This window comes from Aquarana catesbeiana, linkage group LG04 (assembly GCF_042186555.1).
Source record: "Aquarana catesbeiana isolate 2022-GZ linkage group LG04, ASM4218655v1, whole genome shotgun sequence".
Lineage (NCBI taxonomy): Eukaryota > Metazoa > Chordata > Amphibia > Anura > Ranidae > Aquarana > Aquarana catesbeiana.
In genome coordinates this window covers 186,235,882-186,307,970 of record NC_133327.1, presented here as the reverse complement: position 1 = coordinate 186,307,970, position 72,089 = coordinate 186,235,882, and the positions used below count along the sequence as shown (strand labels likewise).

Sequence of the window (72,089 nt, the reverse complement as noted above, 5' to 3'; positions counted from 1 at the left end):
CCTGCTGTCAGGACGGAGCTCTGCATTGTTTTCATATGTAGAGATCCATCCAGCCTCTCTCCTCAACGATCGGTAGGTTCCAGCAGACATCTATTTGCCAGCACCCGCAGATCAGCTTCTGCTGTGACTAATCACAGCAGAAATGGTGCGTGTGTCACCCTGTGCAGAAGTGCAGAATCACATATATAGAACAGCCGCCCTATAGTAATTAATCTGCTATGGGTCGGTCTGCAAGTGGTTAAAAGGCTTTTAGGCAAGTCAAGCCAAAATAAAAAAAACTGTTCTATTCTGTAGTCAATGCAAGGAAGTATATGGTTTCATACTCTACTTCAGTAGCCATTTTCTGAGACTTTAATTTCAACAATAGCATTTAACATTTATAGTGCCTTTATGTAAAATAAAAAAAAGAGAGGAAACCCTCTAGACACATGTTTACAAACATATATGGAGATAACAGTGTGTCCGAAGCCTTTCCCCTATGCACACTAAATAATATTGGTGTGAAATAGATGTTATAAAGCAGTTAGAGTTGCTATGAAAATTTCAGATGATTTATTAATGTTTTAGGAGTTTAATTTCTTAGCATGCTTAATCAAATTCAAATATGCATGCACATCTAATGCCGTGTACACACGGTCGGACTTTTCAGCAACAAAAGTCTGACAGCCTGTCCGACAGACTTTCGACAGACTTTTGGCGGACTTCCGACTGACTTTTTAATAGATCGATGTTGGATGAGAAGGCAAAAAGGCTCACATAGAATGTGTATATGTATGAAATATAATACTTGAGAAGTATGATGATATTGAACTTCAAATGTGGGTAACTTTGGAATGGATAAAATAATAATAGAGAATAATAAAAAAATTATAAAAAAATAATAAGGTGATATAATAAAAAAAAAACAAACAAAAAAAAAACGAAAGACAGATAAATGGCATATTATAATAAGGGGCAATATATTGGAAATGGAAAACTAAGGTCCAAACCCATGTAAGGATGGAAAAGTAGAAACCACATGTGCAAAGGTCACCAAATAGAGCTCAGCACACGTGAAGGGAGGGGGGGGGGAGGGGGGGGAAGGAATAAGAAAAAAGAGAGAAAAAGGAAAAGAAGGGAGAAAGGAAGGAAAAAAGAAGGAAAATGGACTAAGGAAGGGGCGATGATACTAAAGGGATGGTAAACCCACCGCCCTCACACATACATGTAGGGGGATAATATAAAACCATCCGCACATACACATACATATGTTAGGAACCCATAATAAAAACAATACTAAAATGATTATAGAGTTAGTATAGAAGTGTAGTAAAAATTATGTATTATACAGAAAAAATATTTATATATGTATATATATATATATATATATATATATATATATATATATATATATATATATAATTTTTTTTTTTTTTTTTTTTCTGTATAATACATAATTTTTACTACACTTCTATACTAACTCTATAATCATTTTAGTATTGTTTTTATTATGGGTTCCTAACATATGTATGTGTATGTGTATGTGTGGATGGTTTAATATTATCCCCCTACATGTATGTGTGAGGGCGGTGGGTTTACCATCCCTTTAGTATCATCACCCCTTCCTTAGTCCATTTTCCTTCTTTCTTCCTTCCTTTCTCCCTTCTTTTCCTTTTTCTCTCTTTTTTCTCCCCCCTCCCCACTCCCTTCACGTGTGCTGAGCTCCTTTTGGTGACCTCTGCACATGTGGTTTCTACTTTTTCATCCTTACATGGGTTTGGACCTTAGTTTTCCATTTCCAATATATTGCCCCTTATTATAATACGCCATTTATCTGTCTTTCTTTTTTTTTTTTTTTTTGTTTGTTTTTTATTATATCACCTTATTTTTTTTTATCATTTTTTTTATTATTCTCTATTATTATTTTATCCATTCCAAAGTTACCCACATTTTCAGTTCAATATCATCATACTTCTCAAGTATTATATTTCATACATATACACATTCTATGTGAGCCTTTTTGCCTTCTAATCCAACATCGATCTATTCATGCTTTATTTGTAACCTATCTGTGGCTAATGCACATTTAGATTTGATTCAATTGTAAATCTATTTTTCTCTTTTTATTTTATGATATATTTGTGCCGTTTTTAGCTATTTATTTATATAATAATGCATGTAGATTGGCTCTTCTAAAATTTTCCTTCCTATGTCTTATAGTGTTTTGTCCATCTGAGTGCCAGTCTTTTTACTTATGTGTTTTTAGCAGTCTCCCCTCTGGCCCCACCCCTTGATTGATTATATGTTATTGGCCAGTATCACTCCCCCATGCTTGACAAAGGAGTGCCGCTATCTCTGCCATCGGTAGCGAGCTGACTCGGAAACGCGTCGCACTAGAGTGACGTCACAGCTCGGCGCTACTGTGTTTGCGATCCAAGCCTCGCTTCAGCTCCGAATACACGGCCGTATCTATCTTCCACCATGGACGCCAGACGAGGATTTGTTGTATGCCGCTACACAGAAGTAGACCAGCTCTGATGCCTCCACCTCCCTCCTCCTGGAACCCACACCATCTTCGACGGCTCCCCTGCTATCCTCCATTTTTTGTTGTATGCCGCTACACAGAAGTAGACCAGCTCTGACGCCTCCACCTCCCTCCTCCTGGAACCCACACCATCTTCGACGGCTCCCCTGCTATCCTCCATTTGGTGTGCCTCTGGATTACTATATTGGCTTACTGCAGCTCATCTCTATTCTATCAGATGTGATGTTAGTAATCCGGACTTGCTGCCACTTGTAGTCCTCCGCTCTTCCTCCTGTGAGAGATGTATCTGAATTCTAAACTTCAGTCCTACATGTGAGTGGATATTGCTTCTTATTAATAAATTTATTTGATATATACTCAGTGGCGCCCCTTTTCCTTGTTTTTTCTTCTAGTACATTGGACTTGGCTTTGGTCCTTTTTGGTGGCTGCCTTGATGGACTTATTTTTCCACTCATATATATGGTTTATATATGTCTGTGTGGATTCTGCCCTTGCATTCACAGGCACAGTTGATTGAGGTATCTTGGTTTGCGCCTTTTTTACTTGTTTATATGTACAAAAGAAAAGGGAGAGAGTTACTCATCCCTCTGAATACTTACATCATGATGAGTCTGGAAAATGGGGGACGAGGAATCAGAGGCTGTCCCAATAGTCTGTACCGGGAGCTGTGGATGGAGCCCGCAGGAAAGGGATCGGGTGCATAAAACATCATCCCCAAGGAAAACGAAAGGCAGAAATCCAGGTAGTGGTATAAGTGGGCTTGTCTAAAAAAAAAAAATAATAATAATAAAAAAAATATATATATATATATATATATATATATATATATATATATATATATATATATATATATATATATATATATTGGTTGTACTATAAATACTCTATATTGTGGGAAATAGCTAGAGCCTAATGCCAAAGTGCGGATGGACAAGTGAATGTGAAAAGAAGTGTGTGAAGAGAGAAAAAAGAAAAAAGGGGAAAAAGAAAGAAAGAAGGAAAAAGAAAAGGAAAAGAAAGAAAAAGAAAGAGAAAAGGAGAAAAAAAAAGAAAAAGAAGAAAAAAGGAAAAAGGGGGAAGAAAAAGAAAGAGAAAAAGAAAAAGAAAAAGGCAAAAGAAAAAAAAAAAAAAGAAAAAAAGGGAAGAAAAGAAGACCATGAGACAGGTATAGATGACAAAAACAAAAGTGAGCATATGTGAGCATAAACAGGAAAAGAAAAACCATGCAATTACCTGTTTAGGATATAAAAAAGTGCCATGTATCTTTCTTTTTTTTCTCTTCACACACTTCTTCTTTTCACATTCACTTGTCCACCTGCACTTTGGCATTGGGCTCTAGCTACTTCCCACAATATAGAGTATTTATAGAACACCCAATATATATATTTTTTAGACATGAAGCCCACTCATAGCACTACCTGGATTTCTGCCTTTCGTTTTCCTTGGGGATGATGTTTTGTGCACCCGCTCCCTCTCCTGCGGGCTCCATCCACAGCTCCCGCTACAGACAATTGGGACAGCCTCTGATTCCTCATCCCCCATTTTCCCGACTCATCAGGATGTAAGTGCTCAGAGGGCTGAGTAACTCTCTCCCTTTTCTTTTGTACACATCCTCCCTGTTGAGGGGTATAACGTTTGATCATACTGGTTTACTCATGTTTTGTTGTCTTTTATAGAGTTGCATGCATCTGCCCCTGAAGAGTGGTATTATCCATGAAATGCGTCAACTTTTAGGATGCATTCTCATGCCTACTGATAGGAGCCTACTTAGACTCATTATCTACAATCAAATGATTATACTGTGTTTCTTACCATTGATTACACCGCATAGTGCCATTTAGATGTCGTGTACATAAATTAATTTGCAATAACTCATTTTATCCATATTAAACCTCTTGTCATTTGTTTATGCCATCCCTTTTATATGTATATGTAATGTATTAATGGGGTCAATACCACGTATGTGTGTTATACATATTAATAGACATGTGCAATTCGTTTAGTTCCAAATTCGTTCTTTAATGAATTTTAACAAACTCGTTAATTTCGAAATTTCCAAATTTTCTGAATTTCGAATTTCCGAATTTCGAATTTCCAAATTTCCAAATTTCCGAATTTTCGAATTTCCAAATTTCTGAATTTTCTAATTTTCGAATTTCCAAAAATTCGGAATTTCGGAAATTGGAAAATTCTAAATTTCAGAAATTTGGAAATTCTAAATTTCAGAAATTCTAAATTTCAGAAATTCTAAATTTCATAAATTTGGAAAATTGAAAATCCAAAAATAAGAATGAAAATCTGAAAATTCAAAAGAATGAAAATCTGAAAGTTCGAAAACCCAAAAATCTGAAATAATAACTAACTATTAATAAATATTAAATTATAGGTATTGGAATTTCCCTTCAAATTTGGCTGTTAGTGAACGTAACAAGTACGAATTTATCCAAAGTTACGAATTATCTGAAATAACGAATGCCGTATCTAAACAAATGGAGCGTAATGATCTAATAATAATAATAAATAACAATACTAATAATACAATATTTTTATTATTTTTATTATTATTTATTATTAATTTGTTCCATTTCATTTGTTTAGATGCGGCATTCGTTATTTTGGATAATTCGTAACTTCAGATAAATTTGTATTCGTTACATTCACAAACAGCCAAATTTGAAAAGAAATTCCAATACCTATATTTTAATAGTTAGTTATTATTAGTTAGTTATTATTTCAAATTTTACAGATTTTCCTTCTTTTTTTCAGATTTTTGAATTTCCAAATTCGGTATTTGGAAATCGAAAACTTGGAAATTTGGAAATTCGGAAATCCGATTTTCGAATCTCCGAAAAAAGCAAAAAACTTTACTTTTTTCCGATTTTCGAATTTCCGAATTTCTAAATTTCCGAAAAAAGCAAAAAAACGAATGAAATGAAAATTAACAAATTTGTCAATGCACATGTCTACATATTAAACCTTTTCTACTATGTGCATTATTGTTATGTATTGTCAGACTCAATATGCCAATTAAATATATTTTCTAATTATCTCACCCCCACAAATCAATAGCCTCATTTAAAGTCCCACCTTCCTTTTTCTCAAACTAGAATTGAGTAGTAGGTGAAGTCCCTTGCTGGGAGCAGATGGCAGACTTCTCCTGTATAGCAGTGTAGAAATCAATAGTATGAGCGCAATCTCATTAGTGTAGGACAGGTAGACAGAGCTCTTTGGGTAAAAGCCAGTTACGGCAGACAGTCCAAAAGTAGTAGAACTGAGTCCCATGCAGTAGCAACCGTTGGACAAACTCTTCAGATCACTAACTAGTGATCTCTTTAGTTGGACCCTTGGCTGACTGTACTAGCACACAGGGGTAGCCAAAAGGAACAGGCCCCTAGATCATTGGTCTGTACTCACTGAAGTTGCAAACAGATCCTCAGGCATGGTTCCCCCTCAGTCTGCTCTTCAGAAGCACCAGGGTCACTCCTTTGCTTTTAGTACCCACCCCAGACGACAGCACACACAAGACCTAGAATCACAACAATTGACTCACATTGAAAACAATCACACCAACACACTCATCAGGTCATTAACCTATCTGACTATTCACTCTCTCGTGAGGAAGAGAATCTGTTATCAAAGGGACTTAATCTTTGCCCGGACTCAGGTCCAGACACTTTAAAAAAAATTAAGGACCTGAATTTATTTGCAAGGAAACTCTACTACAAAAGTTTATACTCCAAAGAGATACCATATACCACCCATAACACTACACAATCAGATGAAGCACTTGACAATCTTCTAACTCTATTGGAAGAACAAGACCCTACAAATCTTATTGATACCATCATTGACATCGAAACTCAGGAACACATTGATACAAAAACACAATACACATCCAATACTCCCAAATTCAAAAATTATTCTGACAAATTCCCTTCCCTTTCAGGTAACCCCAACCTAGCTGCATTTGTATTGTCGACTACTGTAGAGATACAAAAATTAAAATTCTGTTCCTCCAAAGGTAATCTGACGAAATTCGAATGCAACGGATTACAATCACTGAAAGATAAACATTCACTAACTATAAAACCCTCTGATAAAGGAGGCAATATAGTCATTATGGCAAATGAACAATACAAAATGGTGCGCAAGAGGATTCTTTCCAATAAATCATGATATAAATCTCCAAGAGTACCACTGATAAATTCAACAACAGTTTCTATGACCTTGTCGATGGAGCCTTCTTATATGGCGTCATTGACAAGGACACATGGGAATACATCCGTGTTCAACATCCTAGAATACCAAAAATACACAAAGATCAAAAAGTTCCACCTGGTAGGGCCATAATCTCAGGCAGAGGTTGCGTCACTGAAAACTTAAGTAGATTCATAGACACCCATTTGAGACCTTATGTTACCAATCTCCCTTCCTACATCAAAGACACCATTCATTTATTACAAAATCTGGAAGGGATGCACCTCCGCCTGGATCACTGTTAGTGACCACTGATGATGAGGCTTTGTATATGCTGTGCCCCATCCTATGCCAACCTGTACCTCGGGGAGTGGGAACATTCCCTCCTATCGAGTGAGGGGCTGCTGTCACTTACCAGTCATATCATCTCATGGTTTCGATATATCAACGACATACTGATGTTGGGAGGACTCCCCTGAGGCACTAAACTCTTTCATCATGGCCATGAACAAAAACATCTCAAATTTGCATTTCACTATGAATTTCAGTGATGCGTCAATTAATTTTCTGGATGTGACCATTACCAAACAGGAGGATGGATGTCTCTCCAGTGGGCTATATCGAAGCCCACTGCGGGAAACACCATTCTACACGCTTCAAGTGCACACCCTCAGCCACTAATACAATCCATTCCATATTGTCAATATCTGAGACTGAGGAGAAATTGCTTTACAGACAAAGAATTTAATTCCAAAGCTAATCTCCCCAGAGACAGACTCCTCGTACGAGGATACTGTTTGACATGCCCCAAAAAGGCCTTCCGATGTACGCGTGGGCACATGCGACAGGAATTGTTTGTTTCTAATCAAAAAGATACTCAAAAACAAACCACCAGAATCATTACTACTTATAATAAACAACACAAGGCAGTCAAAAAAATCTTAGAAAAACACTGGCACCTCTTGCAAATCGAACCCACCCTCAGTCCACACATACCAACAGCTCCGGCTATCACCCACCGTAGAGCCAGGTCCCTGAAGGATCAACTGGTTAGAAGTGAATATGTAGGAACGTTCAGGTCAGATTCGTGTAAAAGATTAGGCATCTTGTCACGTGGCGGCTGTCCATACTGTAGGTATATGAACATACAACCTAACACAATTTTGCTGAATGGAAAGCTATACAAACCAAAACACATCGCTAACTGTAAAACTTTAGGGGTGATCTACCTACTGACATACCAATGCAACAGCTTCTATGTAGGGAAAACCAAACTCGAGTTCTGGAAGAGGGCATCTAGACATATTACCAGCATGGCCAATGCCAATCCTGACCTCCCCCTTGGGAGACATGTTAGAGATTACCACCAGGGTATCTCTCCCTGTATCCACTTTACCATCTTGGATCGGTTAGATCCCAACGGGGGGGAGACTGGAACAAACTCCTACTCCAACGAGAAGTAGGTTGGATTGCAGAATTAGGTGCCACCATGCCTCCGGGTCTTAACACCCAACTGAGCTATCACCCCTTCTTAGAAGGGTTTATCTCAGGGGGGTGTGAAAAAGAATGATACAATGCTTTGATCAGAGATATACCTGTCAAAGAATAAAGCATATCCATCAACCATATTTTATTCTATACACGTTTTTAGAAACAGGCATATCCATTAGCCATATTCTATTCTATATTACATTCTCAATCAATTAGACATCTTTATGGCAATTGTCGCCAGTGTTGACAAACATACTTGCATTATGCCACATGGATATTCTATGAGAATGGGTACTTTGCTTTATGACTGGTGTATTGTTGGAATTTTTGTTACTGTTTTTCTATGTGTTCCTGTCATTTTTATATTCATGTAATTGCCTTGCCATTGTTCTTTTTAGGTGATATCATTTTTATCCTCTATGACCTGTGTCACCATTCCAGATGCGCATCTTGTGCACTGTCCCAGCCATGATCTCTCTCTATATACATGCCAATCTATGACCATGTAATGTGTTTGTTCAAAATCCTCATAATGTTCTGCATATATCATTTTTTTGTATCACTATTATTATTTTTCTCTACAGCAAATTATGCAATCGGAGCTTCCATGTTTCCAAACACACCTTGCCTCTGTACAAGCTGATGGCTTGGTGCTCTCTTTCCCTTTTCTGGCCTGATATGCCCCCGCCTGGCGCGCAAAGGCCTACCATCATTGATGGGCGGCCTATGTTGTGCAGCATTGCAGGGTATTGGGCATGCCCACCTTATTTTCTCTGGACATTGCTCCTTTCCCCTGTATTTGCCGCTTATCATCATGCATCGGTGGGCTGCGGATGCATGGCGTCCTTCCACCTCTGGCATGGGGGGGGCATCGTGCACTCGCAGCTCTGGGCATCCTACTGTGGCCTTCAAGTACAACGATGAGCTAACTATAACTGGGTCTGCTTCTCATCATGTGCTGTTGTGGCAGTGATGAGGTACCCGAACGGGTTCATGCCCCTCAATATACAATACTCCTTAATCTGGCATGCCTCCTATCATGCGTCATCATGTTGGCGATGACACGGAAGGGCGTGACCACGCGTAGAGTGGCCACATGGCGCATGTGCGGGCGTTCATACACAGTTATAAGCAGCGTGTCTACAAGAGGCAGACGCTGCTGCTCCGGTGGATCACAAAAAGGAAGGTTCTCCCACGTATAGAAAACATTTGGAAGGTAGCTTCTACAGAACTTCTACTAGACGTGTTTACTCTCTTTTTTGGAGGCATACAGTGGGGACGGAAAGTATTCAGACCCCCTTAAATTTTTTACTCTTTGTTATATTGCAGCCATTTGCTAAAATCATTCAAGTTCATTTTTTTTCCTCATTAATATACACACAGCACCCCATATTGACAGAAAAACACAGTATTGTTGACATTTTTGCAGATTTATTAAAAAAGAAAAACTGAAATATCACATGGTCCTAAGTATTCAGACCCTTTGCTCAGTATTTAGTAGAAGCACCCTTTTGATCTAATACAGCCATAAGTCTTTTTGGGAAAGATGCAACAAGTTTTTCACACCTGGATTTGGGGATCCTCTGCCATTTCTCCTTGCAGATCCTCTCCAGTTCTGTCAGGTTGGATGGTAAACGTTGGTGGACAGCCATTTTTAGGTCTCTCCAAAGATGCCCAATTGGGTTTAAGTCGGGGTTCTGGTTGGGCCATTCAAGAACAGTCATGGAGTTGTTGTGAAGCCACTCCTTCATTATTTTAGCTGTGTGCTTAGGGTCATTGTCTTGTTGGAAGGTAAATCTTCGGCCCAGTCTGAGGTCCTGAGCACTCTGGAGAAGGTTTTCGTCCAGGATATCCCTGTACTTGGCCGCATTCATCTTTCCCTCAATTGCAACCAGTCGTCCTGTCCCTGCAGCTGAAAAACACCCTCACAGCATGATGCTGCCACCATCATGCTTCACTGTTGGGACTATATTGGACAGGTGATGAGAAGTGCCTAGTTTTCTCCACACATACCGCTTAGAATTAAGGCCAGAAAGTTCTATCTTGGTCTCATCAGACCAGAGAATCTTATTTCTCACCATCTTAGAGGCCTTCAGGTGTTTTTTTAGCAAACTCCATGCGGCTTTCATGTGTCTTGCACTGAGGACAGGCTTCCATCGGCCCACTCTGCTATAAAGCCCGGACTGGTGGAGGGCTGCAGTGATGGTTGATTTCCTACAACTTTCTCCCATCTCCCTACTGCATCTCTGGAGCTCAGCCACAGTGATATTTGGGTTCTTCTTTACCTCTCTCACCAAGGCTCTTCTCCCCCAATAGCTTAGTTTGGCCGGATGGCCAGCTCTAGGAAGGGTTCTGGTCGTCCCAAACGTCTTCCATTTAAGGATTATGGAGGCCACTGTGCTCTTAGGAACCTTAAGTGCAGCAGAATTTTTTTGTAACCTTGTGCCTTGCCACAATTCTGTCTCTGAGCTCTTCAGGCAGTTCCTTTGACCTCATGATTCTCATTTGCTCTGACATGCACTGTGAGCTGTAAGGTCTTATATAAACAGGTGTGTGGCTTTCCTAATCAAGTCCAATCAGTATAATCAAACACAGCTGGACTCAAATGAAGGTGTAGAACCATCTCAAGGATGATCAGAAGAAATGGACAGCACCTGAGTTAAATATATGAGTGTCACAGCAAAGGGTCTGAATACTTAGGACCATGTGATATTTCAGTTTTTCTTTTTTAATAAATCTGAAAAAATGTCAACAATTATGTGTTTTTCTGTCAATATGGGGTGCTGTGTGTACATTAATGAGGAAAAAAATTAACTTAAATGATTTTAGCAAATGGCTGCAATATAACAGAATGAAAAATTTATGGGGGTCTGAATACTTTCCGTCCCCACTGTATATCATATTTCTCTTAACACACTGATTTGATTGATCATTAGAATAACTTGTATATGATGACAGTCCCACCATGATTTTGCTGTTGGCTATTTTATAGTATCATTTGGAGATTTTGACAAACATATGTTCCAAAATAAGTTTATATACAGGAAATACGCAGGACTTTTTCATCCTATGACTCCATAGTTATTTTGATTTTTTTATCTTTTGCTTTTTGATTGATATAAGCCTCCATAGTCTATCCCTATATATCCATTTATTCTATAAGTCGAGCTATATCATCGGTTCGCATATCCACCACCAATCTTCTTTCCTGTTGGAACCACCTCCACCACTTTCCAAAGCATCCACCTCTCGCTGTTTGGTTCAGCTGCAACTTTTGTGGATCCTTGTAAGGGCTTGTGCACTCTACCATTTGGGAAGGACCTAAAGCTTACATGTTCTCTGATATATATATATATAGGCCAATCCCAGCATGTTCAGGGGCACCTCCCCTGTAATTGGCTGAGACTTCTACATACTTCATGCTGCCTATTTGCCTAACTCCCATCCATGTTCCAGAAAGGCAATAAATGAGTATAGCCTCAAATAGAAAGGAAAAGTAAATCATGTAAAAGTACCATCATTCAGGTTGAGATTAAGGAAATGGGGAAGTGGAGGCGCAGGGGCAGTTGCTGATGCTGACCCATGCGTGTCCACGCCTGAAAAATTTTTTATATGGACTATCTTGGTACTTGATAATGGACAACAATCAATAAATGATAAAATTAAATTTAATGCAAACAGAAAAAATATACAAACAGTGTATTTAAAAAAGCATTGTATACACCACAATTAACCAGCTACTGACGGGTTCCCCCGTAGAGTTTCTGTTGAAGAGGGGTATACATAAAATCCTCAACCGGTTTTGCAGCAAGAGACCGCTTCTTCAGGAGGGAAGGTCTATAAGACAGATAATGCATTTAAACAAAACATAATGAACAGCAATATAATTTTTAGCAAGGAGTTACATTTAATGTTGAAATAAGAAGACCAGCTCACCCATTCGGACAGGACCAGCAAACGATAGGACCCAACAATTCCCCCTGCAGCAGACAAGGGGGATTGTAATTAACAGATTCTAATTAAAAAGTAATATTGGAATTTAGAATTTAGAAAATACACAGACTTGGTACATACAAGGATGTGGTGGGGTGACGGGTAGACCGAACCAGTGATTGCGTGTGAGAAAAAAACAGGGTGCTAAAGAGGGGGAGGGGGGAAGGGGGGGGAGGGGGAACAACAGGGGGAAAAGAAAGAAGAAGAAGAAGAAGAGGGGAAAAGGGGGGCAAGGGGGAGAGGAGGGGGGGAAAGGGGGGAGGGGGAAGAAGAAAGTAACCGGATTGCAGGTAGGGGAACAGAAGGGAGGATAAGGCAAGGAGGGGGGGAGAGGAAAAGGGTGGTATGGTGGGGAGGGGCAGGAAGGAAACCGGAATAGTAGGTAAAAGGAGAGAGAGGGGAGTGGAGATAAGGGGAGAGAGAAGAGGGAGGGAGGGGAGGGGAGAAAAGAGGAGGGTGGCACAGGGGAAGGGGAGGGGAGGGAAGGAAAGAAGGGGGGGAGAAAGGGGAGAAAAAAGGAACGGAATTGAGGAGGGAGGGAAAAGAAGGGGGAGGGGGAGAAGGGGAGTGTGAAAAGAGCAAGGAGGGGGAGAATAAAGCAAGGAAAGGGGGAAGGCAACTAGGTAGACGGAAAAAACCTTAACCACCAGAAGAAATGTAAATTTGGAGGGTAACCCACCGGACTATTGAGATAGCTACCATGAATGCATGGGCTGGATATACAGGGGGACGGTGCAAAATGAGTGGTAACACGATGGGAAAAACTCCCAAAGTGGAGCAGAGGCCACTACATAGATATGGGCACAGATAGCAATAAATCTGTGTGATCCCAAAGTGGCACATGTTCCAGAAAGTATGTGGACTGACCGATGTTCACATTGTATGCATATTTTATTGGCCTGCTTTTATTCCTGTTGTGTTTTATATGCGCAACATACTGTAATAAATCTACTTTTTTACTATAATGATATGTTTTTGGGCTTACCATATTCACCTCATTTAAAGTCCCAGGGCGAATCCCAAGTATACTAATACTTACCTGAGTCCATTTCTATCCAGCGATGTCCACAAGTCCCTCGGCCGTCCAGGACTCTCCCTCCTGATTGGCTGAGACACAGCAGCTGCGCCATTGGCTCCCGCTGCTGTTAATCAGGAGAGAGAGGGGCGGGGCCGAACTGCAGCTCCATGTCTGAATGTACACAGGGAGGTGCAGCTCGGCTCAGGTTCCCCCATAGCAAGCTGCTTGCTGTGGGGGGGCACTTGACAGGAGGGAGGGGCCAGGACCAGCAAAGAGGGACCCGAGAAGAGGAGGATCCAGGCTGCCCTGTGCAAATCTGCTGCACAGAGCAGGTAAGTATAACATGTTTCTTTTTTTTTTTTTTAAACTAGACTTTACAATCACTTTAATAATTACAACTCCGCTTCATAAAAAAATAAAAAACATTTTTAATTAACATACTTTTCAGTAAAATATTTGTGAATCACTGTCCTTTAAAATGTACAAATTCTAAACATGGAAATTAACCTTGTTATCACCTATCAACTCTTGGGTTGGATGGCAATTCTTACACAAAATCCTACTTACGGTAAAAGGCGACTAAATATTTGCCAATCGTTAAGAGTACTCATTGCACTGAAATGTTAAAATTGTGCAAATTCCACCCAAGTTTGTAATATAACCACCTGACGTTCTGAGTTATATACACAATATAAATAATATATAATGGAGGTGAGAGTTGAAATGCAAATAACAGGGTGTAGTGTACTCTGCAAGTGCTTACATAAAGGATCAATATAACCTGCTGTGAAGTGAAAATGAGTGGACACAGAGAATTGCACATTAGGATTTATGGATCTCCTGAGAAATCCCAAGAACGATTTGTGCATTTTCCAATAGACATCCAATTAAATTGGGAACATTGCCCATTTCTGGAATTTCATCTCAGCCAATCAGACAGAATGTGGTTCGTGTTCTAGAGGAAGCATCTATTAGGTTACAGAAAGCTCCCATCTGCTGTCCTGAGGTTTTGTCTCAAGTCCTCACAAAGGAACAAGGCATAGCAGCGTCTCATCGGTCTCTTTTCTGCTGATATACTGTTTGTACAGCTTGATTATGCCAACTGCTAAAATGATCAACTGGGATTTTTGTATGCAAGATAAAGTAAATGGCAAGCGTAATGCTCCTGCAAGATTCAGCTTGGGATCTTCTGTATGATATAACAGTGGGGATATTATAGTTAGTCTGCCTCTGTTCAATGTCTAAAGGATCTGTCATGCCTAAATTGCAACAAAAAGTTCTGTTTTGCCTAGCTGGAGTACTGAGCTTCTCCTGTGCTCTGGCAATAGCTGCATCTTTAGGCATTCAGCTGTGGGTTCAAGGAACAGTCCTGTGCAAGACCGGAGCCCTACTAGTAAATGCTACAGGAGATGAGCTGCAGAAATTTATTGGAGACATCCAGTATGGCCTTTTCTATGGGCAGAGGGTGAAGCATTGTGGGCTTGGAGGGAGACCTACTGAATTTTCATGTAAGTAAATGAATGTTTTCATTATGAGTTTATATTTTACATGGTACATCACTGAACATCCAGAACCAAAAGCTTGTTTTTCACAATTATTCTAATGCCTAAATTATTCTATCTATTTGTTTGAACTGTAAAAGCCTCTAGCAACAGCGTTAAGGCTTTGAGGTGAATATGTTCAAAGTATAAATATTGAAATGATTTACTGTAAAATCAGGAGCCATAGGTTGTCAATTATCTTCATAATATGCAAGGATTGGACCATGTATGTGATAGGCACAGTCAGGAGGAAACAAACCAAATGCAGAAATATGCACCAACATTTTATTTTGTATTTATGGACATTCTATAAGTTTATATTCTTCAAGCTTGTGTAAAATGAGACTGTACACCCACAAACCCTAGGTATTTTTTAATGTGTTTATATTTTATTTTCATAAAGCATAGGGTACAGAATTGTCTAGAATAAACATTACACATAATTGGACTGGAGGGAAGAGAGGCATCAACAATATGTGGTGCCAATGATCATTACAACATTGATCTGGACTGAAATGATATAGACATTTCACATAAAAAGATACACTATGTTACCAAAAGCATTGGGACACCTGCTTTACATGCACATGAACTTAATGGCATCCCAGTCTTATGCCGGGTACACACGGTCGGATTTTCCGACGGGAAATGTTGGATGTGAGCTCATTGTCGGAAAGTCCGATCGTGTGTATGCTCCATCGAACATTTGCTGTCGGACTTTCCGCGAACAAATGTTTGAGAGCAGGTTCTCAAATTTCCTGCCAACAAAACTTTGTTGTCGGAAAGTCCGATCGTGTGTACACAAGTCCATCGCACAAAAGTTCACGCATGCTCGGAATCAAGCAGAAAGAGCCACACTGGCTATTAAGCTTCCTTTTTCTCGGCTCGTCGTACGTCTTGTACGTCACCACGTTCTCACGTTCGTGATTGTTGGCCAACATTTGTGTGACCGTGTGTATGCAAAACAAGTTTGAGCCAACAACCTTTGGAAAAAAATTCATGGTTTTGTTGGCGGAAAGTCCGATCGCGTGTACGGGGCATTAGTCCGTAGGGTTCAATATTGAGTTGGCCCACCCTTTGCAGCTTCAACTCTTCTGGGAAGGCCGTCCACAAGGTTTAGGAGTGTGTCTAGGGGAACGTTTGACCATTCGTTCAGAGGCCCTTTTGTGAGGTCAGGCACTGATGTGGACAAGAAGGCCTGGCTTGCAGTCTCCACTCGAATTCATCCCAAAAGTGTTCTATTGGGTTGAGGGCAGGCCAGTCAAGTTTCTCCACCCCAAAGTCACTCATCCATGTCTTTATGGACCTTGCTTTGTGCACTGGTCCAAATCATTTGGTGGAGGGGAGGTTATGGTGTGGGGTTGTTTTTCAGGGGTTGGGCTTGGCCCCTTAGTTCCAGTGAAGGGAACTCTTAAGGCATCTGCATATCAAGACATTTTGGACAATTTCATGCTCCCAACTTTGTGGGAACAGTTTGGGGTTGGCCCTTCCTGTTCCAACATGACTGCACACCAGTGCACAAAGCAAGGTCCATGAATTAGTGCAGATACTGCGAGCCAGGCCTTCTCGTCCACATCAGTGCCTGACCTCACAAATGGACCTCTGGAAGAACAAGCAAACATTCCCATAGACACACTCCTAAACCTTGCGGACAGCCTTCCCAGAAGAGTTGAAGCTGTTATAGCTGCAAAGGGTGGGCAAACGCAATATTGAACCCTATGGACTGGGATGTCATTAAAGTTTGTGTGAGTGTAAAGGCAGGCGTCCCAATACTTTTGGTAATATAGTGTATACAGTATATAGTTTAAATTTACCACTTGGAATACAAAGAAGGGACAACCTTATGTAGTATTGCCTTGAGTAGTAATGTCCTATACATCTTTTTCAATTTACTGTTATCCTAAAACTGCGCTGCAAGGCGGGATTTAGCAAAAAAACATACATTTCTATGACACTGTCCAACATATTCTTTTTTTTTTTTTTTTTGGGTGTGGCTCCCTTTGACATTATAGAATTGACCCATACAATTGTGACATGAAGTAGAATTCCACCAAAAACCTTTTTAACCGCTTCAGCCCCGGAAGATTTTATCCCCCTTCCTGACCAGAGCACTTTTTGCGATTTGGCACTGTGTCGCTTTAACTGACAATTGCGCGGGCGTGCGACGTTGCACCCAAACAAAATTTAGGTCCTTTTTTTCCCACAAATAGAGCTTTCTTTTGGTGGTATTTGATCACCTCTGCGGTTTTTATTTTTTGCACTATAAACAAAAAAAATATAGCGACAATTTTGAAAAAAAACGCAATATTTTTTATTATTTGCTATAATAAATATCCCCCAAAAATATATAAAAAAAAAATTTTTTTCCTCAGTTTAGGCCGATATGTATTCTTCTACATATTTTTGGTAAAAAAAATCGCAATAAGCGTATATTGATTGGTTTGCGCAAAAGTTATAGCGTCTACAAAATAGGGGATAGTTTTATGGCATTTTTATTATTAATTTTTTTTTTATTAGTAATGGCGGCGATCTGCGATTTTTATCGGGACTGCGACATTATGGCAGACACATCGGACAAGTTTGACACATTTTTGGGACCATTGGCATTTGTACAGCGATCAGTGCTATAAAAATGCATTGATTACTGTAAAAATGTCACTGGCAGGGAAGGGGTTAACACTAGGGGGCGATCAAGGGGTTAATTGTGTTCCCTAGTGTGTGTTCTAACTGAGAGGGGGAAGGGACTGTGTAGGGGAGACGACAGATCGCTGTTCATACTCTGTATGAACAAACGATCTGTCTCTTCTCCCCTCAGAGAACTGGAAACTGTGTGTTTACACACACAGATCCCGGTTCTCGGTGTGTCACGAGCAATCGCAGGAGCCCGGCGGTCGCGGCCACCGCCGGGCTCCTGCGATTGCTCGTGACACATCGGCTCCATAACGGCTTACATAACGTCGTTTCGCCCAGCCGTGCCATTCTGCCACAGTAAAACTGCGGCGGCTGGTCGGCAAATGGTTAAAGAGGACATAAACTTCTGCTAACATTTACCTAAAGGTAAGCCTAAAATAAGGCTTACCTATAGGCAGTGTAAATTTCTCCCAAACTTGCACCATTTAGGAGATATTTACATTACATGCAGCCAGTGACATCACTGGCGCATGCGCTCTGAAGGAACGGTCATGGGTGCGGTTCCTTCTGAGCCCTGTGCCCTGAAGGGCAGCTCCCGCATCATCGCAGCTCCGGCCAATCACAGAGCCAGAGCCCGTGAACCCGGAAGCAAGACGGGTGAAAATGGAAGCGGCTACATCGCTGACATCGCGTCGCTGGAACAACTACGTTTTCAGGTAAGTTTCACGAAATGTGCCAGTATGTTTATCTTGTGGGAAGAAAAAAAAATGTCCAGCGGTATACAACCATTCTAATGTTTTTGGTAACATTTTTAAGGGTTAGAATCTCTGTGAGGTTTTTATTGCTATCTGTGTCCCTGTTTGGGAATTGTCACCGAAACAGGGAGTGACGTGAAATGGAAAATGATGCAGTTATCACCAATATTGTTTACATCTGTAACGAGTGGAACTTTCCTACATTTGGTAATATTTTCTAACCCTTGTTTTACAGAACAAAAACCTGACAGAGGTTCTGACCCTTCCACACTGTATCCCAAGCTATCCAAAAAATATAAAAAAACCCTCAATGTCTAAAGTTCCCTTTTAACTTACAAACTAAGGCATGTATGTAGCACTTAACTTTATAACAGTCATAAAAAGTGTTCATAACTGCCTAAGGTTGGATGTGCAGAAGCAGACTTGCATGCCTTGTTCAGTTTGGTGTGACATATGAGGCACTTCTCTTAGCACCTGTGAACAGTAAGCTAATAAAAATAAACTTATGCACATATAGGCCCATTTCACAGTGACTGGCCAATTGAGTCTGACCTGTAATTTTCTCAAGCAGACCTGATTGGACCATCCATTACTCTCTATGGAGCGCCAGGTGTCAGTGTACATGTGTCCGCTAACACCTGCTAACTAGGGATGGGCGAACGGTTCGGCCCAAGCATAAGTTGGGGCCGAACTTTCTTTGTTCGGTTGTTTGGCGAACAGCCGAACAAACGGGTCATTCGACCATTTGATTGGCCCCCGAACGGACCACAATTGCGGCGCTGAACAGTGCATTGCAAGTCCTGATTGGCTGAAGCAGTGTCAGAGTCATGATTGGACACTGTCATCATGACTTTATCCAATCATGGCTCATTCCCGCCCCACAGTATCAGTATTCTTTTAATGGCAGCCATTTTCAGTGTGATTTCGGCGTGGAGAGAGATAGAACAGGGCTCTGTTCAGTGCTATTAGTTACTTTGTGTACTATACTGTGCTATTTTGCTTCAATTGTCAGTGTAGAATATTAGTTTAGTGTCAGTCTAGGGATAGTGTGAGTGTAGTGAGGAGGACCATCATTCAGCTTTGCATAGCGTGCAGCTAGAGTAGGGACAGCTCACAGTTTCACTGTAGTATAGTGAGACCGTGTCATTCATACATACATTAGTGTGGAGTAGGGACAGCTCATATAGTTTCAGTGAAGTGTAGTGAGACCGTGTCAGTAATCTTGACATTAGTGTATAGCTAGAGTAGGGACAGTTCAGATAGCGTCAGTGTAGTGACGGTCGAACACCGTCTATTTGATTGCGTTACTGCCAGTTTAACGCCATTTACTTCTGTGTGCGCTACTGCCAGTTAAACGCCATTTACTTCTGTGTGCGTTACTGCCAGTTTAAGGCCATCTACTTCTGTGTGCGTTATTGCCAGCTTAACGCCATATCGTTTTGCGTGCGTTACTGCAAGTTTAACGCCATATAGTTTTTTGGGCGTTACTGCCAGTTTAACGCCATATAGTTTTGCGTGCGTTACTGACAGTTTAATGCCATATAATTTTGTGCGTAAAAAAAAAAAAAAAAATATGGTGACTCAAATGGTTGTAAAAGTAAAAAAAATAATTTATTATAAATATAGATATAAATACATGGAACAATAATTAATTAAACTTCATAGTGTTGTAGACAATACATAATATTAAATAACACATTGCATATTTGAAGAAGATTTTAGAGAGTGATACAGCTTACAACAAGAAACAATCACCATCAGTGCAAAAAAGGTGGCGTCAAGTAGCAGAATTCTGACGCATTTTAACATATATTATTCAAGCGAGTCTTCCTCAGGGAAATTGTATCACAATCTAGGGGAAATCAAAGTAAAAAAGTTATAGGCTACATATAGGTATCCCATTTATTGTGAATGGACATCTGCCAAACCGCTTACATTTTTCTATGCATTTAGTAAATAACAGCTGATGCATTCCCAGTGTCAGAGTGAGAAAGGTTCAAGTCTTCCATTGACCAAAGCTGCCCAACATCCTCTACAAGACGGCTGGATACTATGTAGATCCCAATACTGGCATTCCAAAAAACCATAACGCGATAGCTGTATAAACATATATATAATAATAGGGATAGTGAGAACCCCCCCCCATATATGTATATGCTCCAAAGAATACCCCCCTAAATGCTCGGTTGTTCCTCTGAGGGAGAGGCCAGAGACTTACTTTTTATAGGGAGGGTGCAGGAGTATATCCAAAAACCGGACCAAACCATAAGATGGAAAATCTCCACTCAATGATAACCCCCTTCGGCTCGATACCAGGGGGAAGAATGGCGCCATTTGCCGTCCCTTTATATGGTATGGAAAAGGAATGTGCCGCGTCAACGTGATGATGTGGCACGTCCCGCTGTCTATGACAGCCCAACAAATGACGCCGCTGCAGCACAGCCGGGGCATGGTGCTGCGTGATCCCGTGTTTTTTGGATGTAAACATCCGGAATCACAGGATAACTGCCATGTTGGAAAAGGGCGGTATACTTCTGCACATTTCTTTTCCCCATCTGCTTCAGCGGAAAAAAAATACAGTCCCTGCCACTCACATGCCCAGCGTCTGAATGCAAGCTTGTCAAAGCTGTTGGCTCTCCAACTTCTGCCTTTCAGCCTGGTGGATTCTGCCCCCTTCCGTGAGTTCGCACAATGTGCTATACTACAATGGCAGGTTCCCAGTCGCTACTACTTTTCACTTAAGGCCGTTCCATCTCTCTACCATCATATATTCTGGCATCATTGGGCAAGGCAGTCAGCTGTAAAATCCACCTTACTGCTGACACGTGGTCCAGCAAGCATGGGCAGGGACAATATATTGGGTAACGCTGCTTGCAACTCGAAAGGATGCAGGACAGGGCTCGGTGCTGCAGCTTGTTGTGCTCCCACGTCTCCATACAGCTGGTGGTAATGATGCTAGACCTGTGAGCTCTACCCCCTCCCCCTCCTCTGCCATCTCCATGCCCTCCACTGCAGAATTGTCCTATGAACATCAAGTACCCCCTAAGCATTCAAAGGGCTATTCCCAGAGCCAGGCTAAAAGGTGCCATGCAGTGCTTCAGCTGGTGTGCTTAGGGGACAGGAACCACACTGGAGCAGAGATTCTTCCAGCTCTGCAGGGACAGGCTCAGAGGTGGTTCACACCATGTCAGCTGGAGCCAGGAATGGTGGTGTCCAATAATGGCTCAAACCTCCTGTCCGCCCTTAGACAGGGAAAGTTGACACGTGCCATGCCTGGCACATGTCCTCAATTTGGTGGTGCAGCGTTTCCTAAGTACGTACCCAGGGTTGCAAGATTTACTAAAACAGGCCAGAAGAGTCTGTAGCCATTTCAGGCGGTCATACAGAGCCAGTGCTCGGCTGGCTAAAATTCAGCAGGAATTCCACCTGCCCGTAAGCTGCCTGATTTGCGACATGCCCACCAGGTGGAGCTCAACTTTGGGAATGCTGCAGCGGCTATACATGCAGCAGAGGACCATCAATGAGTATCTGTGCCAGTACGGCACAACAACAGGCTCAGGCCACCTTGGCTTTTTTTCCCCACGCCAATGGCTGATCATTAAGGATGCATGCAATGTATTGTCACCATTTGGGGAGGCCACAAGGATGGTGAGCAGTAAAAGTGCATGCATCAGTAACACAATCCCTGATGTGTTCCTGCTGGAGCAGACTCTGCGTGGCATTATCGGCCAGGCACTGGAGGCAGAGCAGCAGGAGGAAGAGGACTTCCTTTCCTCTCAAGGCCCAACTTTATCCAGACACCATCATTCCTATGTCACAGAACACGCAGGAGGAGAGAGGGGAGGAGGATGAAGTGGAGGATTCTGGCACTTTCATAGGCTTTGAAGAAGAGGAAGACATGTGTCAATCTGTAAGTGATCGCTTTCCAACCCCAGGACCCTTGGGAGTAGTACATGGCTGGGAGGAGGAAGTTCCAGATGCTGTCATCCTGAGTGACCCCGAGGAGTCTGCATCTCAAGCCTTGCCAAATTTGAGGCGCATGGACAACCTCATGCTTCAAAGCCTGCGAAAGGACCCAAGAATACGTGACATAAATGAGAAGGATAATTACTGGTTGGCAACCCTTCTTGACCACCGTTATAAGGAGAAGGTCTCAGAACTCATCCCGTCCCCACAGAGAGTGCAGAAGATAAAATCTCTTGAGGACATGTTAAAGAAGATTTTATTGAACATTTTTCCTGACTCCAGCAGGTTACAGTGTGGTGAAAAACATTGTTTTGAGTCTTCTGTTGGTCAAGAGAGGAACGTTGGAGAAGGCGTCCGTCTAAGTGAGGCATTTTGGAATTTTTTTAGTCCTTGCCGCCCAGGGCTTTCAGCTTCCACATCCCATTGGCAGCGTATGCATCACATGGTGGACGATTACCCCGGGGCCAAAACAAAGATGGAGAGCTTTCCAGCTGATGATCCACTGACTTGCTGGGTCATGAGAATAGACCACTGGCCAGAACTTGCCCAGCATGCTACCGAGTTGTTGGGCTCCCCTGCATCCAGTGTACTTTCAGAACGGGCATTCAGTGCTACAGAAGGTTTCGTTACTGATCATAGAACGCGTCTGTCCACAGACTCTGTGGACCATTTGACTTTTATAAAAATGAATCAGTCCTGGATTACCAACTATGAAGCCCCTGATGCCGATATCACTGATTAAATTTTTTGGGATGTGGAATCTCTGCAGGACTTCGAGGCTGCCTAGCTTTGAGGGTGTTCAATCATTTCATTTGGAAGAATGTTTTTGGTATAGGTTTCATGGGCACAATTAACACCCAAAGACCAATTTTTCAGCACCTATTTGACAGGTGCATATCATTGCAATTTTTTACAGCAAGGCCAATTCTTGCTTACATCAAGAGTACCTCTATAGGGTTACAGTGGGAAGGCACCACCGACACCCAAAGACCAATTTCTCTGCACCTGTTTGACAGGTGCATATCATTGCAATTTTTTATAGCAAGGACAATTCTTGCTGTTATCAAGAGTACCTCTATAGGGTTACAGTGGGAAGGTGCCCCCGACATCCAAAGAGTAATTTTTCTGCACCTGTTTGACGGGTGCATATCATTGCAATTTTTTTAAAGTGAGACCAATTCTTGCTTTCATCAAGATTACCTCTATAGGGTTATGGTGGGAAGGCACCACCGATACCCAAAGACCAATTTTTACGCACCCGTTACTTGAAACAGAAATATGCATAGAACCACGCACGACAGCAATATTGTTTGTAGACAGACAGTGACAATTAAAGCCAGACCTATACACATAAACCCTGCTACAAAAGTAGCGTGATTTAAAATTGTCAATAATTTTACACCGAAATCAATAACTATTGACTTTTACAAATACAATGTTCGCCTGCATCAGGCCTGGTTCGCAATGCATTAATTTACTGAAACACATAAGCAACAGATCAGTTTACTACCTAGAACATTGTGCACCGACTGCTATAATGTCCAATAAATACATTATGTATGAGCATAGGTTTCATAGCATACTTAAGTTTATCTTATCTTGCTAAAACAGCCATTACATCAACAGTTTTTGATTACAGAAAATTAGCCCGTGTATCATATGAATATAATAAAATACAAAAACAATACAAGATTCAAAGGTAATATTTGAACGTAATTTGACAAGTTGTTTAAGGTTCTATTTTTAAAAGATAAAGTTTTGTCTCTGCTCTTGATTACAAAAACTATAGCCATCATTTGTTTGTTTTTTATCTTTAAAGAAAGCCCAATATGACAATACTGCAAACACGTTATTAATAGTCTCAGTGAAATTGATCACCTTCAGTAAGCAAACACCTGGACCCCAAGCAGTTTTTACAGCTGTTCCTAGGGGCATCTGGCGTTTTTTTCCCTGCCTCTAAACTCCCTGCGTGTTAGCCTATGTGTCCAAGCACACACAGGCTTTTAGCAGCATTTAGTGGTAGGAGAGTTTGGAGGCAGGGAAAAAACCCACTGCCAGTGTGTCAAGGACTAGCAGAGTCTGGGCAAAAAAAAAAAATCGCATGATGCTTCTAAAAGCTGCTAAATGTGCCTAAACGCTAGGTGCGTTTAGTGCTTAAGCATTCTTTAATTTCAATGGCCAGAATAAATTATTTATTCTAGCCAATGAAATAAATTAATGCCCAAGAGCTTGAAGCTTGTAAAAGCCCCTAAAAGCTTGTGCAAGCGTCAGGCATTTTTTTCTGCAAAAACGCTGCTGGCTTCCAGGAGAGTTAAATAAACATCCTGTGTGCATGAGACCTTATTCCCAAATGTCCTAGAATGAATCAATTCTAATATTCAAGTCATTAGTGAATGCCACAACGCGAGGAATCAACTGCTGTTAATCAACCTGTATTATATTTTATTTTGAAAGTTTTGAAGCCAAACTTAAAAAAAAATTGGGGGGGGATGAGTTAGAACTTCTCATGTAATTAATGCATGTGTTCCCACTGGAAATTTTAGCCCTCGTTTCCTATCTTTTTGACAGACAGCACATAAAGGTGTCCGTTTATGAAACTGTGATCACAGTCCAATAACGGTTTAGAAACAGGAATGATTGGGGGAGAACATGTTCTCCTCCGATGATCTCCACACACTGAGAAGCTGTGATTGACTGGCACAGAGAGGGACAGTTTACAAAGCTGCAATCTCAGCACTTCACTGGTGATCTGTGTCAGAATTCACACTCCCCGATTCACCAGCTCAGAGGTGAAGAATCAGGGAATGAAGAGAGAATCCCGGGGGGATCTGAGGAGGAAGATTTTTGACTTCCTCATTCAGACCCCCCAAGACAGTAACCATGTCCCCCTGCCATGTCATATATATATATATATATATAGAGAGAGAGAGAGAGAGAGAGCGCGAGAGAGCGAGAGAGAGCGAGAATGTGTGTGTGTATATATATATATTGTATGTGTTTATATATGTATATATAGTGTGTGTGTGTGTATATATATATATGTATATATTGTGTGAGAGGACAAATATATTATTACTAGGTGGGCGGTCTCCTCTGGGAGTGTCCGTGTACTGAGCAGTGATAATTTATCACTGCTTAGTAAACGGACATCTCAGTGTTTCAGTGAATTTCTGGTACTGTAATCTTATAAAGTCTCACGAGATTCCAGTATCAGGGGCCATTCCCCACTGTTTGAAGTGTTTGTAGATCGCTTCACTCCTCCAAAGGAGAAGCGATCTACTCCACTTTATAAAGAGGCATCCAGAGGAGAACGATCTCCTCTGAGAATGCCAGGGAATGGAGCAGTGAAATTTTTCACTGCTTCATGAACGGACACCAAAGTGAGGATTAATCCCCTCAACAGGAATGCAGGATGATGCAAATGATTTTTTTAGTGGAGCATGGGAAGGTTAGAACCTTTGACAGGTTTTTACTGCTGTCTGCATCCTCACTGTGGAAGTTTCCAGTCCAATGATAGTCAAAACCTTACCAATTTAGAAAAGAAATTGGGGTTTAAGCATGGGCAGCTGGTACTCCATTTTTTTTTGGAGCTACCCGCCTGTTCGTCCATCAAAACACCAACCCCTGCCAGCCCCGCACTTACACCATCTAGGTCGCAGGCAGCTTTGGCTCCTTCCTGCATCCCCTCTTTCTCGGAGGCTTCATAGCAGCTTCCCCTTGGTCTCCTCCTCCTCGGCAGCTTCCTCCTCGGCAACCAATAAAGATGCTTCTCCTCTCAGCCAATCGGGTCTTAAGACACGCTTCCTGATATTGGCCGGGAGGAGAATCAGGAAGACAATACTGAATAATAATTCGCTATTGTCAAACAACTGGGTGAGCTCAGGGCGCAGTGCTCTGCGCCCCGAGCCCACCCTTTTTTTGAAGCCAATTAGAGCCACAGGCTCTAATCATGTGCTTCCAAAAAAAAACCCAAAAAAACCCATTGAAATCCATGTGTCCGGTGCCATACGTGTAGATTAGGGGCCGAGCTCCTTATGTATTAAGGGTTTAAGATATTTGATTTGAAGACCTTATAAAGTGCACAGAAAATTAATTGTACTTAAGTTAATTTTTCTTAAAATGATAACTAACTGAATATAATACAAATCCACCGAAAACACTAACAAACAAAAAACGTTCTATAAATACCAAAGACTACTAATCTTAAAGTGATAATAAAGGCAATTAAAAAAACCTAAAAAAACAAACATGTTATACTTACCTGCTTTGTGCAGTGGTTTTGCACAGGGCAGCACCAATCCTCCTCTTCTCAGGTCCCCTGCCGGTGCTCCTGGCCCCTCCTTCCTGCCCCCCAGAGCAAGCAGCTCGCAATGGGAGCACCCAAGCAGGCTCACTCCCGAGCCATTGCTCTGTGTGTCCATTCACAGTCCAGTCTCGCCCCCTCTCTCTCCTCATTGGCTCACTGCCTGTGATTGGCTCCCACTACTGTCTCAGCCGATGAGGAGGGAGAGCCCGGGCTCTTGTGCATATCGCTGGATCTTGATGGGGCTCAGGTACGTATTAGGAGAAGCTGGGGGGCTGCTAAACAGAGAAAGTTTTTTACCTTGATGTAAAGAATGCACAAAGGTAGAAAACTTGGAGACTTTAGAAACACTTTAATATGGGGGTTACATTTGTAGGTAGGTTCATTATCTTATGATTGCTCATATAGTACAATTGTGGCCCACTCAAGCAGGCGCTTTGGTGTTAACTGGCCCAGATTTCTTGCCAGACTGTCTGAAGGTGAAATATAGTAAATAGACTCATCCTGTATAGAATAAAGTGATATTAATACAATATGGATGTGCAGAAAATTATTTTACAGGTATAGGATCTATTATGTGTGTTTTTCCCTTAGCTCAAATGACTATACTTAAATTGGATTTACTGTACATATTTAGTGTACATATACCACCCTGTTCCTAGTATTTTTTTTCCCAGTTCTTTACACAATTTCTGCAGGGAAACATGTCTGGGGGCCTTTGTAGGAAATAAAAATTCAACTTTGCTAGATGCTTTTTACATCTCACCTGATCACTATACAGAAAGTTCTATATTGGGGAATCAGGACCTCCTTTCTCCTACTGGTGATCCCTCTAGTGATGCATCCTAGAATTCTATTCGCTTTTCCCACTGCCTGGTCACACTGTTTGCTCATTTTGCAATCATCTGAAATAAGTACCCCTTATTTTTTTCTGTAGTGCTGGCTAACACTGTATCCCCAATCTTGTACTTCCTCAGGGGATTCTTTTTCCCTAGGTGAATTATTTTAGATTTAGAAATATTGAAGTGCAGTTTCTACTGCTTTGATCAATCTTCCAGCAATGCCAAATCATGTTCCATGTTACAGACACCTCCAGGGATATCAAACCTATTACACACCTTTGTATCATTAACAAAAAGACATAGCTTGCCCAACAAACCTTTATTTATATCACTTAGAAAGAGATTAAATAGAACAGGACCCAGTACAGAGCCTTGTGGTACACCACTGGTGACTGCTCTCTGTTCTGAGTGAACCCCATTTACAACCACACACTGGTATCTATCCTTTAGCCAACTGAACCACCCAAGGGTTAAGTCCTAGCTTGTACAACTTTTGTATTAGATTATTATATGGAACTGTATCAAATGCCTTCCTGAAATAAAGATATGCTATGTCCACAGAACCACCCTGGTCCAAAACATTGGTAATACAGTCAAAAAAATAAATCTGATTAGTCTGACATGATCTGCCCTCAGTAAAGCCATGCTGCTTTGGGTCCAGCAAGTTGTAAACTCACTGGCCTGTAATTGCCAGCTTCTACTTTGCTGCCCTTCTTGTGGATAGGTACTATATTAGCTGTCCACCAGTCATGGGGAACTTCTCCTATTAGAAGAGATAATAATACTCTCAATAGAGCTTCTCTCTCCTCTTCAGCTATAGGTAGTATAGAATGAAGAAGAACCAAGTTTGACCTTCCCACAGCAAGATGCCAGGAAATGCTTAAAAGTGTTACTAAACCCACAACAGTAAAATCAGTCTGTATATGCAGCATAGCATGCTTGTTATACTCACTGTGGAACTTAAGGGGCTATTCCTCTGCATTGTGTAAAAAGGCTGTTTTATCCTGTATGCACAGATCCTTCCCTCCTGCACGGTCTATCTGTGGAAGGCCAGCTAACACAGGCAGGGTAGCCAACCTGCACATGCTCAGTTTTGTCTTTTATGCTGGAGAGAACATTTATTTGTTCTCAGAGCTAGCCAGGTCACATGATATTGACATCACACATGTGGGCGTGTATACAGGCTGTAGTGGAAATCTCCTCCTACCTGAACTCTCAGCACTGGAGAAACTGTGCAGTTTATCATGTATATAGATCATGTATACAGATCATCCAAAAAGGTATATAGTTGCAGTATGAACAATTTTCATGTTACTAGGTTTAGGGTTTAGTAACACTAATAGGGCGTACACACGGTCGGACTTTGTTCGGACATTCCGACAACAAAATCCATGGATTTTTTCCGACGGATGTTGGCTCAAACTTGTCTTGCATACACACGGTCACACAAAGTTGTCAGAAAATCCGATCGTTCTAAACGCGGTGACGTAAAACACGTACGTCGGGACTATAAACAGGGCAGTAGCCAATAGCTTTCATCTCTTTATTTATTCTGAGCATGCGTGGCCCTTTGTCCGTCGGATTTGTGTACACACGATCGGAAATTCCGACAACGGATTTTGTTGTCGGAAAATTTTATCTCCTGCTCTCCAACTTTGTGTGTCGGAAAATCCAATGGAAAATGTCCGATGGAGCCCACACACGGTCGGAATTTCCGACAACACGCTCCGATCGGACATTTTCCATCGGAAAATCCGACCGTGTGTACGGGGCATAAATATATATATATATATATATATATATATATATATATATATATACACTATATAAAATTCAAAATACTAACCACAACATACTAGGCCATCCACAACATCGCCCCCAGCTACATCACCAACCTCATCTGCAGATGTCACCCAGATCGTCCCCTCCACTCCTCCCAGGACCTCCTGCTCTCTAGCTCCCTTGTTACCTCCTCCCATGCTCGCCTTCAGGACTTTTCCAGAGCCTCTCCCATCCTCTGGAATTTCATGCCCCTGTATGTCTGATCAGTCCCTAACCTGTCCACCTTTAGGGGATCCCTGAAAACTAATTTATTCAGAGAAGCCTATCCCACACCCACCTAACAACTGTCCCCGAGCCACCACCATCCCCCGCAGCTATTACCTTTTGTATCACTACCCCCTCCCTTTAAAATGTAAGCTCTATGAGCAGGGCCCTCCTGTCCCTTCTGCATTGAACTGTACTGTAATTGTGCTGTCTCCCCTCTACATTGTAAAGCGCTGCATAAACTGTTGGCGCTATATAAATCGTGTATAATAATAATAATAATAATAATAATAATGCCCCAAATCCCACAAAAAGACATTCCAGCACAGTGCATTTCCCAAGATTTCACCTAAAGGATTATGTCATCAACCTCCCCTAGACACTGTAGGTGCAAACCAGGAGAAACATATTTGCAATTTTTTCTTGGGCATGAATGAACTTCATGAGTTAATTCGTGCCATCACAGCTACATAATATGTTATGTACAGTGGGGACGGAAAGTATTCAGACCCCCTTAAATGTTTCACTCTTTGTTATATTGCAGCCATTTGCTAAAATCATTTAGGTTCATTTTTTTCCTCATTAATGTACACACAGCACCCCATATTGACAGAAAAACACAGAATTGTTGAAATTTTTGCAGATTTATTAAAAAAGAAAAATTGAAATATCACATGGTCCTAAGTATTCAGACCCTTTGCTTAGTATTTAGTAGAAGTACTTTTTTGATCTAATACAGCCATGAGTCTTTTTGGGAAAGATGCAACAAGTTTTTGACACCTGGATTTGGGGATCCTCTGCCATTCCTCCTTGCAGATCCTCTCCTGTTCTGTTAGGTTGGGTGGTAAACGTTGGTGGACAGCCATTTTTAGGGCTCTCCAGAGATGCTCAATTGGGTTTAAGTCAGGGCTCTGGCTGGACCATTCAAGAACAGTCATGGAGTTGTTGCGAAGCCACTCCTTCATTATTTTAGCTGTGTGCTTAGGGTCATTGTCTTGTTGGAAGGTAAACCTTCGTCCTAGTCTGAGGTCTTGGGCACTCTGGAGAAGGTTTTCGTCCAGGATATCCCTGTACTTGGCCGCATTCATCTTTCCCTCGATTGCAACCAGTCGTCCTGTCCCTGCAGCTGAAAAACACCCCCCCCAGCATGATGATGCCACCACCATGTTTCACTGTTGAGACTGTATTGGACAGGTGATGAGCAGTGCCTGGTTTTCTCCACACATACCACTTAGAATTAAGGCCAAAAAGTTCTATCTTGGTCTGATCAGACCAGATAATCTTATTTCTCACCATCTTGGAGTCCTTCAGGTGTTTTTTAGCAAACTCCATGCGGGCTTTCATGTGTCTTGCACTGAGGAGAGGCTTCCGTCGGGCCACTCTGCCATAAAGCCCCGACTGGTGGAGGGCTGCAGTGATGGTTGACTTTCTACAACTTTCTCCCATCTCCCGACTGCATCTCTGGAACTCAGCCACAGTGATCTTTGGGTTCTTCTTTACCTCACTCACCAAGGCCCTTCTCCCCCAATAGCTCAGTTTGGCCAGACGGCCAGCTCTAGGAAGGGTTCTGGTCGTCCCAAACGTCTTCCATTTAAGGATTATGGAGACCACTGTGCTCTTAGGAACCTTAAGTGCAGCAGAAATTTTTTGTGACCTTGGCCAGATCTGTGTCTTGCCACAATTCTGTCTCTGAGCTCTTCAGGCAGTTCCTTTGACCTCATGATTCTCATTTGCTCTGATATGCACTGTGAGCTGTAAGGTCTTATATAGACAGGTGTGTGGCTTTCCTAATCAAGTCCAATCAGTATAATCAAACACAGCTGGACTCAAATGAAGATGTAGAACCATCTCAAGGATGATCAGAAGAAATAGACAGCATCTGAGTTAAATATGAGTGTCACAGCAAAGGGTCTGAATACTTAGGACCATGTGATATTTGAGTTTTTCTTTTTTAATAAATCTGCAAAAATGTCAACAATTCTGTGTTTTTCTGTCAATATGGGGTGCTGTGTGTACACTAACCACTTGCCTACCAGGCACGAACGCCCCCTTCCTGCCCAAGCCATTTTTCAGCTTTCAGCGCTGTCGCACTTTGAATGGCAATTGCGCAGTCATACTACACTGTCCCAAACAATTTTTTTTATCATTTTCTTCACACAGATAGAGCTTTATATTTGAGTAATTTTTCACCTTCACTGATGTGCACTGATGAGGCGGCACTGATGGGCACTGATAGGCTGAACTGGTAGGCATTGATGAGGTGGCACTTATGGGCACTGATGAGGCAGCACTTATGGGCACTGATGAGGTGGCACTGATGAGGAGGCACTAATATGCCACACTTATGGGCATTGATAGGTGGCACTGATATGTGGCATTTATGAGCACTGATAGGCGGCACTGATGGGCACTGTTAGGTGGCACTGATGGGCACTGATAGGCAGCAGTGGCGGGCACTGAGAGGCGGCAATGGTGGGCACGGATAGGCGGCATGGATAGGTGGTACAGATGGGCACTGATGGGTGGCAATGATGGACAGCAGTGATGGGCAATGATGGGCAGCACTTATAGGCGGCACTAATTGCCAGCACTGACTGACATGGCTAATGGGCACTGATTTGTGGCACTTGTGGGCAGTGTGGGCACTGATTGCTGCCACTGGTGGGCTCTGATCACTGGCATTGGTGGGCACTGTATGCTGGCATTGGTGGGCAAGGTTTTTTCTTTATTTGTGGCACTTTATTTAAATCTTGTAATCAGGGCACTGATAATCAGTGCCCTGATTACTTCCCTAGCTGTCCCTCTGTAAAGAGATGCCGCTGATCGGCTCTCCTCTCCTCACACTCTGTCAGTGTGAGGCAAGGAGAGCCGATTACCGGCATCTCCGTGCTTACATGTGACCGGCTGTGATTGGACACAGCCGATCACATGGTTAAAGAGCCGCGGACGCGGCTCTTTACAAAGATCGGTGTCGCACCGTGTCCTAGCAACACAGTGCGGCCACGATCGCCGCGGTGCGCGGGCGCGCGAGAGCAGCCGTTCTGTGCTGCCGTCACATAAGAGCTACACCGCCCCGCCGTCATTTTTTCCTGGTTAATAAGGAAAAAAATTAACTTAAATGATTTTAGCAAATGGCTGCAATATAACAAAGAGTGAAAAATGTAAGGGGGTCTGAATACCTTCCGTCCCAACCGTAGAAGGTAAGGAGAGGATTGGAGGAACTGGGCCAGCACAGACAGTAAGAAGACAATTCCAGAAGAGAGAGCTATTGTGTGACAGGGGAAGGGGGAACTGTCACTTTTCTAGTGAATCAACTCTTCCCAGAGTGATCACATTCCCTTGCAGGTTTAAAAGCACATTGTAGGTGATTTTTTTTACAGAAATTTAAAATTCTGCAACTAAGTATTTAAAATACTTGATTTGTTTGTGTTTTTAATGCATCTTTAAGTTGGCAACAAGGTTTCTTCAAGGTATAGAAAGGTCAGTACCTGCAGTTATTCACTGTGTCCAGTCTAAACATCCAACTGAAACTTTTTAAAATTGATAAATTCTGGGTATGCCCAATAGGCTCTGTATTGTTTTGTTCTCACCCTAAAATTACAATAAAGATAACTTAAAAAAAAAAAAAAAAAATTGATAAATTCAATGCCCAGCAGATTTAAACATGTAGCGGGCACCTACTTTTAGGTAGGTGACCCTTCTTGGTAGTTTTCGTGCCAGGTAATTTTAGACAGGCTTGTGCTATTACAGCAGGCCTGTCTGTTGTCAATTTCCATTTTGAGTGGCAGGTAGTTTGTATACTAGTCTCGGCCAATCATTAACCTGCTTGGGAATACCCAGGACTCTCATATAAAAGGGGGTCACGTGGTGTCCGGGGAGGGTCGTTTGGCAGTTCTGCTCTGAGGAGGCCAGCCTGGTTCCCGGACGGGGAAGGGAGGTTTTTCCCTCCGGTGAACCAACGGAGCTTTTCCCTTGCAGTAAAGGGAGAATGGAGAACTGGTCCTCCACGAAGGAACAGACGACACTTCACAGCATGTGATCGCTGGTGTCGTTGGCCGCCCCTGCGGGGAGGGGAGCCGGCCACAAAGAAGAAAAGGAGCTAAGAATCATTGCAGAGAAGTACCAACAAAGTGGAAGGAAACTGGGCGATCGATTGTTTATGAATGGTACATGGACTGTTGATCACGTGAGTGAAAACCCAAGGGAAACGGTACTACCAGAGACTGAGGGTTGTTAGTGCACAAGTCAGTGAGATGGGCAGTGATGGCCTATGACTTTGGGTTCAGCAATACAACAGGGATTCCAATCAGTCAAGCAGGAAAAGTTATTCAGAGTGACTATTCTTTAGCTCAACTTGGAAGTACCATGCAGATGGGAAGTAGTGGCAAACAGGTAGCGATGAAGCTGCAAGCACATATATAGAGATATGGACAGTTCTTTAAAAGTCACATAGATGAAGAAGTTATTCAGAGTGACTCTTTATCAACTTTTCTCTATAAAAATCTACTTCCATCTTCTCTGATTTAAGAGATCATTTGAGGATGATCTCTTGACTATCCGCAACTGATCATAGTATTCCTGCAAGATTCATTTAAAAGATGATAATGTAACAAAAGAGCATCTCAGAGGGAGTCCTTCTCCTATCCCAGTTTGTGTTGTTGAATAAAGCAAGTGAAAAAGCACTAAGGACTGTGACTTGTAAATCTATGGGCTGCGAGGGTTAGGTGGTAGACGTGAATTACGGATATAACATTTAATCAGCCGCTCCTCCGGGAGTATGCACTACAAACATATCAGAGACACACATTCAATAATCATATATTTGTTCTTTCTATATTGCATACCCACTGTAATTATGATCTGTGGTCATCACAAAACAATATGCTGTGCCCATTCATTGTAGCATATAATAAAGGTCAGATTCTCCATCCTTGGCACTAGTTCTCACTTCATTATTTATTAACAATCTTCCTTCTCTTATGCAACACTTAATGTAATTATATACTTGTTCTGCAAGCCTAATAGTAAGATCAGCAGTACATTGACTTTCTGCAGCCTGCAGTACACACTGTATTATGTTATCTATGAGAGTTTAATCCTGCAGGTTAGTATGACGGCCACTCGCCTAAATCAGCAGCTCAAATTTACATTAAATATACATGAGAAACACACGTAAAAAAGTAAAAGAAGAATTGGCTTTCTTCAAAGCTGAGGTGCTGTTTTTAAAGCTAATATTCAAGGGTCGCTCCATCAGAAAACAATATTTGCACTAAAGTCTGGTGGGGGCAAGTCACCTGTGTCTTCCTATTGCTTTAGCTCATAGCTATTCCTGTCATAGTTCCTGCTTCTTTTTCTGTGTGATCCTGCATTATCTTATTGCATTCCCTTGAAAAACAGGGGAAGTGGGACCTCTTTGTTTTTGCTGTGTTTAGTGTAAAAACCTGGGAACTCCAGGGCAAAGATTTCAGTATGTTTGACTTGGGCTACGCAGGCCCTATGCGGTAATTCCTTTTTTATGTTTTCTTTTTATTGAGTTTGTAAGCACAGTATAATAAAGAAAGAGGAAGTATGCATCAGGTGCAATAGGGGCAGCCCCCTTAGACTTTTGAGGCAGAAAATGGGAGTAGAAAAATAGATAAAAGGCAACGTATTGCCACTTTTATTGAGTACACAACATGATAACATTTATAAACATAACCATAGACAATATTTGTAAATACCAATGAACCAAGTTATATATATATATATATATATATATATATATATATATATATATATATATATATGTGTCAAACCCAAGGCGAATAATCCAGGTACTGCCAGAGTCAAGCTGTGGTCAGTCCGTGAAGATTTATAGCATGTACCAACATGTTTCGGAATTTATTGGTATATATAGTCCTTCATCAGGGAACCTTTGCATTTGGGTGACTTATCTGAAATATAGATATAGTTACATAGTAGTCATACTGCAGTGCATAGACATGAACTGAACAGTTAATTTTACATAATAAATTGCATTGTGTTTGGCTTTAAGGTACAGACATGCCAGCTGTGTGTGAGTACTAGAAGTAGGAAGTATCCTAATGAGGGAGCCAATCCCCAAAAGGAGTGGTGCTGGATGTCTGGCGCAATAGCTGCATGGATTGCAGCTGGAGCCAGATACAGGGCAGTTCTCTGAAGCAGGGGTGCGCGGTGTAGCCCCGCCCCTAGGGGCGGGATGATGCTACGCGTCACCGGCAAAGTGAGATCCCCTTCTGTGTCAGAGGCACAGCGGGGACAGGTAGGAGCTCCTCCCTGTACATGAGACCATATATGGAGATGGGGAGTATAATAAAGCATTCATCTCTACAATCTATTACAATAAAGTAAAACAAGGGAACAGTTTCCTATCCTTCATTAATAAAAAGACAGCCAGAACAAAGGCAGCTGTGGTTGCGACAAGCTGTCTCAGGGGATATGTAAGATAGATACTATCAGAGATACAGTTAGCAAGAAACAAAAGACCTGTTCTGACCCTAACAGAAAAAATCGATATGTAATACCAAAATCACACCCCTCCAACACCCCCTCAAAGCAGCTGTATCAACATCTTAAAAATACACTGTTTAAAAGGAAATGTTACTTGCTGCACTACTAGAGGGTATACAAAAATCAATCAAATTAAAAATGACTTATCCATAAGCATAATTGAATAATCAAGAAATGCTGATCCTAAATAAAATAACATCAAAACAAATCACTGAAAGTACTTTAGGGAAAGAATAAGACAAAATTCACAGTGTCAATGAGGTGAACGTAATCCAATCAGTGTTCCAATTCACTCAGAATTTCCAGAAAGGAGATTAAATTGTCACCCTCCAATAGTAATCCTCTCCCAATGAAGGCTCCCCTTCGGTGATCAGCTCACCTTATAGAATGGACCTCTTATATGAATAAGGCAGTCAGAAGCATTTTTAGCTATTTTTTTTTGTTATGTTATGTTTTTTTTTGTTTTTTTTTTATCTATGATCGTTATGTTTTTTTTTACATATTCACTGTGAGCATTTTTTGATTATTCACTTATGTTTATTGTATATTGTATAGATACAGTTAGACCTAGACATCTGACATTAATGCTCCAGGAGCAAAGCTGTAAGAGGTGATTGAGCTCATGGACCTCAGATTTTATCCTACTTGTTTAGGGAGCCTCTAGTAGAAAATATAATTTTGTATAAGGGCAGGGTAGATTGCTACAGAGCTTTTAGTGCCGCAAACATTAACAGTGATCTAAAATGACCCTGACCTCTAACCTATCTGTAACCCCTAAAATATAACTTAACATCTAACCTGTAGACTAACATTTAATCTTAACCCATTGACCTGTCCTATACCCTTATGGCCCATTCACACTACGAACTGCATGTGAATTGCACAGGCATGCTTCTTGTTTTTTGTGTGATTCACATACAGTTCTGTGCAGTGCGATTTCAGCCTATTCATTTTGAATAGCCTGAAACTGCACCACACCAAAAGTAGTGCATGCACTACTTTTAGATACAAACTGCCACCGGATCACATGGTACTTTTGTACCATGCAAGCTAGTGTGCTCTGGTGTGGACAAACACACTGCCTTTGCAACCTGTGTTTGGGTGTTGTAAACTTTGCACTGACACCGCTGAAGATGAAGGGCAATGTGATTGGAATGTGGAGTGGGAAAATTCAGCAGATATAAAAATACATTTATGTATTCATTGAAAAAACTGTTAATTGTTTTTAAAATGCAATAAGTCTAAGTACGTGTCTTAAAGCTACCTTGCTATTGGCTTCCTGTAAGCCTCTGCACAGCAGAAAGATGGAGCCAATGAGGAGTGCTGCATGCACATGTGCTGACAAAGAAATTGCTGACAGAGAAAAAGTATTTTTTTTTATAGTCCAATAATAGCCCGAGAGAGGAGACCATGAACTAGCCATGCTGCCTGGCAGTGCTGTATAAATATTAGGAAATAAATAATGAGTCATTGGCAAGTAAATTAATTATGTATATAAATGTAACTGTGCATTTAGCTGTTTTCTTGGAGTTTATCTTTAACCCCTAACACTTAAAATGTATGTAAAACAATAATTTTTCAGTATGTTTGGTATCATACCTCACTGTAAACAGTTTTTGTAAGCAAATATTTTTTTGTGAATCTGGTGCAAATTTTCTTACATGTAGAACCTTCCTTTTGCAGCCACTGTTTTACAACTAGCAGCTTCATTGTCACCCTGCCACATGAGTTCCTTCAGTAGGCCCTGGAGCTACCTATCTGCCAGACCTGATAGACAGCCTACCGGCCAACAAACCAAGCTTACATCAAGTGTACTGTATTCTGACAGTACCGGCGCTGTCAGAAAACCAAAATTGCGGCTGTATCTGATTAGATGCAGCCACTGTTTGGCCAAACATTTTCTGTTTGGCTACTTCGATTAATTTATCAATCAAAGGATGTTGGATGAGAAGACAGTGACAGGTCCACCCATGAAGTAAGTTTTGTCCAGTCCATCAGGAGCAAGCCACAGTTTGCATAGTGTATAGACTTTAGGAATATCTAAGAAATCCATTCAAATTAGGCAGCTTGAGGAACTTGAGCAATTGCAAATATCACCCTTTAGAGAGAAATATTCATTGCCAAAGTTTTGATCATGCAGCTGAAAAGTTATATATGTGTTTAGGTGTACAGACAGTGGCAGCCCGTGCACTGTGGGCGCCGGACGCATGGATTCCTATGGCGGGGGTGGGAGGGGGTGGTACTTTTTGAAGCACCTGATTAGAGCCAGAGGCAGAGAGTGCGCCCTGATCCCACCCAATTGTGTGACGATAGCAAATTAATTTTCGCTATTTTCACACTAACCTTCCTCCCCGCCAATCAGGAGGCAGGGCGTCAGACCTGTTTCCTGATTGGCCACAGCGCTAGGTCACCCTATTGAATGCCTGGCGCTTAGGAAGAGGAGCGGAGGAGATACACGCTGAACAGGAGGTCGCCGCTCTGGTGCATTGGAGAGGAGCTGCTGCAGTGCTGGGATAAGTCTCCTCGGGTCTATCAGAGCCGTGCGCACACAGGGGGTTGGGGTGCTGCCAGAGGCGCGAGCCCCGCGTGGGGGGGGGGGTCATGGGCACAAGTGGCTGCATTTGATGGGCACAAGTGGCTGAATTTGGTGGGCACAAGTGGCTGCATATGATGGGCACAAGTGGCTGCATATCATGGGCACAAATGGCTGCATATGATGGGCACAGTGAGGCTGCAATGGATGGGGGCTGGTTCAGTATTTTTCAGTTTGTTTGCGCTAACCCCCCCCCCCCTAAAAAAAAAAATCTTGAGCACCAGCCGCCACTCTGTACAGAGAAGCTTGCAAAGGTTCTACTGTTGTCTAAATAAAAGCCAACAAATGTGTATTTCCAGCTTTAGTGATGGCAATGAATTGTAGAACTTTTAAATTCCAAATTAACAAAAAAAAATTGCAGCTGTGTGTAAATAAAGAGGTACTCCATAAAGTCACATGTAAGAGAGGGTTGAAAGATGTGCATGCATAATCCAACTGCCCTAGGATATCTATATCATCCAGCGGGGTCCTGCGCGCACACACACACACACACACACACACACAACACACACACACACACACACAACACACACAGTTGCCTTGGAACACTGTCTGTATTTAACTTGTAAAACACAGCAGGAGAGGTGCACTGAAGACATCTAGTGGCTTTTAAGGGCTTGTTCACTCCATGCCTGTTGAGCTGCAATTTTCTGCACACCACTACCTGTGTATAATGTGAACAGGGCAAATAGAATCTGCCAGATCAGCCCTGTAAGGCTCAGACTGTTTTTTTTTTTTTTTTTATTATTTAGGAACTACATTTTTGTGGTGGGACTTTTTAGGCACCAATGTATGACAATTATTACACATTTCTCATGCAAGAGGATACAGTTACACACTCTCCAAAAATTACACACTCTCCAAAAAAGATAAGTCTAGTCAAGTCCATCCAGTTCAACCTACAGGAAAAAAAAGAAGAAACCTCCATATACACTATTCCATACCCACATTCAGAGGAAGGTAACAAAAAAACACAATAAGCCCCAGTTCACACAGGGGCGACTTGTCAGGTGACTGACAGTCGCGTCCCGTTCTGTACTACGGAACCGTTCTAATAGGAGCGGCTCAAGTCGCTCCGACTTAGAAAAAGGTTCCTGTACTACTTTTGGGGCGACTTCAGGCAACTTGCATTGACTTCTATACAGAAGTCGTTTTGCAAGTCGGCGCTGAAGTCGTGTGCAGGTTGCCTCTGTGAGTCGACCTGCAAGTCGTGTTGTCCCTGTGTGAACCGGCAGTAAAGCATGATCCACTTTGCTCCAGTGGGGAGCATTCATGATACCCCAAAAGGCAATCAGATATTCCCTGGATCAACTTTAACTATAAATATTAAAAAAAAATATATGTGTAATAATATTGCGCCAACTAAGTGAAAAAAGCAGCCAACATAACCAATAGACGAATGGTGAAACAGTAAACAAACAAAAATGTGGCGCTAAAAAATAGTGTCCGTTACCGGGCAACCACCAACCAGAATGGTCATCTGGAGGTATGAATGCACAATAAAGTTTTATTAGGATGAAAACTCCACTATAAGGGAATCATCAATGTTTATTGTTATGTGGATAAATGTATTATACTCGTGAAACAAACAGGAATATGTACTGAAGCACATGTAACTTAAGAAACTAAATGGCACTCTCTGACAAGTGAACTAATAACCATACATCTGTGTACTCTCAAAAAGAGCATGCTAGAAAAAACAGTGTACAAAAAGTGGTATACCCTTAAAGGTTAAGTGACATAATAAATAACATCCAATAAATCATAAAAAACGCTTCCGCTTGGAAATGTTAAAAAAGGGTATAGATAATAAACTGTGAATCATAAACTCCCAACATGTACAATTAGTATTTATCAAAAAGTCCTGAGAAATACATGTATCAGGTATTAATAAGGGCCAACTCGAAAAGTTCCCGTATGTCGAATTCCCTTAATTACTAATGACAGGGATAGACCTTGTATTCCCGGATCTTGGGAAAACTGGAATGAACCTTGAACCAACTTGACATGTACAGGGGTGTATGAATGGTTGGATAACCCTTACCGGAATTGGTGGACGCCCTAGCCGAAGGCTGGGAGTCAGATAAGGCTTATATCCGGAACATCCAAGGACTGTTATCCCGCCAAGGGAAGGTGCAGACTCCTGTCCTGGTGCAGTGAAGCGTGATGACAGCTACTCACCGGTCATCCCAAAAAATGGTCTCCCGACCTACAGCTCTCCTTGGTATGGATGTGGAGGTGATGTTTGTGTATATACACAATGCAGGTACATCCAGGGGACATATATCCCTCAAAAAAGAAACAGAAAAATCCTCCACATAGTGTAAATCCACTTCCAAAAGGTTTTATTGCGATAAAAATTATTCCGGTACCCCAACAAACAGGGCCGGATATAAAATGACAAACTGGTATAAAAAAGCGCTTTACAACAAATGTGGCTCAGCAGGCATAGCGGACCCGCTATCTTGTTGTAAAGCGCTTTTTTATACCAGTTTGTCATTTTATATCCGGCCCTGTTTGTTGGGGTACCGGAATAATTTTTATCGCAATAAAACCTTTTGGAAGTGGATTTACACTATGTGGAGGATTTTTCTGTTTCTTTTTTGAGGGATATATGTCCCCTGGATGTACCTGCATTGTGTATATACACAAACATCACCTCCACATCCATACCAAGGAGAGCTGTAGGTCGGGAGACCATTTTTTGGGATGACCGGTGAGTAGCTGTCATCACGCTTCACTGCACCAGGACAGGAGTCTGCACCTTCCCTTGGCGGGATAACAGTCCTTGGATGTTCCGGATATAAGCCTTATCTGACTCCCAGCCTTCGGCTAGGGCATCCACCAATTCCGGTAAGGGTTATCCAACCATTCATACACCCCTGTACATGTCAAGTTGGTTCAAGGTTCATTCCGGTTTTCCCAAGATCCGGGAATACAAGGTCTATCCCTGTCATTAGTAATTAAGGGAATTCGACATACGGGAACTTTTCGAGTTGGCCCTTATTAATACCTGATACATGTATTTCTCAGGACTTTTTGATAAATACTAATTGTACATGTTGGGAGTTTATGATTCACAGTTTATTATCTATACCCTTTTTTAACATTTCCAAGCGGAAGCGTTTTTTATGATTTATTGGATGTTATTTATTATGTCACTTAACCTTTAAGGGTATACCACTTTTTGTACACTGTTTTTTCTAGCATGCTCTTTTTGAGAGTACACAGATGTATGGTTATTAGTTCACTTGTCAGAGAGTGCCATTTAGTTTCTTAAGTTACATGTGCTTCAGTACATATTCCTGTTTGTTTCACGAGTATAATACATTTATCCACATAACAATAAACATTGATGATTCCCTTATAGTGGAGTTTTCATCCTAATAAAACTTTATTGTGCATTCATACCTCCAGATGACCATTCTGGTTGGTGGTTGCCCGGTAACGGACACTATTTTTTAGCGCCACATTTTTGTTTGTTAACTATAAATATTAGTATCCAGTTATAATTAGAGGCAGAAGGGATTTGCACAAAGGGTAGACATAATCATTTAAGAGGACTTTGCAGACTGATACAGCTCATATTCCCAATGGTCTATAATCCCAGGGGTATACTGAATTTTAATTTTTCAAACAAAAGGGAGGAGCCCTTCTCCCCAAACTGCAGCCTGCAGTCTCCTCCAAGATTCCCAATACAATTTGTAAGAGGAATTGTATTCAGTTATATGGGGATTGTTAAAGGAGACTGCAGGCCAGGGGCGGACTGATAACTCATGGGGCCCCCAGGCAATCAGAGATTATGGGGCCACACAATATACACACACACACAGTATACAATCACACAGTATACACATACATGTACACACAGTATACACAGACAGATGTAAAAAACACAGATTTATACATAGGGCTGGATTTCCCACAAGGCCACCGAGGCCAGGCCTCAGGGCGGCAGTAGTGCAGGGGCAGCGCCGCTCCTGCGGCGACTTCTCGGCTTTTGCGGCCGCCCCCCTGCACTAACATCATTCGAAGCTCTGTAGGAGCAGGGCGGGGGTGAGGATAAACAAGCTGTTCTGACTAGAAAGGAGAGGGGGCGGAGTCTGTGGGCAGCTGCGGGAGGAGCGTCTTCTCCCCCAGGCAGCAAGACTTGTATGGAGTGGAGATCAAGGATAGCTATTCCCCTCTAACTCCGGTGCTCCACAGCCTCTGGCATCCTGTCACAGTGATACAGTGAGAGCGTGGAAAGCCAGCTTGTGCAGGAGTCGGGCTGTGTTCGGTCTCCACTGTCTTCCTAACCCCTCCCTCACTGCACTGCTTGTCCAATCCAATACTCCGCCTCCCATTTGTGCCCGCCCACACTCCAGCCACATGCATGCAATGCACTGTACTGTGCTGTGAGAGGAGTTCTGTTTTCAAACAATAGCTGCCACAGCCCTGGGGGAGACCAGCCTGAGTGGGAGAGCATAATTGGTGAGTGAGACCCGCAGAATAACACCCCTCTCTGTTCCCACCCCTTTGTGCTATGCACCTTCTTCCTCCCCCCCTCTCTTCCTCATGATCATCACCTTCTCTCTCTCTCTCCCCTAGGCTAGAGCCTAGCCTGCCTGTATATCGTCCTGGCCTGCCTGTATACCGTCCTAGCCTGCCTGTATACCGTCCTAGCCTGCCTGTATATCATCCTAGCCTGCCTGTATATCGTCCTAGCCTGCCTGTATACCGTCCTAGCCTGCCTGTATATCATCCTAGCCTGCCTGTATACCGTCCTAGCCTGTCTGTATACCGTCCTAGCCTGCCTGTATATCGTCCTAGCCTGCCTGTATACCGTCCTAGCCTGCCTGTATATCGTCCTAGCCTGCCTGTATATCGTCCTAGACTGCCTGCATACCGTCCTAGCCTGCCTGTATTGTCCTGGCCTGTATGTATACCGTCCTGGCCTGCTTGTATATCATCCTGGCCTGCTTGTATATCATCCTGGCCTGCTTGTATATCATCCTGGCCTGCATGTATACCGTCCTAGCCTGCCTGTATACCTTCCTAGCCTGCCTGTATACCGTCCTAGCCTGCCTGTATATTGTCCTGGCCTGCCTGTATACCGTCCTGGCCTGCCTGTATACCGTCCTAGCCTGCCTGTATACTGTCCTGGCCTGCCTCTATACTGTCCTAGCCTGCATATTGTCCTGGCCTGCCTGTATACCGTCCTAGCCTGCCTGTATATTGTCCTGGCCTGCCTGTATACCCTCCTAGCCTGCCTGTATATTGTCCTGGCCTGCCTGTATATTGTCCTAGCCTGCCTGTATATTTTCCTGGCCTGCCTGTATACCGTCCTAGCCTGCCTGTATACCTGTATATAGAGGGGGTGTATATAGAGATGATAGATGGGTGTATATAGAGATTATAGATGGGTGTATATAGAGATGATAGAGGGATGTATATAGAGATGATAGAGGGGTGTATATAGAGACGATAGAGGGGAGTATATAGAGATGATAGAGGGGTGTATATAGAGATGATAGGGGGGGAGTATATAGAGATGATAGAGAGGGGAGTATATAGTGGAGATATGTTTTTAATCGATCTATTGTAGCAGTCATCGATAAAGGAAGAGAATGGTGGTGTGTGTGTGTGTGTGTGGGGGGCGGCATTGAAGGACCCGGCCTTGGGGCGACAAAGGGAGTAAATCCGGGCCTGTTTATACATACTGTCCCTGGTTTTACTGAGGCTGGCAATCCTGATGGGGCCCCCTAGTGGCCCAGGGCCCTCGGGCAGTACCCATGTGGCTCAATGGTCAGTCCGCCCCTGCTGCAGGCTGATTGGTGTTTGAGGAGAAGGGCTTCCTGGACACCTGGACAGCGAGAGAGTGTTTAGCCCTGTTAGGTGATCGATTTGTCCGCTGCAATATCGCAGTCCCACTATAAGTCGCTGATTGCCACCATTACTAGTTAAAAAAGAAAAATAATAAATAAATCTATTCCATAGTTTGTAGACGCTGTAACTTTTGCGCAAACCAATCAATATACATGTATTGGGATTTTTTTTTTACCGAAAATATGTAGCAGAATACATATTGGCCTAAATTGATGAAGAAATTAGATTTTTTACATTTTTTTATTGGGTGTGCTTTATAGCAGAAAGTAAAAAATATTGTTTTTTTTCCCAAATTTTCGGTCTTTTTTTGTGTATAGTGCAAAAAATAAAAACGGCAGAGGTGATCAAATGCCACCAAAAGAAAGCTCTATTTGTGGGAAAAAAAGGAAATACATTTTATTTAAGTACAGCGGCGCACGCCCATGCAATTGTCAGTTAAAGTAACGCAGTTCCGTATCGCAAAAATTGGCCTGGTCATTAAGGGGGTAAAACCTTCCAGAGCTGAAGTGGTTAAACAAAAGACGATCATTCATTCAACGTTTGTCGAGGCGCCCAGTGGAAAATTTACAGGTATTCTGGCAGTTGCTGCCAGCGGTCAGAATACAACAGCCCAGCAGGAGGATTTGTCCATTTGCCCTGTTTAATGTGGATGAAGGAATCCTGCAGGCTAAATGAAAGAATTCTAACAGTGTATGACCAGCTTTAGTCATTGTAAACAGTCAATACTAAGCCCTTTCCAGCACTGCTATGGAAAACCCCGAAGTAGGTTAATAATATAGATAAATATGTCAAGGCATTCACTTGTATTAAAATTACATATCATACATTATTTACAGTACAGAGAAAGATCAGAGTTTTCCTCCGCTGGCCAGTATATCACATTTAATTATACAGGAATTTGCTTGGCCTGTAAATGTGCTTGTTATGGGTAAACCCATCTGATTCAGCTACGACGGCTAATTCCCATCAATTTCTGGGTCATCAGCTTATTTTCACAAAGGTCACCAACATCTATACACAAAGCACAAGTGTTCATTATTTTGCGTGGCACTTTTTCATTTTCATTCAAGCATTACAGGGAAGTGAGCTGTTTGAATCACATGTAAAATTTTAATGATGTCTGTGCTGCTTGCTTTGCCAATAAAATGTCACGTCAGGCCACTTACATAAAAGGGATTGAATTTACAACTTGCTCTGAGTAAGAGCAGCCAACTATTAAGCCTTTTCATACCTCTCCCTATTGTACTAGGTATTACTAACACATTGATACAATATGAAGCTACGAGAAAACTATTTAAATATTTGTGGGTTTACTTTAAAGTGAAAATTCAGCCAACCTCTGTTAAAAGAGAAGTATAGGTTTCACAAATTAAAAAAAAATTATAATCACCTAGGGGGATGTAACATCGGTCCAATGTTGCATCTGTCCCCCACCAGCTCTAAGACTGAGAACTGAGCAATCAAACACCACTGATGATCACCAGTTCTTGGTCTTCAGGCTGTAGAGAACTGGTGACTGTCAGTCACTGGCTTTCTGCTCTGCCCCTCCAGTGCTCACTGGAGTGTTGAGCAGGGAGGGCAGGTATGACTCATCAGGCAGCACCTCTGGTACCGCCTCCTACTTCTGGAACTTGCTGAAAACTTCCAGGAGAATGGGAGAGAGGTTAGGAGGAGTTGCCTGGAGTATTAGTAAGGGCTCTGACTAATCCCCAACAGATGGGTTGGCAGGGGACAGGCCCCCTCATATACTCAGGGTCAGCCAAGCTGGGCAGAAGAGTTCGGGTGGAAGTTGGAGATGGAGTGCTAGGAGGCTGTTGGAGACCCTTGAGGGCAGCCTCTTAGTCGGGGAGGGGGGGGACCTTGGCTCTGGTAGCTCAGGTGCAGGAGGAATCCTGTTCAGTGGCACGAGAGCAGGTGTGAGGACAGCAAGAGCCAGAGAGTATGTCCAGGTGATCTCCAGGGAGAAGACAGCCAGATGGGCTAGTGAGTGTTATAGTGGGGGTAGACTGAGAGGCAGCCTGAGAGGACTGGGTGAGAGCAGTCTGAGATGGATGCAGAGTCAGTCTGGGAGGACTGTTGAAGCTTAGCCAAGAGGGCTAGAGGAAGAGGCAGCTGCAGCCAGGTGGTCTAGCAGTGCCTGAAGAGGTGGTGCTGGGATCAGTAGCCACTGGGCACTAGGACTTTGCTACACACACAAGGGGACCATGGTCCCTGTCTGTAAAGGGCATTTGCTACCAATCTGACTGAGCCCTATTGTGAGATCACCTAACAGTGTGCCAGCTGGTCCTGGCAATTGTAGTGCTTCAAGCAAGTTGTGTGCTGGAGGAGCTGAGGAGTGTGTAGATAGTCTGTACAGACAAAGTTGTCCCTGGAAAAGTTCTGCTAAAGTCAAGCGGGCATCCCATAATACCCTTTACCCCCTCCAAGTTCAATACCCCTACTAAAATACAAAAAACAAAGCTGAAAGGAGTGTTTGAATCCAGAGTGCTGTGGAAAATTCTGTGTGCCTGGCTGTGCATGGTGGGGGATCCCATATTCACCAGCGGCTCCTGCGGGTGTAGCGCTACACCCGCTCTGTGCTGTTGCTTCTTCAGAAGGCCCCTCCATTGCTAAAGGGTGTAGTAGTGATGTAGGGTCCAGCGGATGGAACCAGGCAACAGACACACCCAAAGGTGTCTCGGCTGTAGAAAATTCTTCAGCACTTGTAAAGAGTGAAGGCCAGTGGCACAGGCAGCATGACAGGTAAGTATTAAAGTGGAATAATAGCCTAACTATACCTATTCTTAAATTCCCACTCCCCTCCCCCTTCCCCTACCTATCTTGCCTACCTGGTAAAAAAATATTTGTGTGCTTACCTATTTTTAATCCACTCCTATTCATTACTGTGATCCTGCAGCTCTGACTCCCCTTAGTCAGTGCGCGGCTGCAGCAGGGGAGAGAATGGAGATCTTACAATGGCTGGGCCATGGGAGCTTATGGGTGATGTCACTACTGACCAGGAACAAGTATTTCAGGTGCCAGTACCCAATATGACATCCTTGTGTCAGGTCTGTAACTTATTCAGCAGTGAGGCAGGAATAAACATGACAACTTTAGAGTAAGCATATGTAAAAACAATCCATCAAAAGCCGTTTGCATACAGTATTTCTATCCTGACAGATTCTGTTTAGGAATACTAGGAGCCAGCTCACATCTAGGCATACGCATTAGTGAATGACTGCATTTTTTTTGCATTTATTTTCTTACATGCTTGAGTGCTAATGTGTTTTAGCACATGCCATGATGATGCACATTGTCTTTGTGTCTACTTGAAAGATTATATTAAAGCGGTTGTATAGTCTTTTTTTTTTACTTTTACCTACAGGTAAGCCTATAATAAGGCTTACCTGTAGGTAAAAAAAATATCTCCTAAACCTTTATGGTTTAGGAGATATTCCCCTTGCTATGCGCCGCTGACTGCAGCGGCGCATGCGCACAGGGGATTCTCGGCTGAAGCCCGGCAGCTGCCGGACCTTGCCGAGTAAGAAATCTCCTGCGCGCATGCGCGGGAGTGATGACATCGCGGCTCCAGCCACTCACAGCGCTGGAACCGCGATACCCGGAAGACACGCCGAGGCAACATGACAGCTCCCTCGGCGTGGACCAGGTAAGATACTGACGCCTCGTTCTAAGGTAAGTATTTCATAATGAGCTAGTATGCGGTGCATACTAGCTCATTATGCCTTTTGCTTTACAGGGTTAAAAAAAAAAAAAAAAAATTTTGCGGGTATACAACCGCTTTAAGGTGAACCCATGCTTTGCTGTCTCACTTTAATTGCAGCACTAGCAACAGCTTTAGTCATACATTTCCTTTGCTCCTTCACTGCTCCATTTAGCTAGAGGGAAGAGAGTTAAAGTGTTACTAAACCCAGTAATAGGAAAATAGTTTATCTGCCCCCCCTCCCCCCAGTGCCCACAGCTTATAAATCTTCTTTTTACATTAAAATACTGCCACTATATACCTTTTTGGCTGATCTGTATACCACGGTCAGTGATAAACTGCACAGTTTCTCCATTGCTGAGAGTTCAGGAAGGTGGAGATTTCCTCTGCAGCCTGTATACACGCCCACATGTGTGATGCCAATATCATGTGACCTGGCTAGCTCTGATTAACAAGTAATTAATCTCTCCAGCATAAAAGACACAACTGAACATGTGCAGGTCAGCTACTCTGGCCCACCTCACCACCTGTCCCCTGGACCCTATCCCCTCACAATTACTGCGACCACCTTCCCACTCTATCCTAAACTCTCTAACCCATATCTTCAACCTCTCCCTCTCCTCCGGCACCTTTCCTTCCCCGCTCAAACATGCACTGGTTACCCCCATACTTAAAAAAACCCTCATTAGACCCCACTTGTTTGAATAACTTAAGACCCATCTCCCTGCTCCCATTTGCCCCCAAGCTCATCGAACGCCTTGTCCATGACCGAATGAGTTGCTACCTCATGGACAACAACCTTCTCGACCCCCCTACAGTCCGGCTTCCGTCCACAACATTCCACTGAAACTGCCCTACTAAAATTCACCAATGACCTACTAACTGCTAAAACCAATGGCCATTACTCCATACTCATACTCTTAGACCTCTCTGCTGCCTTCGAAACAGTTGACCACCTGCTCCTCCTCTGCAAACTACACTCCCTTGGCCTCTGTGATTCTGCTTTAACCTGGTTCTCCTCCTACCTTTCTCAGCGCACTTTCAGTGTCACTAATGCCGCGTACACACGAGCGAGCCCGCACAAGTGCCCCCATAGCAAGCGGCTTGCTAAGGTGGGCACTTGGCAGGGGGGAGGAGCCAGGAGCGCCAGCGGGGGACCCAAGAAGAGGAGGATTGGGGCTGCTTCAAGCAAAATCATTGCACAGAGCAGGTAAGTATAACATGTTTGTTATTAAAACAAAACATATATATATATATATATATATATATTGTTTTACACTCACTTTAACATTCTACGTGCCAGAGCAATGACCTAGCATGATCACAGTCACATGGCAGGAAGGGGAGTTACATGCTTCCCATATCCTTTGGTCTTCATAGCTGGAGGGAGTGGCAGCAGAAAGGGAAAGTAAGTATAACCAGCTGGTAGGTCTGCCATTAAAGGAAATCTATGGTTATAATATATACTTTCATTGTATAACCTCAGCATTGCAATAACAATGCAAACAATAGTTAATTCTGACAATTCACTGTAAGCTTACTTGAAAATTCTCCTTTAATATTGTGAATTCTGCCTGTCTCCTGGCAATCTCTTTCCACAGCCTCCTGGATTCCCTGTATGCTTTGCACCTTCTCCTCTGCTGTTTAATTTTTTTATTTCTAAGGACTACATATTGCATGATACCTTGCTGCCTACAAGCAGTAATTCCTGTACTGAAACTCCTCCTCTCAGTATCTCAGTACCTCTGTAGTTCAGAAGGCAGGCTCTGTAAGATGTGTGATACAGCAGCGGCCGCTCACAGGGCATAGTGAATATGCGTCATTGAATTCAAGGAAGTAAATGTGTGGGGATCTTCACTAAGAAAGTTTACTAACTTCAAGATTGTTCAGATTAATTCAAAAGAGTAGACTAGAAATAAATTGAATGCAATGTAGAAATGAATATATGATTTTACATTTTGAAAATAAATACACTTCAGGGTAAATGCACACAGTACTGATGTTTGTACATCAGCATTTCTGGACATAATTTCAGGCATTTATGTTGAGTGTATTGGTGTGTATTTGTGTGTATGGGTACCAAAATACTGACCAGCAGTATTTTTTTTTTTTTTACTGATCAATACACATCACTTGGCACAACAAAAACAATGGGCCACTGCTTGGCACACATATATTTACTGCAACTAAATTAATTATCACTAGGGCCTGGAAATCTGTATCGATACAATGGTTAATGAAAAACTGATGGCTATATTAACATATTCTCATGATAAGTTCTTAGGAGTCTGGCAACCTTGGGCGGTGTATGCTACTCCGCCAAGATTCGACTATTCGCTTCTATCTTTTCTTATTGTCATCTGTATTCTATGCTTCTTTTTTTTTTTCTCCTAACTTTTTCCTAATTTCCTCTTTCTTTTTCACTTCAACAAAATTAAATCTGGACATTCTTTTTTGTGTCCGTTTTCCGATGGCTCTACCAATACTACATTGCCATAATTGGCTTTTTTTCAACCGTTGGTTGAGCTCTGAACGCAGATTTTCATTCTTACTTAATCTATACATTAACTTCTCCCTTTTTTGATCTAAACTCTGCTGATGCTTTTTGATCTTGGTAAACAGTACTTTGGGGGTTATTTACTAAAGGTAAAACCACTTTGCACTACAAGTGCACTTGGAAGTGCAGTCGCTGTAGATCTGAGTGGGACATGCAAGGAAAATAAAAAACAGCATTTCTGCATGCACATGATTGGATGATAAAATCAGCAGAGCTTCCCCTCATTTCAGAGCTTCCCCTCAGATCTACAGCGACTGCACTTCCAATGCCCCGTACACACGGTCGGATTTTCCGATGGAAAATGTGTGATAGGACCTTGTTTTCGGAAATTCCGACCGTGTGTGGGCTCCATCACACATTTTCCATCGGATTTTACGACACACAAAGTTTGAGAGCAGGCTATAAAATTTTCCGACAACAAAATCCGTTGTTGGAAATTCCGATCGTGTGTACACATATCCGACGGACAAAGTGCCACGCATGCTCAGAATAAATAAAGAGATGAAAGCTATTGGCCACTGCCCCGTTTATAGTCCCGGCGTACGTGTTTTACGTCACCGCGTTCAGAATGATCGGATTTTCCGACAACTTTGTGTGACCGTGTGTATGCAAGACAAGTTTGAGCCAACATCCGTCAGAAAAAATCCTAGGATTTTGTTGTCGGAATGTCCGAACAAAGTCCGACCGTGTGTACAGGGCACAAGTGTGCTTTCAGTGCACTTTCAAGTGCACTTGCAGTGCACTTGTAGTGCAGAGTGGATTTGCCTTTAGTAAATCAACCCCTTTGTGTCCTTCAGATAAATGTGACTCTGCCATTAGTGTATCCTCCTGTACTAATGCCTTTATTACATTAATTATTCACTATGTACATTTTTGTACTCGAATGGTTTGTGTTCTTATCTTTATATAACATGAAAATTGTTAATTAACTTTTTTTGTAAAAAAATGAAATCGGCTGCATTTTAGATTAGTAAAAAATGCTGTGTCCCTGAAAACGAAGTGTTGCTTTGCATTTGCAAATCTAAGGTTCACCTTTTTGCAAATGTATCCCCCACACTGCCCCTCAGTCGAACTGTATTAGGAGTATAGTTCCAGAAAAAGTTATCTAGTAAAATGTAATATTTTTTTTCTAATAGTCTTTCCAGATTTGCTGAACGTGATTCCAGCCAGCATGCATGTCAGTGTGATTATATTTACGACAACCCTCATCGCGTTTGCACTGGTGGAAACTGGGTTCTTTATGTTCAATGCATTTGGTAATCCATTTGAAACGCTACATGGTCCAGTGGGATTATACCTGTGGTGCTTTATTTCATGTAAGTACTTGACTGTTAGTATTATGCTCATTTGAATAGTTAGAGATAAGCATGCTTGACAAGTAGTGGATAAGCAGAGTGTGCAAAATATGAATTTAATACTATGTAGTAAAAACATTTTTTTTTTAAATTCTGCCAAAAAGCAGGAAAACCTGAGCAAATGATAAAAAGTAATGCTTGTGCTCTGCTCCTTCTGCCCATCTAGCCTTTTAAGGCTCCTTTACCCTATGTTCGCACCTATGCATTTTTTGGTGCGTTTTGCAGAAACGCACTACAGTCCGTTTAACATGGTTTCCTATGGATGTAGTTCACATCTGTGTGTTTTGCGGGACTGCATTTTTTGGAAAGGGTCAGGGGCTTTTTTCCCTGCAACAGTTTGTGTTTTGAGTGTAATGGACTTCAATGGAGCCACACCAAAAACGCAAGTTTTGAGTTTTTATACTTTTTTGATGCGTTTTGCGGTTTATTTTTCTCTTTGACACACTTTGCATAGCTGGTTGCTAAGACGTGGGCCACAGCTTCCTTAGCAACTGATGAGTCATCACCTGTCAGTGGGATTTCCCGCTGACAGCTGACTGTAAAAAAGAATTGCCGGCAAAAAAAAAAAAAAAAAAAAAAAAAAATCGGGAAAAAAACATCGTGGGGTCCCTTACATATCCATACCAGGCCCTTAGAGTCCGGTATGGATTTGGAGGGCACCCCCACGGCAAAATGTAAAAAAAAAATGGAGTGGGGCCATAACAGATCCTTATCCGAGCATGTAGCCCAGCAGGTCAGAAAAGGAAGGGGACAAGCGAGCACCCCCCCCAAAATGCACCACAAAGCGGACCTGAAAACTGCATCAACCACAACCTGCATAGATGTGAACCTAGCCTTAATGTGATAGGCTTCCTCAATGAATAATCTGGATGCTTGGGAGTTGGGATCTGCATAGTAACTCATTTGTCTACATAAGCATATGAAGAGTAATGGGTGAGCAGAATGTACAAAAACTGAATTTAAGACTAGGATTGTAGTAATTAAAGCTATATTTAAAAAACCTGTCGAAAAGCAAGGAAACCCGATTATATGATGAAAAGTGAAGCTTGGCTCTGCTCCAATGGCCTTTTGAGCCTTTTAATTATTATTATTTATTATTATTATATTATATAGGATTTATATAGTGCCAAAAGTTTGCACAGCACTTTACAATAATAGAGCAAACGGTACTTTTACAATACAATTTAATACGGGAGGAATCAGAGGGCCCTGCTTGTTAGAACTCACAATCTAGAAGAGAGGGTCAAGTGATAGAAAAGGTAATAACTGTGGGGGATGAGCCGAGAAAGAAAATTAAAGTACAGTTGTTAGGTGGAGGCAGGATAGGCTTCTCTGAATAGAAAAAAAGTTTTCAGTGATCGCCTAAAAGTGGATAGAGTTGGACAGATTGCGGTAGGGAATTCCAAAGGATGGGAAAGGCTCGGGACAAGTCCTGGAGGCAAGTATGGGAGGAGGTGTTGAGGGAGCTAGAGAGCAGGAGGTCTTGGGAGGAACGAAGAGGACGATTTGGTTGGTATTTTGAGACTAGGCTAGTGATGTAGCAGGGGGCAGAGTTGTGGGTGGCTTGTTAGTATTTTTGACTTTAATTCGTTGGGTGAGTGCAGCCATTGGAAGAATTGGCAGAGAGGGGTATTTAAAGTTAAGCCAATGAGGAGGGAGTTGCAGTAGTCGAGGGAGTGAATCAGGAACTTTGTGATTTCATTGGTTAGGAAGGGACATATTTTGGAGATACTGCGGAGGTTGAGGTGGCAAGCTTTGTAAAGTGATTGGATGTGGGGCCGACAGGAGAGTTCAGAGTCCAGGATAACACTTAGCACCCTGGCATGCGGGGTGGGTTGATGGTTGTGCCATTGCTCTTGACAGAGAAGTCAGGGGAAGCGGTACGTTTGCGGAGGAAATGTTATGACCTTGGTTTTTGACAGGTTAAGTTTGAGTTTTAATGCTCCCTGAATGTGATGGGCTACCTCGCTGAATGATCAGGAGGCTTGGGAGTTGAGATCTGCATATCAGTTCATCTGTCTATATCTCTGGATCAACTGATCATTTTATTATGTGTTTTTCATTAAATGTAACCTCTGTTTTTCCATTTTGTCATCACATGCTCATTTTGAATTGCCCAGGACTGTAACCGGTTTACAACAAAGGGCAACTCCACCTTTATTTAAGTTGCCCTGTAATCAATCCCCCTAACTTACTAGTTGCAGTAAAACTGGGATAATACTTTCTTTTCCTCCTCTCAGTGATCTTTCCTCCAACAAGGTTCTATCTGCCTCTTCTTCATACTGTGCACTTGTGCCACAGATCCATTCATTCCTATGGGTAATTCCTATGGCATTCCTATACTTGAATGGATGGCAAGAGACCATGAATACAGCTTACCCAAAGGAACAAATGGAGCTGTAACACAGAGGAGCCAGTTGGGACCTTGTCAGAGGAAAAAAATATCTAGTGTATTCTCCAGAAGGGTTTTATAAAGAATGCATTCCAGAAAGACTACCCATAGAGTTCAGATCACAGCAATCCAGAACTGAAGCCAGATGGCTATCCATATTCCAGCCAAGCTTCTTGAGAGCTTTAGAGACCCTATCAGTGGTACTGACTTTGCTCAGCTCATCATGCCCTGGAAGAAACTGAGTAAACGCTATGTAACTGTCCATTTTTCTTATTGTTTCTAATAAAACTAAAGAGAAAGAAGAAACTGAGTAGAAATTGACATGGCATTACAAAAACCCAAGAGTATACATAGATGAACAAAACTTGCAAGTACTGTATTTATTGGCGTATAACACTCACTTTTTCACCATGAAAATTGGGTGCAAATAGTGCGTGCGTGTTATACGCCAATACTTCAGTTTTAGCTGCCTCAGACGGGACAGGGAGGGGGGGCAGGACGGGCACCATCAGATTACATAAAGTGAGAATCTCCTGTTTACTTGGCGGCCTCTGTAATAGGAACTCCCATCTCCTGGGCCTCCATTGGATCACTGTTCTGTCTATCATAGGAGATTCTCACTGTATGTAATCTGTCGGCGCTCCTCCCGCCCCCTCCCTGTCCCCTCTGGGCTGCAGATGGGCATCGATCAGGCTGCATTAATGGCAATGGTGAGGCTGCATTGATGTGGACTGATGAGGCTGCATTGATGGCACTGGTGAGGCTGCAGATGGGCACTGACCCTTATTTTGCTTCAAAGATCCTTATTTAAAATTTAATTTTTTTTCCTGAAACTTCCCTCTTAAAATGAATGTGCGTGTTATACGCCTGTGCGTGTTATATGTCGATAAATACGGTAATTAACATGCCAAAGTTAGCTCACTGTATAATATCAATCGTGGTGCTTATATGTATATATCTTTTTTCTCTGTAGGTTCCTGTGGCTGTCTTGTACTAATTCTCTTCTCTTCAGAAGTCAAAATGCACAATCTGTCAGAGAAGATAGCAAATTACAAAGAAGGAGGCTTTCTATTTAAAACTCAGACTGAATATTTTGGAAAGTCATTTTGGATTGTCCTGGTCTGCACACTCATAAATTTTGTAAATATGTTTCTCATTCGATTAGCAGGTTATGATTTCCCATTCTCAAAATCAAAAGAGATGGATTCTGGTCCAGGAGCAATTGACTTCATGTACTGATGTCATCTTCTATAGCAGTGGCTCTGAATATTTGTCATATGACATCCTAAATTAAATTTGTTTATCTGACCTTGACACACCAGTATTCAGGATTGTAATATAAAAATAATCTGAAAATTAAAAACACTGTGCTAAATCTTGAAATATGAAATTAAACATAGGGCAATACTTCTATTCAGTAGATTATGGCAACCAATCACAATTCAACTTTAAATGCTCTAGTAATCTGTAATCAGATTGGTTACTCTTGATTATTGTACTTCTTTGAATAATGTCATAAGTGACTCGTTTATCAACATGTGTAGACTAAAAAGGGCTGAGAAGTTCTTCAGTCACCTTCACTATCCAGAAACTACTTACTTACAGTCATATAATGTTATCTATGATGGTAGCTCTTGTGATTTGCAGAGCTGAAATGTTATTGGAATTTGCCATCTGGCACCTTCCTATCTTTGATCACTCTAGGATCACACCATAACATTATAATTTATAGATGCAGCAGGTGAAGAGAAATAGAATGGTAGCACTTTATTGGACATCAAGGCCAAGGGCATGTAGCTGCTGTGAAAAGCCCCATGTCTGAAGGGCGATTGTATAGTCTTTTCTTCCTATTAGTCACACATAGATCCACCTGATCAGTTTCAGCTCACTGCAAAGGTATTTCTTACCTTTGGTACACAACAAAAGTTTAACACTGCAGAAACTCATAAAGGGGAAACTAAGCTTGAAAGCAGCCATGCCTTCACCCAGTTCAAACTGCCTGGCTACAAGTTGTAAATGTTCAAATACAGCCACCAGTGTAAACGTACTATGGTCACCTCCCACCCACTCTGTGAGACTCCAGTTTTATGCTAGTGTCCTTAGCTGATGAACCCGTCCTCCTCTGTAGAAGCATTTTTCTTTTTAAACCCTGCTTATTGACCTGGGCCATCTAGCAGTTTCTGAATCTGTGCCCCACAGTGTTACCTTGGGGTCTATGCCCAGACATCACTGTGTGGGGCTAACCTGTAATGTTTGCTTTGGGCACTGAATAATGCGTTAGGGGCTCACTTTGGCACAAACATGGGAAGTTAACCACAGGGTGTTATACAGGTCCAGGTTCTTAGTTTATTTCTTTGGTTCCCAGACCTTGAAGAATCCTTTGTGGGTATGCCCAACATGATGGGTGAGTCCTGGACCCCTAATAGGCCCCGCATCGTGCATAAGATAAGACAAGGTTTCCCTGTATATTTAAACTGGTTCCTGGCTTTTAATAAGATAAACCACAGTGCATAGCATTTTGTAGACATCCTCTATTCAGAGCCTGAACCCGAGCCTGATGACCCTGAATTTGTAGCAGAGACTGAAGAGGATTTTCCTTCCCCTGCATGAAATGTACCACAAGTTACAGCTTTGCTTTAGAGCAAATGCTTTCTACTGTGTATACACTAACTGACATGGTGCACGCTAGTTGTTGCCTAGCAGCACCCGACTCTCCACATCCAAAACAAGCCCCTATTGGCACTAAGAGGCTGGCTAAGTAAAAAAAGATTCCATACACGCACAGTTTAATTGTGCACTATATAAGGACTGGACCAATTCGGAGAGATTATTCACTTATCCTAAACTTTTGCTAAGTTTTTCCAAATGAATGGGATTATAGGAAGAAATTGGCTATTTCTGTAGTGTTTTCTGCTATTTCAATTCTCAATAAACACCTTATAGGTGTTTCCTCTTTTGAGGATATTTCCCCTTTTATGGATTCAGTTGATAGGCATTTGGAAGGCTTACTTTGCCCTTGCAGGTCCAGCCCTGCAGTTAGCAATTGCTGCCATGTCTATTTGCCAGGCTATTGCTAACTGGACAAGACCAATGAACAGGAACCTGTCTTCGATGACCCTGCTCTCTTAGAAAAAGCGTTACTGATGCACTCAGCCTTATGCCCTGTACACACGGTCGGACATTGATCGGACATTCCGACAACAAAATCCATGGATTTTTTCTGACGGATGTTGGCTCAAACTAGTCTTGCATACACACGGTCACACAAAGTTGTCGGAAAATCCGATCGTTCTAAACACGGTGATGTAAAACACGTACGCCGGGACTATAAACGGGACAGTAGCCAATAGCTTTCGTCTCTTAATTTATTCTGAGCATGCGTGGCACTTTGTGTGTCGGATTTGTGTACACACGATCGGAATTTCCGACAACGGCAAACTTTGTGTGTCGGAAATTCTGATGGAAAATGTGTGATGGAGCCCACACACGGTCGGAATTTCCGACAACAAGGTCCTATCACACATTTTCCGTTGGAAAATCCGACCGTGTGTACAGGGAATTATTGTTTTGTGTTGATGCTCTAGAGAATGTAATTCACCAAGTCTAAGTCTCTGGAATGTTTCTTATCTCTGCATATGCACAGGATTTTATGGCTAAAAGCTTGGTCTTCTGAACATGCTTAAAAGAAGCAATTTCTACATATGCCTTTTCATGATAAACACCTGTTTGGGGATTCCCTTGATAAATTCACCAAGGAAGTCACTGGGGGAATGTTGCCCCTACCCAAGAAAAAGCACAAGTCTTCTACTACTACTACTACTTCTACACAGTGGAAGGGGTCTTTTTGCCCTCCCCAAGCATCGACCTCAAAATCAGGGATTAACACTTCAGGCCTCTGGGTCTAATCTGTCATTTCAGAGGGGTAGAAAATAGAGTTTCTATTTCTGTTCCTTCTTCATTTTTTGCCTTCCAATCTGTCAGGTCAGAAGAAAGCTTTTAAAGGTTTATTGATCACAGCACCATCTTCAAGCACAAGGAGTGGTTGTATCAGTACGTTCAGGAGAACAGTTTTAAGGTCTGTTCATACACCAAAGTTCCGGATATACCAAACAGGATCTATCATTGGTTCTCTCAGACAAGGGGAATTTATGACATCAACAGACATACAAGATGCCTATCTAAACATCTCCATCTTCCCCTCATATCAATGTTTTTTGTGTTTTGCTGTGGAAGACCAACACTTTCAATTTGTAGCACTATCATTTGGGCTCTCCTCTGCACCTCAAATGTTTACAAAAGGGCTTGCCCTGCTTCTGGCTTTCCTATGGATCCAGAGCACTCATGTCACAGGTTACTTGGAAGACCTCTTGCTGGAGGACTCCCCAGCCACAGCCTTGTCTGCCAACATCTATAGAACAATAATCTGTTTCTTCAAACTTTTGGCTGGATAATTAACTTTTTAAAGTCTGCCCTTCAGCCCTCACACTGTATAAAGTACCTGGATCTAATCTTAGAAAAGGCAGCCGCACATCACAATGGGATACCAATAAAACTTCTTTATTGTAATGCAGACAGATGCAGTCACAGAAATGAATGGAACCTGATTTTGGATATGACTAACACAAGATGTGTGAAACATGTTAACCTTCCATTCATTCCTGTGACTGCATCTGTCTGCATTACAAAAAAATAAGTTTTATTGGTATCCTGCTGCGGTGTGCAGCTGCCTTTGCAAAGTTTCGTTGTTTGTTGTGGTGGCGAGCCAGGCCAGCACCTGTGGGGTTACCTGCTGTGGGATCTCCTCGGCTCACCTGGAGCGGTGATTTCTCCTCTGCCTTCCTGCCTTCTGGATCTAATCTTAGGCACAACCCAAGCCAGGATTTTCCTTCCTCAGGAAACAAGCTGCCTCCCTAAGGTCTCACATGCGGACTCTCAAATTCAAACAGCATCTCTCAGTTTACTTCTGTGTGAGGGCTTTTGGCCCACTGGTAGCCACTTTCAAAATGGTTTCCTTTGCCTAATTTATTTGCAGACCTCTTAAATCCAACATCCCCATGTTGTGGCACAAGCAGATCTAATCATTGGATCGTCTATTTCATGGTCAGAGTCCTGCTTGGAGACCAGTAACCTTTAGCAGTAGAGAGGTTCCCACGACTAGCAGGAAATGTACACAAGCAGGTCACGCTGGCCAATGATGCAGGCTTACCCAAGGCACGGGGTCTAACACTAACCAGTATTTACCAGAGCTCCTGATGGTGGGAGGTGGGTTTTGCTGCATGTTACTTAGTACTAGGTTGCGGCCCTCAGGTTCGCCCCACCAGGAGGTGAGCAAACCTGTGTTTAGTAGCAGATATAGCAAGTAGGAAAGAAGCCAAAAGTTGGTAACAAGTGGTTTCAGGTTGGGATTAAGCAGAAGCATAGTCGAGAAGCAAGCCAAAGGTTGATAACAAATGGTTTCAGGTTGGGATCAAGTGGAAGTGTTGTCAAGAAACAAGCCACAGGTCAGTAACGAGCGTAGTGAAGATACCGATGGCAGCAGGAGTGAAAGGAGCAAGATAATGGAGGGGAAGAGCACAATAATCTGGCAAACAGGCTGTGTAGAGATATTGTAGAAAATGGATCTGCGCTATGGAAAAACAAAAACATGAAGTACTGCTGCCTCCACTCAACTTACTATACGTGGATAGGGTAAATAAGAAATGAATTAAATAAAAGTGGAAATGACGCTGCTGTGGAGGCTGTGTAGAGACATGGCTTAAATCAGAAAGTTCATGGGAGAAGCAAAGAGTTCCAGGTTCATCAGAAACAAGGTACAAGGCACGATTGTCTAAAGGATCAGACTGGGAGTTGTCCAGCATCTCAGGTGGCACAGTCTGAAGAGCTACAGCCAGAGCTAGAGCCTTTTCTTGTTTTGTAGGGGCAAGGTGGTTTTGAAGCCAAAACCTTCTTTTTACCTAAGGTGGTATTTTCTTTCCACCTCAGTGAAGATATGGCTACTGAGTCCCTTATTGTCCAACCTGAAGGGGATCCTGCTTCTTACTCATCCAATGCTAGGTGGATCAGACAACTGATTTCCACCACTAATGCCAGCTTGATAAGACAAGCTCATTCCACCAGGACTGTTGCTATCTAAGACGATACAAGAAACACAAAACTACACCAAACTTATACATGATAACAATGGGAACTCTTTCAGTATAGCCTATAATAACTGAGATAATTATTACAATTCATTGTATAGGGCATTCGACTTTTATTCCACAGAGGGAAAAATGGAGTATCAACACAGTTCACAATTCATACGTGGAAAGTTATGGAACTGAATTGTGCTTTAGTACTCATAGACATGGTTCACTGGGGCAACATCTGACACTGCCGTGGCTGCATTTAATATGACAAAGGTCATTTACAAGAAGCAATCATGTACAACAACCATTTAGAAATGCCGTACTATGGAATACTGTACAGAACAATGACACTGCATGCTATTCAGAGTTCCATTGAACTTCCACTCTGTCAATTACAATGCTTGCCAAACCCAGTTTAAAAATACAGCAGCTCCCATTCAGAATCATTACTGTACACTGTATGGTTGCTCTTCTGTATAAGGTATGAATACATTCCAGAAAAAAGGTTGCTGTGTAACACTATTACAAGTTTTTGGGTAGAGGTTAGTGTTGTGAAATTTATCTGTCAGCGGTATACATAAAATGAGGAAAGATTTTCATAGCTGGGCAATTAATGAGTGATAATCTCTCTATTGAAGTCTATGTAGGAGAATAGATTATTCGCTAATGTTTTCTATAATATAAATGAATTGTTGCTTTGTGCAGTCATGGGAGATTCATCACTCAACCATGTGACTGCAAACACCTTGTGTAACAGGTCTTATTAAAGCTAATATATTGCAAATAAAATTATCAGATGTATGAGATTCTAGTCATGCAGCTGAATAACTAAAAATTATATTACATTTGTAAGGTTAAGTAAAACTCATAAACACCCGTATGAGTAAGACGTAAAATGTTTACTGCTAAAATCTATAATTAACAGCCCTTGCCCTATTGGCTGTGTCTAGTTACTACATGCATTAAATGCATATCATAAGGCCCAAAATACTTGGTGTTTTCTCAATAAATGAAATTGCTTCAAATTGCTGGTATGCCATAATAATCAGCCATAGTCATTAATGACATGAGTAGCTACAGAAGTTGGAAATTCTGCATTCTAGCCTCAAACATTGCTGCAAGTCAATTGCTCAGTGGCTGAGCTACAAGTTAACTACAAGTTGCTGGAATTGCTGTAACACAGCCATTTCATTTAGGTTCTTTACACATCGGTGTTTTGTCAGCCCATAATTGATGTGTGATTAGATTAATCATAACAGGCTGCAACGTATCCTTATAGGCAGCTGTATATAGAGAGATGTGCGTCATTTACATTTGGGTCCGGTCAAGTTCACCAGACTGAATGCAAGAAGTTTTCAGACCTGACCATATGTGGGCAGAAATAGGTGGACACATGTCTAGTTGACCAACTGGATTACTTGGGGCTGTATTTCACCATCACAAAATGACATAAAATATGGAGTATGTGACATCTGTTTCTGTCCTGATCCGACTCAGCTGAAGATCAGTCTAGGACAGTGGTTCTCAACCCTGTCCTCAAGTACCCCCAACAGGCCATGTTTTGAGAATTTCTCTTGGACAAAATAGCTGTCCAAAATACCAAGCCGTTGACTCTGATTTACAGCACCTGTGCAAGATGAAAGTAAACCTGCAAACAGGGACTGTTGGGGGTACTTGAGGACAGGGTTGACAACCACTGGTCTAGGATACCCTGTTGAGATGGAATGGAGGGTATCCATGTGAAAGGAGCCTTACTGCAATTTTTGTTTTTTCATAGAAGACATACCCTGAGAAAAATTCTGTAGCTGCTGCAAATCATTGCTACAAAATTGTAGCATGGCCTGTAAACAGTTGGGTTTGGGTGTTTTTTCAGTAAATTCTGTGGAAACACTGATGGGTAGGGTTTGCCAGGCACTGCACTCCCCGCTTTCTCAGAACTACAAAGTGATAGGAATTCCCTTCTTAGACATTCCCATTGGAAGATTTATCCCCAACCTCTTGTTTTCGTGACAGCTTTAAAATATGGGATTTCCCATCACTTTCTCTTCCAGTCACAATGGTCTCCGGGGCAAAAACAGGGTAATTCTACCTAGAGGGAATGCAGACAGTAATAAAATCCTGACAGAGATTCTAACCCCTTGTTTTGACATCTAAAATTAAAAAAAGGTTTGGCATATTATATACAGTACTTAAAAAAATCATTCTTATTAGCTCCAGTCAGTGACATCGCCAGGAACTGAGATGCCGGTATCAGTTTGCTCCAGGCAGGAGAAATAGTTTCCTCAGTCTCTTCTTCCCCAGTGATTAGGCTGCAACAATGTATCTTACTATCCTACCAGCAAGTCGCAAGGAGAGACCCTGCAGCAGGATCCGGTCTGTTTCAAACACTTGTGGACACATAATATATCAAGACTGACAACAACAAAAAAGGTATACTGCTGCCTCACATCAGGCAGTGGCCAACTGAACTTTCTATCTGTGTGAAATTTGTTTTAAAAAAAAAGAAGTGAACGGTACAATGCACCGAGATCGACGCATCAGCACTGTGCTGATATGGCCAGACCACACCACACATCAGCTTGTGTTGTAATGCAGCAGCTTGTGTGAATTACTCCTTCCTGTCCTTTGTTTCTTATCACAGCCCTGTTTACTCTTGCCTAATAGTTTGGCAGGATTGGGAAATCAATATTAGTTGCAAATAGCCAGGCAAAATAAAAAGACAACCAGGGAATTTAGCCGTGTACTGCTCTTACCTGGAAAAACTGAGGGGGGGGGGGGGTAAAGGAATGGGTGTTAGTAGCAAGACAACCATTTTAAATCTTAAGGCGCATGTTTATTAATGCAAATCATTTTATTATAGCTGACGTGGTTAATGAAATCACTAATTAAAAATGAAGTGTTCAAATACCAGGCACCCAAAAATAATTAATGTGCCAAACATTCTAGTAAAAAATAAAAAAAACACTTGTGTATTGTAATTATTGTTTAAATCAAACATTAAGATATTAAATAAAGTTACTATTTAATTTCAAGGTGTTGTGTATGTTTTTTAACACCTAGTAAGCTACTAGCAATGTTCAATTTTCCCAGCATTCACACATAATGAATAAACAGTTTTCAGGACGCAGAAGTCCACGGTATTTTTGATAGTTATTGAGTTTATTTGTTTACTGACTGTCTGCTGACAGTTCACATCCCACACAACAAGGTTGCACCTGGCAGGAATATGCAGCAGTTTTCTATATAGAAAACTGCCATATAATCGCTGTTAATCAGGTGCAGACTGATGTTAGTTTCTATCTCACTCTAGAATAGAAAATAGTGCAGGTGGCAGAGATAGACCTAAACAGGTCTATCTGCTCTGTTAATGTGGTGATTGCCACTTTTGACAGTTTCCTGCGTCAATATAATGGTGCAGAAAGCTTGGTAAATTTCCTAAAATGTATAATAAGGTCTGGGATGTTGTGGTAGATTGTAGACCAAAGGATCCTGAGGAGCTGGCCAGGGGTTTCTGGTAAGGCTCAGTTTTTCCTCAAAAAAAAAAAAGCGAGGGAGGGAGAGCCTGTATAGCATGGGTGCTCAACCTGTGGCCTTCCAGATGTTGCGAAACTAAAAGCCCCTTCATGCATCTGCCTTTGGGAGTCATGCTTCTAACTGTCAGCTGCTTGCAATGCCTCATGGGGCTTGTACTTCCACAACAGCTGGAGGCCCACAGGTTGAGCACTAACGCCTTATAGTGTAGTAGATTAATTAAAAAGCAAGAATGCAGTGCTTCCACAATAATAAGAAAAAAGGTAAAAATGAAATTACAACTGTTGAGGCTGCGGTCACCCAACTATAGGGGCTCTCTATGCCTTGGGTATTCCCATCCTGGGTGCCCTAATGCCGCGTGCACACGGTCGGACTTCCCGACAGAAAAAGTCAGATGGGAGCTTTTGGTCGGACATTCCGACCGTGTGTATGCCCCATCGGACTTTTTCTGTCGGCATTTCCGACGGACTCAGGTATAGAACATGTTCTAAATCTTTCCGTCGGAAATGCCGGCAGAGTTTAGCCCGTTGGCAACTCCGGCCGTGTGTACGTGGCATTAGGGGGTTCTCAGGTGGGTGAAAGAAAAAATATGCATTCAAAAGATATCCAGCTTATCAAAAATGGCAAAAGATTATACATAAGAATAATTTATTAAATGTAGCAGTAAGGAGGTCTTGATTGTACATTTTTGATAGGCTGGATATTTTTGGAGACCTACTTATGGCTACATTTATTATAATATTTATATATTATTTTATGACCTCTCTGATATGTTTTATATTTTAGAGACTCCCTCACTGCTACACTCATTATATTATGTATATGTTAATCTTATGCTGTCTCTGGTACATTTGATAGATGAGGAATTCCCTGACTGCTACATTCTATTATTTGCACACCTCTCCTTCGCATATTTGATTGCTTTTTATAAGTTTTTTGTAGTTGACTGTTTTTTAGACTGTGTTTTTGAGTTATGTTAAATACCTATTGTACCCTATGACAACTTTTTATCCACAGACACCAATTTTATTACCTTGAGGAAGTGGAAATTTACTGAGGAAGTGGAAATTTAAAGCCATAAAATGCATTTTATTTGGTGAAATAAAGCAGTTGGATGTTTTAATAAAGCAGACGACTCGTGCCTATCTTTTGAACAACTTCATCGGGCACCTCTGCCAATCTATCTACCTTCAGGCCCTTTTTGTCTTCCTACTATAGAATGTATAATGGCTTTGTATTTTTGGAAATATGTTTGTCTGTTATTTTGAAAGGCAAATATGAATTAACACATATGAACATTATGTAATATTTTTTCTTATCCGGCCAGCAAGTGGGCTGTTTGCTCTAACCCAAAGCACAAGCTGAAAACAGCCAGTTGTTTATAGAGAACAATACGCTCAAGGTGAAATGTATACACAGCAGACGATGATTCAGCAATGACTCAACCTACACCAGATGGTTCAGTACAAAGTTTCCTTCACACAGGGCCAAGCTGTAAAGGGGACTGGTTTTGCTGGGCTGTCTAGCTAATAATACATAGTGCTATCAGGGATGTTCAGTCAGGGGACGCAGGTGAGGCTCTGCATATATATATATATATATATATATATATATAAAATAAAAAAAATAAAAAAGGATTGAGCTTTGAGGGTCATAGACAAATTTGGGGGGTAGGTAGATGAAGTCCTACCCCACCACTGGTCAAAATTTGGGTTACTGGCACCTATGCTTCCGGAGATACAGGGCTCCTTGCACAGCCTGTCAGAAGCTACATACAGCGCTGCCAGTTTAAATACAAGCTGGCACACACTGTTTGCCCCCCCCCAAAAAAGTTACCACCAGCGGCCACTGGGTTTATGGGTATAAGGTTTACCCATGTTTTTCTCACACAGTTAGGAGGGAGAATCTGCTGCTGCTGAAAATGTACTTTTTTAATCAAGCTAAATCATATATTATTATGCTATATGCTATAACATAATCATTTATTATTTATCTATTTACTGTGAAATTACTGGTTTCAAACTTCAGTAATTTGTCCGTTAAGCCACCTGCTTGAGTACAGTTTTTGAAAATATAGTAAATTTCCTTAAAAACAATATATAATAATTATTTGTATATTACTTACTTATGGTAATTAACCACTTACCACCCAGGCCAATTCTGACACTTCTCTCCTACATGTGAAAATCATCATGCTAAAAAATTACTCAGAACACCCAAACATATATATATAAGCAGACACCCTAGGGAATAAAATGGTGGTTGTTGCAACATTTTATGTCACACTGTATTTGCGCAGCAAATTTTTCAAACGCGTTTTTTTTTTTTGGAATGAATTTTCATGAATAAAAATAAAAAAACACTAAAGTTAGCCTATGAACTATGTCTCAAAATTATGCAGTTCTTAAATAAAGTCCAATGTATTTTAAATCAATCAGTTAATCCCCTTCACCATGTGCATGTGCATAGACATGTGCATGAAGAAAAAAATCTGTTTAGTTTAGTTTTGATTCGTTATTCTAGTTATTTAATTTCTTTCAATTCGGCTGATTCATTCACTTTGTATTTAATATTCGTATTCAGAATTAGTTTTGTCAGTTTTAGAATTTTCTTCGAATTTACCGATTTTTTCGATTCGAAACTTTAAACTTCGAATCGGTCGAATCGAAAATGTTGTATTTTTTTTTTTTATTCAAATGTGGCAAAGTGAACAAACAAAAGAAAGATCTTCATAAAATGACTCTTTAAATCACCTTTGGCTTAACAAAAAACAGCATTATTTAGAAATGGTACACTAATAACATAGAATTTCAATTTGGATTTCGGATATTCGGACGAAATTTGTTTAGTTATTCAGAGCATTCAGTAAAAACTGTAATTCGAGTATTTGGATATTATTATCTGAATATTAATTAAGAACAAAGCAGACCGCACATGTCTACATCTGCATGAAGGATCTTGAAAATAATATTTTTCTCTACCAAACTGTGCTCCACCACGTGCAAAAATGCACTCACCAGAGCCCTATGGCCACAAGGACCAATATAGCCTTTTATTTCACAAATATAATCAGATGTGGTGATCAAACTTTCTCCAGCAATATCTGCACACTTCTCCAGTATATGTATTCTCTCATCAAATGGTTGTCACCAATTACTAAAAAGATAAATGACAGGATGATCGTGCAATACTGTTTATTAAAACAATTCCTAAAAGCATCTCAATAAAATGTGCTTACATTAAAAAGTGCCCAGACGGGCATCAGCTCGATCAGCCTGTATAGTATCCTCTATCAATCGAATTTGCGCTACAAGGAAATAGCTGCACCACCATTACTTTCCGAGACCTGGCGTATGTTCTACTACACCCCGATGTGACGTCACTTGTTAACCAAGACAGCAGGCAGTGACCCGACCTCTATGGCTTCATCAGGAAGTCCTTTTTTAATAACTAGTTTTGCACAATCATCCTGTCATTTATCTTTTTGGTGATTGGTGACAACCATTTGATGAGAAAATACATATACTGGAAAATTTATACAACAATCTTATGCCCACGGGACATTTAATGAGTCACACCTCAAACCTCAAACATAATTAAAAAATATAACAAAAATGTATTGACATACAGTACATGTAAAAACAACACATAGTACATGAATAGATACAAAAATACATACAAAATACTTAATATGGTTCAAATATAGAAACATTGAACACGGAACCTAAAAGGTTTGTAATGAATATCCACCATCAATTTGAACAATCTGTGCTAGAATTTTCGCGTTTCGCGAGGAGGACCTCGCTTCTTCAGGAGAGGCACAAGAGAGTACCTAGAGATAAAGAACATATATAAATAACCCCCCAAAAAGAAAAGGAAAATTCATACACATAATAACGCACATATAAATATATGTATAAATATATATGCGCATGAATGGATACATATCAGACCTCACGTAATAGACTTACAATTTGTAGAAAGCAGTAGCCAGCTTCCACCTCAGTGGTGATATTGCCAGCAGGTAGATTAATATCAAAGGTTTTCCAAATGTTCTAGATATACATGGTAGCAGAGGCCGTAATAAGATGACCCCAAGGTCCACTATTTTACAACCTATCTTTCCCAAGAAATTTGTCAATGGTCAAACTCAATGGGGTAGTTTACCTTATCACCTGCGAATGCAGTGCATTCTATGTGGGTAAGACATTCATAGAGTTCTGGAGACGCATACATGATCACATCTATGCTATCGAAATTGGCGATCTCTATTCCCCCATAGGTAGGCATGCTGCCGATGACTATGCATGCTATCCCTTTAAAGTACAATTTTTAGCTCTTGAACACATCCCGCAGGATCCACGAGGTGGTGATTGGGACAGATGCATCCTTCAGAGAAAGATGAGGTGGATACATTCACTCAGGGCAACCTTTGCCCCTGGATTGAATGATGCCACCTCATTTAAGTCCTTCTTACCCCTATAGGGGGTTTCTCTTTTGTTGATATATATTTACTTATTGTTATTATTTATATATGGTAGAATACATGTTTTGCATAATGTACAGTTATTATGATACCTATGATACCCATGCTTGTTTGGGACAGTGTCTGGAGATTTGAACATTTTCATGGCCCCCTTCTCCCTTTTTTTTTCTCCACCCGAGGTCCTCATTTCTGTTTTCCAGTTCGGGAACTGCAATCCCCCTGTCTGCGTAGCCACGGGCTACTTCCCTTCTTAGCCATCTGTCGTGTGAGTTTCCCTTCCAGGAATTAGTTGCTTGGTAGTGTCCCCCTTGTGCTGCATGGCTTCACGTCCCGTTCCGCTTCCTGCTCTGGGGGGGGTGGGCGGGATTGACGTCAGCTGTTGCCTTGTGACTGTTCACCACCAGGGGGCTGACGGCCACCGGTTCTGTGACTTCACTGTGTCGCCAAGTCGATCACCCTGCACTTGCGAGATGCATTTTTTGCCTCACGCGCATGTGTCGCTCCCTCCGTGAGTCCAGGGTTGTCTTTAATATTGATTGGACCCCGGGCAAACATTTTCCTGGTCCCCCCTTCCATGTAATTTTGCTCTCCATCTGCTCTAAGACATACAATAAATAGCAGCTAGACTCAAAATCAGTTTACTGAATCAGATCAGGCAGCGATTGCGATTGGTTGCCAGAAGTTACAATGTATCATTACCGCTCACTGACTGGCTGCTAGAGGTTACAGCACACATTATGGCTCACTGATTATTTGCTAGAGGTTACAGCACAGGACTTCTGCTTGTTGATTGGTTGCTATAGATTACTGTACATCAATACTGCTCACTGATTGGTTAGTAGAGGTTACTGGATATCCTTACCACTCACTAATTGGTTGCTAGAGGTTATTGCACATTATTACAGCTCACTGATTGGTTGCTAGAGGTTACTGCATATCCTTACCGCTCAATGATTGGTTGCAAGAGGTTAGTGCACATTATTACTGCTCACTGATTGGTTGCTAAAGATTACAGCACATTATCTTCTTACTGCCTGCACACCACGGACTGGGGAGATGAGCGGACCCATCAATAGGCAGAAAACGCCTAGGAATACTAGTACTCCTGGTATCAGTGGCAATGCTGGGGGAGGGAGGGGTGATCAGTGGCAATGCTGGGGGGTTGATGGGATCAGTGGCAGATGGGGGGGTGGGATTAGTTAGGAGGCAGTACACTGTGGCAAATTCTGAATCATGTAGAGCAAAGTTGGAAATCTTTGGCAAGCATATAGTGGGGGATTCTACACTGACCACCAATGTAATGGGGAATTTGCAATGACCACCAATGTGAGGGGGAATTTACACTGACCACCCTGTAAGGGGGGATTTTATGCCACCCACCAATATAAAGAGGGATTTCTACACTGACATCAATGTGTCAACATTGTTAACATATCAATGCCTCTGATCCGTGGCTATTTACATATTAATGCTGCCACTATTTACATATCAATGCTGGTTATTTACATGTATACAGGGCTTGCAGGTGAGACATCTGTACACGGCAATAATGCAGAGCTGGGCAGCATTAGTAACAGAACTTCACGCTGAGATACTGGGACACAGCATGGGACTAAAACTTCAAGAGATAAGGGAATTTAAACTGGGCTAGTTGGCAAGTATGAGGCAGCTGCTTTGGGCCCTACAACAATGATGGGGCCCAGGGCAGTTGTCCCTTTTGCCCTGCCTTAAAGATGGCCCTGAATGGACACAGCTGATTCCTTCAGCTGTGTTCCTCTCAAGGTATCAGTCCTTTACACCTGGCCATGAGCGGTGGTAAGGTGGTGTTCTCCACCTCGCCCTCATTGATGTGAGCCCATTGGTGACCTTTGCGCCATGGTGACGTTGGAGGGGCGGGATTTTGTAGGGATTTGGGCTACATAGCCCAGAGTTGGCCTCTTAGTTACTCTCTATTAGTGGCTGACATCAAACCGTTGAATATTCCCTGTATTTTCTCACAGGGTAAGTACTTGTCTTTGTGGCACATGTTTTTGAGTGGGATTAGTCACATCATGATATAGGTAAATCATGCGGGGTTTGCTTTTGGCACAGTTTTTACTACAGAGCTTTCGTGTGTCTTCAGTAGGGATGAGCTTCGTGTTCGAGTCGAACCCATGTTCGACTCGAACATCGTATGTTCGCCCGTTCGTCAAATTACGAAGGATATGGGCCGTTCACCCCAAATTCGAGTGGCGCGTCACGGCCCTAAATTCACTGCTGCATCGCAGTGCATTGCTGGCTGATGATTGGCCAAGCATGCACTATGACCCACATGCTTGGCCAATCACAGCGCCGTCTGTACAGAGAGCCATAATTGGCCAAAGCCATGGTGGCTTTGGCCAATTATGGCTCAGGAGGTTTAGTACACACCCCACACTATATAAGACCGCCTACACGGCGGCCCTGTGCAGTGTGTTCCGGCGTTGAGAGAGAGATAGATAGACAGAGAGACAGTGTCATTTGATTTAAGTTAGATAGAGTAGGCAGGCGAGTCAGTTAGCTGTACTTACAGTGTATTGTGTATATATACATTCTATATATACACACACACACATACACACACTGTATTCAGTTTAGCTAGATCAGTTCCTGTTATTCTCTTCCTACTGACAGGCAGGCAGGTGTTTTTACAGTATTTACAGCTACCTGAAGAAAATTGCTGGTGTTCTTCTGATCCTATTAGTCCTATTAGCTACAGTATTTACAGTTAGTGTAGTGCGTCCTCTGCACAGTGTGCACCTAAAGCTGCCTGAAGAAAATTGGTGGTGTTCTTCTGATCCTATTAGTATCGCAGGCAGCTGTAGTATTTACAAGTTAGTGTAGTGCGTCCTCTGCACAGTGTGCACCTAAAGCTACCTGCAGAAAATTGGTGGTGTTCTTCTGATCCTATTAGTACAGTACCGCAGGCAGCTGCAGTATTTACAAATTAGTGTAGTGTGTCCTCTGCACAGTGTGCACCTAAAGCTACCTGAAGAAAATTGGTGGTGTTCTTCTCTTCTGATCATATTAATACCACAGGCAGGCAGCTGCAGTATTTACAGTTAGTGTAGTGCGTCCTCTGCACAGTGTGCACCTAAAGCTACCTGGAGACAATTGCTGTTGTTCTGCTCCTATTAATACCACAGGCAGGCAGCTACAGTATTTACAGTTAGTGTACTGTGTCCTCTGCACAGTGTGCACCTAAAGCTACCTGAAGACAATTGCTGGTGTTCTCATACTAATAATACTACAGGCAGGCAGTTGATTCTGCCTATATACACACATATATATATATATTGTTGAGCCGCAACATGCGGAAGACTTGGTAGAGTGGATGACCAAGCCATCCTCATCCTTCTCATCCTCTCTCACCCAGGCTCAGGGTACTTTGTCTGGCAAAGCAGATGCCAACGTGGCCTCTCTCCTCGGCTCAATGGCATCAGTCACTCCTTCCCTAGCCCCACCATGTCCTCCTGAGGAGTCCCCCGAACTGTTTGACCAGAGTGTTGGGTACATGCTCCAGGAGGATGCCCAGCGTTTTTAAGGCTCCGATAATGGTACCCAGCTAGAGGAAGGCAGTAACATGAGCCCAGAGAGAGGGGGTGCCCAAGAAGGACAGCAATCTG

The 72,089-nt window shown here is 42.0% G+C and overlaps 1 protein-coding gene across 1 annotated transcript; it reads left to right on the top strand.

Moving 5' to 3' along the window:
• The first annotated feature begins 14,166 nt into the window (after positions 1-14,166).
• On the top strand, positions 14,167-58,867 carry CLRN1 (clarin 1). The gene is made up of 3 exons (XM_073625993.1): positions 14,167-14,731; positions 51,690-51,869; positions 55,274-58,867. Exons 1-3 carry the CDS (start codon positions 14,461-14,463, stop codon positions 55,537-55,539), a joined length of 717 nt encoding a protein of 238 aa, XP_073482094.1. The 5' UTR covers positions 14,167-14,460; the 3' UTR covers positions 55,540-58,867.
• The last annotated feature ends 13,222 nt before the right edge of the window (positions 58,868-72,089 follow it).

What these genes read in the sequence shown, in the direction of transcription:
- CLRN1 (XM_073625993.1), top strand. Translation starts at nt 14,461, where the DNA reads ATGTCTAAAGGATCTGTCATGCCTAAATTGCAACAAAAAGTTCTGTTT. An exon ending in GAGACCTACTGAATTTTCAT is followed by an intron (nt 14,732 to 51,689) that starts GTAAGTAAATGA and finishes TTTTTCTAATAG; the next exon opens with TCTTTCCAGATTTGCTGAAC. An exon ending in CCTGTGGTGCTTTATTTCAT is followed by an intron (nt 51,870 to 55,273) that starts GTAAGTACTTGA and finishes TTTTCTCTGTAG; the next exon opens with GTTCCTGTGGCTGTCTTGTA.